Raw genomic sequence first — 72,089 nt, forward strand, 5'->3', positions numbered from 1 at the left:
TCAACCTGCACATATCCAAAGTATCTGTTATTTGGTTTGGAACAATCATCATATTTTCGAAATCAATAGACGAAAGTAAAGAAGTTGTTAATGTGCTGTTTACCAAATATAAATCTAAATTCGTCTACCTCGTACAACACCACTGAAGTAACTCCACTAAGGCTGGTATCCTGTCACCAAGTCACCCTTTATTTACATGTGCACAGTAGATGGACTCTGACCAGCTAGCTCAGAGCCAGTCCCTAGATTGATTTAGATTAGATTCTCTACAGTGTGGAAACAAGCCCTTTGGCCCAACCAATCCACACTGACCCTCTGAAGAGAAACCCACCCAGACCCATTTCCCTCTGACTAATGCACCTAACACTATGGGCAACTTAGCATGGCCAATTCACCTGGCCTGCACATCTTTGGAAGGAAACCCATACAAACACGAGGAAAACATGCAAACTCCACACAGACAGTCACCCAAGACTAGAATCGAACCTGGGACCCTGGTGTTGTGGGGCAGCAGTGCTAACCACTGAGCCACCATGCCGCCCACATTGAAGAGAGTCACTGAGCCTCCTGTTTATTCTATTTTTAGAAAGGTAACACCTGAGTGGCCAGTGACAAGCAGTGCCTTTCTCATCAGAAGACAATGCCTAAGAAATCAAAAAACTGAAGTGAGAACACTCCTGTTTATTCTATCTTTTTTATCTTCTTTCTTGCACACCACCGCTTAACAGCGGTAGTCCTTATATTTCCCCAGCACCCATGTCGTATGTGTGCAGGTGTAGGACACAGTGAAGAATAACAAGTGTGTAAATCTTTATTTAAATTCCACCACCAGGAAGAAAGGAAACACCCGAGTGGCCAGTGACAAGCAGTGCCCTTCTCAACAAACGGCTATGCCCAAATGATCAAAAAAGTGAAGGGGGAGGGGGCACTCCTGTTTTTTGTTTAGCTTTTTTTTGGCTAGTATCCAATCACCCTTTATTGACACATGGAGAGTCTATGACACTAGTCCAGCTCCCTCCCAGCCAGCTCTCAGAGTGAGCAAAACCTCTGACATTCCTGTTTTATTTTGTTTTTCCCCCACCTTACCGCCTAGCAGCAGTACTACTTATTTTCCCCAGCACCCACGTCATGTGTGTAGGACACAGTGACTCTCCCGTTTATTTTTTTTCCATAGCTCCTTCAGAACCAGCTGTCAGAGTGAACAGGATGTCCAACACTCTTGGTCTTTTTTTTTGTTTTTCTTTCCTTTTACCCCCACATTACTGCCTAATTGCGATAGTGCTTATTTTTACCCTAACACCCATGCTGTGTGTGTGCAGGTGTGAGACACAGTGAAAGATACAAGGTGTATGAATCGTTATTCAAATTTCCACCACCAGGAAGAAAGGAAACACCCGAGTGGCCAATGACAAGCAGTGCCCTTCTCAACAAACGGCAATGCCCAAATGATCAAACAGTGAAGGGGGAGGGGGCACTCCTGTTTTTTGTTTGGCTTTTTTTGGCCTGTATCTAATCACCCTTTATTGACACATGGAGAGTCTATGATACTAGTCCAGCTCCCTCCCAGCCAGCTCTCAGAGTGAGCAAAACCTCTGACATTCCTGTTTTATTTTGTTTTGCCCCCACCTTACCGCCTAGCAGCAGTACTTCGTATTTTCCCCAGCACCCATGTCATGTGTGTAGGACACAGTGACTCTCCTGCAGCAAGCCTGCGACAGAAATGTTGGCCAGGAGCATAGTGGTATGTTGAAGTGGCAGGCAACTGAAAGCTGTCTTTTTACTATGAGCCATACTGTCACAGAGAATTGTGAGCGATTCTTATGGATTAAACACTCTCGAGTTTGACAGAATCTACATTTTTTGTCATCACTAAAAATTAATAATGTATTTTGCTTTATGTGGCTTGTCTGTTTATTTTGCAAATTTTCTTGCTCTTTCCTGAAATGTCATAATTCCCTTATCACAGAACATAGAAATTCATTCCTTCGATAAAGGAGGGAATTTTATTCTCAGTCTAACAGTGCATAAGTGAACATTCAATGTCAAAAGATCAATTTCTTATTTTTGACATCAGATTTTGAGTCTGTAGCTCAAAGGTAAAGTTTCAAACATTAAAGTTTAATCCGTTTTGTACAGGGTTGGGAGTCCAATTATATTCTTTGGAGAATAAAGAGCAGTGTTTAGCTGTGCTGTGGAGCTTTGAACCATTCACTGAGGATTTGGAAAATACAGAAGTTTGGAAAGGAAACAAATAAAAATACCAAAGCAACTTAATCAAAAATGATGAACTATTATTGTAATACTTTCATCAGTTGCCCCTGGCAAAAAATAATGCAAAATTGAAAGCTTGAAAAATATATCTTTCTCAATTGAAAGAAATATTGTAACCCTCATTCAAGATAATGTCAATAAAACCCATTACTCCCTAACATAAATATCTGGGCCTCTGTGGTGACTCTCACAACTTCTCAGTATCAGACTGGGAAAACTCCTGGAGAATGAAACAAGAACAAAGACAAAGATAAATTAGTAGATGAGGATGGAGATTCTGATTCGCTTTGAAGAACAGGAAGCCACCTAGCGTTGACAAGGGTGGGGAGAACAGGAAATGGAAAAACAATAGGATGTAGATGCTGGCGTTTTGGATAATTTGGAATCTGTTGCAAAGCAATTGGGTAGATAGGCAAGGAAATATCAAAAAGCTTGAGTCTGGAATTGACAAACGTGTGAATTAAAGGTTTCTTGGCAATGGTGATCAAAGAGAAACAGAGCCAGTTAATATTATACAGGTATAAGTCGGCAGCTTTGCTGTCCAGTTGATGTAAAATGCAATGAAAAGCTTAAATGTCATTAAATTGAACTTGTTTGGGTAACCAGGAAGAGGACAGGCATATGATATATGGTATCAACAAGCCATGAACAGGATAGCTTCAGTCTTGTCACTGCTGAGTTGCAGAATGTTTTAGCTTGTCCATAACTTGAAGTAGAAGTAGTTAGACAGATGAGTTCAAGAATTAAGTTAAGACATGTAATCATTTATTATTGGTATTATTATGAAAAATATGATGCCAGCAACATTGAAGTGGATTAATATCAAAAGCATCAGAGGAGTATGATTATGATATAAACTACAGAGAGATTGCAGAGGTGAAGAACAGTAATCCAGAGCAAGCCTGGTCATACAAAATGTCATTGGGGATTTTAAACAGAGCAATTAATTTGCTATGGGTGGGTTGGATGGAGAGATTGGTGGGATATGAAGTTAGGGGTGGAGGAAGATTGTACTTGAGGGTGGAGAGCTTGAAAATATTTTTTTTAAGAAATGGGAGTTGTGTGACGATGCTGCTCTTTTAACAAGGTTATGTTGTCCTTGTTTTTTTTTAAGAGGGGTCATAAAGGCAGAGGTTCTGATATGTCTAGAAATATGTACCTGAAAAAGCTTTTAAGTGATTTTTAAAAAAACACTTCTACAATGAAAGGTGAGTGGCCAGTTCTCCCAGTTCAGGGTTTGGTTTGGTTTTAGCAAGCTATTTTGTTTGCAGCTGCTGGTCAGGTTTTAGCTAGGAACCAAGAGAGGCTGCTGGGGATCCATAGAATCAGCTCCAAGCTGATCCTCTCTCTGATACCTCTCATGTGAGAACCTGAGTTTGATTTTACCTTTCTTTGCCAAGGGGGTGTATATGGAGATGTTGCAAGTATTTGGAACAGCATCATTAAGTTACAATAGAGTCAATTGGGTTTTCAGATAGGTTACGTTATTTTATTCTATTCAATTCTCTTTTGCTCGTATTTTATTCAGTCGTCTATAAATAAATTTAGTTTAAAACTGAATGGTTGGGCCAGCTGCATCACTCCTGGGATATCCACTTAAACGACTAGAAATGTTAGGGTCTGGGATACCCTCTTAAAATGTTTTAAGGGGGTCTGGCCTAGTCCATAACAGATGGATCACGGAGATGTGAGGAAGATTGCTTCAGAAAAAGGACCTGTGAAAGGAAGGAAATAACGGTGATCTTGTTGAAGACTGTGACAGATATGAAAAAGGAAGCAGTGCTGTGTGCACAGAACCTTAAGTGAACCAATACAAAAATATTCAATTTTCAGACATTCTCCTCACAACAGCGTTTCCGAATATATTCCAACTCACTGTCAATAGATAACAGCGAGATGATCAACAGCAGTTATGGTGGCTGACAGCAATTTGCTTTGTAGGCTTTTATTCCCATTTTTCCTGGTCTGGCAGTTTAAATCTGGATATCTGTAACATAAAGCAGTTCTGATAACAGGATATATATAATATGCTTCATTAAAGCAAAGTAGATTGCAGAAATATTGCAAAACTCTTACCCATACAAAGCTGATAATCACAAGTGATTTTATATGTGGCCTTGTTCAAAGATCAGCCCACACTATCTCAACTTCTAGTCATTGATTAATTGAACTTCCTGAGGTAGCTACATTTGTGATGTGAGGTAAACTGTTTTATACTCTTTCCTTACAAAACAAGCTACGAATTTATACTCTCGACACTAACCAGTCTCCATCAAATGATCAGTTTGACTACGAGCAAACCTCACAAATGTGTCACATTTTCAAAATCAGTCTGATCAATAAACTCATTAAAGCTTGCTTGTGCCTTTTGGAAAGAGGCTTAACTCTTGCTTTCAATGAACTTAGACATAAAATTTTAGCTCGCAGTCACTGTTCACACTTTTATGTTAACCAATCAACTGTTTCATATGCTTGACAATCACAAATCAGCTGATGAATAGTTCATATTGTCACCTCTGATTCAATGTGGCTGTCTTAAATAAAACTTCACCTTTTCCAGAGTTGCTGTGAGTTGAATCCATAACTGCTGACTCACAATGTTTCAAACTTAACAAATACATACATTCCTTCAACTTAACACAAACACTTTAAAACCCAGTTGCCATTCTAATCATTAGGTCATCGCCAGTTTTCATATGTTTTCTCTTTATTTCATTCAACTTAATTTTGGCTTACCCAACAAATTCTCCATTAACATCTGCACCGCTGACAATGTAAACCAAACACAACTGGGAAACAGACTCTGGATGGAAAATTCTGAGGAGGAGGTGGGGTGAGGATTTCTTCCCACCCCCATCCCCATCTCTGCACTGGGAGGAAAGTCAACAGAGAGCAGACAGACCAGAAAGAGAACTATCCTGCAACTGTGATGTGCTAATGGACAGACTCAGGCACAGATGAGACAAACATCTTTCACTGTGGAGAAAGTCCTAACCTGTGAAGCTACCAGCCAATCAGATTGGTTGACAGTTCCAACTATCCAGTCTAGTGAACATATTGGGAGTGCAGGGTGGTCCTCAAATATAATGTGTCAATGGGCTGAAAGTACCCTCCAAAGAGAGAATCTCCATTATTCTTGTCATTTCAAAACTTAATATGTGGCTGCCTACTCCATTTTGTGTACTTTATTAAAACTAAGTCTTTGATGATGATTAAATGCAATAATATTTGAAGTATATGCCTTTCTATTTTGGCTTGACTGAGTTAATTGAACCACAGAACAAAGAAATCACCAAGGTCCTTTGTACATTATAAAAACATTCACAGAGGTATATAGAGGGACACTGAACTGGTATTTTGCTTAGCTTGGACTAGATGTGACATGCAAGGGCAATACATATTGGTCTTCTCAGCAATATCCAGACACCCTCAATAATAAATCTCATTTTAACCAACTGAATTTGGTCATGGAACAGTTTCTGTGTCTAGTGGAACATGAAGTTATTCTGAAAACTGATTTTGTTCAAGGCATTTCACTTGAATCTCAACAAGAGACAGAAAAAAAATCACTTAACCTACACTAGTCATGTTTCACCAGAAACAACCTTATTACGGAACCATGGATTTTAGTTTTGCCTTTGTACCCATGATTAAGTGAAATGATTGCGAGAACGTGGATTTATTGTAAATTGTGAAAAGAAGTAACCTTTTTAAAAGATTCATTATGGACTCTGCATGTGCGAAGTGCAAATGATGGATCAATCAAAGTAAGGAAGCAAGCAGGAATCTTGCATTTTTATTTTCCACTTAAGAACGTTGTTAGAGTGGATTCACAGATCATGGTTAACACAACCTCTCTCCTTTGTGTTGTATTACGATAGTATACTGAAACATAAAATGGATTTGATTTGAGCAGCTTTCCCACCAGGATTGGTAGTGTTGGAGATAAGGAGGGGTGGGGGTGAAGGAAGGGTGTTGAAACTGGAGATCTTGAGGTGTGTAGGTATGGGTGGCATAGTTCAGATCCCATGGACAGGGATAACAAAAGGGGAGATCAGAAGGGTGTGGGTCAAACAAGCTTCCTGGTTGTGGGGTTTTGTTCAGGTAAGCAAGCTGGATAGAAAACGTACAAAATAATACATGGCTTGGAAAAGGTGGATGCTAGGAAATTGTTTCCGTTAGACGAGGAGACTAGGACCCGTGGACACAGCCTTAGAATTAGAGGGAGTCATTTCAGAACAGAAATGCGGAGACATTTCTTCAGCCAGAGAGTGGTGGGCCTGTGGAATTCATTGCCACGGAGTGCAGTGGAAGCCGGGACGCTAAATGTCTTCAAGGCCGAGACTGATAGATTCTTGTTGTCTAGAGGAATTAAGGGCTACGGAGAGAACGCTGGTAAGTGGAGCTGAAATGCGCATCAGCCATGATTGAATGGCGGAGTGGACTCGATGGGCCGAATGGCCTTACTTCCACTCCTATGTCTTATAGTCTTATGGTCTTAAAACATTCATAGAAACCCTACAGTTGGAAACAGGCCCTTCAGCCCAACAAATCCATACCGGCCCTCCAAAGAGTAACCCACCCAGACCATTCCCCTACCCTATTACTCTACATTTATCCTTGACTAACACACCTAACCTACACATCCCTAAACACTATAGGCAATTTAGCATGGCCAATTTACCTAACCCGCACAGCTTTGAATTGTGGGAGGAAACCTACGCAGACACTAGGAGAATGTGCAAACTCTACACAGACAGTTGCCTGAGGCTGGAATCAAACCCAGGTCCCTGGCTCTGTGAGGCAGCACTGCTAACCACTGAGCCACCGTGTTGGCCTTGCAGTAGGCAATAGGATACAATGGTATGTGAAGGAAACACTCTCATCTCCCGGCTCCAGCAATTCACAATAACCCTTCTCTCACTCCCTGGATTTAGATGACATATTTTTCTCAGCTGGCTGTCAAATGAGTCACTTCCTTTAAAACCAAGAGCATGAATCTTTGAGCAGAACTTCGGGTTTTTAACACTTCAATGTCCCATGTAACCCAAGCCCATAATTAAAAAGTTAAGAATTTGGCTATGTATAGTAACCCCTACACCTGCAGAACACACCAGAACATGTGCAGTTAGTAATTTATTTTGAAATGTAATCCCTACATCTAAGCAGTGACAAACAAATTCTATGCAGCAAGATCTAATTGGTGGTGATGAAGGGTTAATCTACTTTGGCGGTGTTCTCTTTAAGATACATGTTGACCAGGACACCGAGAGATCTCACTGTTATTCGTCAAATGTGTAGGGATCGTTTGCATCTACCTAAATAGATGGACAGCTCCACAGTTAAAGGTCTCAGTTGAACTCTGACAGCTCTGACAATGCAGCATTCCCTCTGTACCATACTGATGTGTCAGCCTTAATTATGTTCAATCCTGGAGTGTAGTTCAAAGCCTTGACCTTCTGTTAAGAGGCCAGAGAATGAGCAAGTAATTTATCGGAAAAAAAGCTGCAATGTTGTAGTAGATTAAATTTGATATTCATTTACCTATTAAGTATGGTAGTGTATATGACAGTTTATTAGTAGTTGCATTGATTATTACATTTGTGCTGCTGCCAGCTCATTAGGTTGCACATTGAATATTTATGACTGTAAAATATAATTATATAGATGTGTCCTTGATTATATTTGCAAAAGCAGTCTTTTAGATGTATTTGGAAAACCACTTGTCATGTGCTTAATGTTTTCAATTATGTAGTGTAATAGTTTAAAAATTGAAAAAGGTCTCATCACTCACCCTTTAATATAGCAATTACTATGGATCATGATGAATTGATTTCTATTAAGAATTAAAGCAAATCAGGGTCTTATTTATGTTAGTCCACTGTTCCACAGTTAACTACAAACAATTGTAAACAAATGATTTATTTAAATACCTAATAAGTCAATAAGTCATTAGTCAATAATCAATCCAGAGGACGATGGGAACATACAGTGCTAATGAAACTTGATAAGTAATTGCAAGGTATTACTTAATGCCTCAAGGACATGAATTCCAATCTGGCTATGTCAACTGGGAAAATTTTAATTCAATTAATAAATCAATCTGGAACAAAAGTTAGTCTCATTACTAATAATCATGAAATCAATATATTGCCAAAAAAATAATGCATCTGGCTCATGCATGTCCTTCAGAGGAAAAACAGTTCACTGCTATTAGCCAGTTTGGCCATAGTGTCTCCAGCTAACCAGCTGATCATTGCCAAACATACTCAGTACAGGTTAGAGATGGTGATGGCAGGTAATGGTCCTGCCTGAAACTCTCACAACCCAAGAACGAATTTTAAAAAAAGCTCAAAGGGGGTAACTTTCCCAGCTCCTGGAGGACATGTGCAATGGTGAGCTGGTTGGGAACGTACGGTGAGAATAGAATCTAAATATTGAGAAAAAAAGGCAAATTTTGAACATTAGAGATCTAATAGCTTGATGAGAATCATGCTACTTGGCAGAGAATAGCTGAGATGCATGCATTAACATCTCATAATTACCCAATTTTGCTTCATTTGTATGCAAGTTAGTATTTTACAAAGGTGGTGGACAGAAACCAGATAGAGCCAAAATCCAACAAGTGTGGGTAATTGGTGGCTTCAACTCATCACCATCTTCTCCGAATAACCATCTTGGCCAGAATTCTGGCAATATCTCAAATCACACTCCATGTACAGCGACTCCATCCACACCAGGACCTGGAGTTTTGCTCCAAAACATGGAGTTAGAAAACTGCACACCTCTGCAAACCTATGGTGGGAGAAAATGCTTCAGATATTCTCATTTTAGATATTAGTGGCAGGCAGATGCTGACAGCAGTCATTGCCAATAATCTCAGTAAGAGATAACTCCAGTGGCTGCAGATAGCAGGCCTTTCTCACAGCTGACCCTTTGATGATCCCGAACTTTGCCACAACTGTTAAAGCAAAAATTACACTGCTTTCCAGCTGTCTCTCTTCACTCCTCATTCAATCACTAGGCTCCATTCAGGTCAATCCATATCATCTCATGCACCACCCAACCCCATGTCTCCCATACTCCCATATTAACACTTGTCCCTCAACTAAATCCATAACCCTTTATAGCCTCTATTCCAACCCATGCTCTCAACCCCCCCACTTGTTATCTTTGCTTGCTTTATGCCAACTTTACCAGTATCCACCACGGGCAGACATCAAGACCCATTCTGAGATGAAATATATTAAATTCAAAGTATCTACTGATGACTTTACCATGTTAAAAATAATGTAATTGACAAAAAACCTTGTTGATGACACACAAATTCCTTCAACTTAATCCTTTATAAAAATAATAATTAGCTTTCATAATGCCATATCAAAGACTGTAAAATAGAAAGACACAGTTGCCATAATCCTATTGCACCACAAGTCTGTTCTTTTGTTACAGAGAGAGAACTGGTGGTGGTTTAATCTGAAGGTCACCCACTTATTAGGCAAGAGGAGAGGTTGAGATGGAGAGTCCTTTGTGGTAATCTGAAATGGTGCAGAAAGTGAACCCACACTGTTGACATCACACTACTTTACAAACCAACCATTGAGCTAAACTGAGCTAAACTATTTTGAACCATTAATCTCAGTGTCAACTGATCAGTACTCTGATGTAATAATGATAGGTTGTAAATTCAATTGTGCGGTACAAATCCAATAATAACACTGAGACTTGTGACAAAAAAACAGTGAAGCAGTGGTTTCTTTTTAAACATCAGAATTTTTCTCCAAATAGTTAAAGGTGAGGAGATTTAAATGTGTTGAGACATTGGTAGTTCCCTGTCAGCTTAATTGTTCAAATCAACTTGACAGTTCAAAAGATTTCATCCTCTTTTTTTGCGAAACCATATCTACCGTTAACAATCCCAAAGGGTGCTTGATCTCTCTCAAAGGACAACATGTTTCTCCCAAACATGTCCATGGACATATCCAAAGGATCCCAAACATGGTACTTTCCCTCTCCAAGTAACTGTGTCTTCTTTAGATCATCTCTCGAAATCTGCAAACACTCCATAGAGTCATGCAGCACAGAAGCAAACCCTTTGGTCCAACCAATCCATTTCAGACGTACTCCCAAACTAAACCACTCCCACTTGCCTAGTCCTTGGGCATAACATTTCAAACCTTTCCTATTCATGTACTTAAGTGAGTGTCTTTTAAATGTTGTAATTGCACCACAACCACCACCAGAAAGTTCATTCCACATGTGAAACACCCTCGTGTAAAAGATTTTGCCCATCTTTTTTTTTAAGTTCATCTCCTCTCACCTTAAAAGTGTGCCCCCTAGTCTTGAAAACCCCCATCCTAGGGAAAAGACAACTACCATTAACTCTATCTATACCCCTCATTATTTTATAAACTTCTATTCAATCGCCTCTCCACCTCCTGCACTCCAGGGAAAGAAATCCCAGTTTATCTGACTTTTTATTTTACAAGGAGAAAGTGAGGTCTGCAGATGCTGGAGATCAGAGCTGGAAATGTGTTGCTGGAAAAGCGCAGCAGGTCAGGCAGCATCCAGGGAACAGGAGAATCGACGTTTCGGGCATAAGCCCTTCCTGAAGAAGGGCTTATGCCCGAAACGTCGATTCTCCTGTTCCCTGGATGCTGCCTGACCTGCTGCGCTTTTCCAGCAACACATTTCCAGCTTTTTATTTTACAACACAGTCTTGTCATACCAGGCAACATCCTGGTAAATCTCTTCTGAACCTTCTCCAGCTTTTAATAGACTTTCTATACCTGGGCAGTCAGAACTGGCCACAGTATTCCACAAGAGGCTTCACCAATGTCCTGTACAACATGATATGGTCATTGTTTGGACAGTACACTGGGGAAAATGAGGTCTATTTGAAGACAGCTCCACCATATGCAGCTGCCTCAGTGAGCCATAGATGTACAAACACAAAGGACCACAAGGAGGACCATTCAGCCCTGTGAGTCTTCTCTGCCATTTAATCAGAATGTGGCTGATTTGATTTTAACCTCAATTCTATATTCATACATTTTCCTGATTAACATTCAGCCCCTTAGCAGTCAAGAATTTATTTACCTCTGCCTTAAAAATATTTAAAGATTCTGCATCCCACATCCTTTTGTGGAAGGGAATTCCAAAATCTCACAACCATCAGAGAGAAAAAAATGTTTCTTCATCGCTGTTTTAAGTAGGCACCCCTTATTTTTAAACTATGATTCTTAGTTCTAAATTCTCCCACAGAGGAAACATCCTTTCAACATTCATGTGGTCGTGTCCTCTCAGGATCTTATATGTTTCAACTAAATCACCTCTGACTCTTCTAAACTTTAGAGGATGCCATTCCTCATAAGGCAATCTGTTCAATTCAGGTAATAGTCTAGTAAACCTTCTTTGAATTGCTTCCAATGATTTAACACGCTTCCCTAAGTATGGGGACCAGCACTGTGCACAGTATTCCAGATGCAGTCGCATTAATACCCTGGATAACTGAAGCATAGACTCCCCAATATTGCATTCAATTCCCCTCACAATAAAACATAGCATTCTATTAGCTTTCCTGGTTACTTGCTGTACCTGCACACTAATTGTCTGCTATGTATATACACTAGGATATCCAGATCTCCCTACAACTTTTCACTATTTAGATAAAATGCTTTTTTTTATGCCAAGGTGGACAACTTCACACTTTGCTACTTATGTTTGTGTCAGCAGCATATTTAGCTACCATACTAAAGATGCCGACATCCACATCATTTAAATAAATCGTAAAAAGAGCTAAGGCCCCAGCAATGACCCCTATGACACATCACTCATGACATCCTGCCAGCCTGGAAAAGATCCATTTGTTCCTATCTCTATTTCCTGTTAACCGACCAATCTTCTATACATACCAACATGTTACCAGCTATACCGTGAACTTTTATTTTCTGCAATAAACTTCGCTGTGGGATGTTATCAAATACTTTCTGGAAATCTAAATACAATACTCCTATAGGTTCCTCTGTATCTCCAGCACAAGTTGCTTCTTCAAAGAACTACAATAAAACAGCTAAACATGATTGCTTTTGATAAAACCATGTTATCTCTGCCTGATTATCTTGAACTTATGCAAATGTTCTGTTCTAGCATCTTTAATAATAACGTCTGTCGATGTTCCTGTAACAGATGCTAGGCTAATTGGCTTGTAATTTCCCACTTTCAGCCTGCCTCATTTTTTGAATAAAGGAGCTACATTAGCTATTTTCCCATCTAAAAGAACCTTCCATGAATCTAATGTGTTTTGGAAAATTAAAATCAATGCATCACCTATTTCATTATTAACACCAGTTTTGACAGCCTTCTTTATAAACTCTTAGGAAACAAAGACAGGCCAAGTCTGTCTTGCCAAGAAACGATTACCATAGCCTAATAATTTGAAACCCGAGGAACAGATGAATGCTGACTAAACCCTTTTACAGCATTTGGTGTGGCCTGCAGAATTCATTATTTATTGGAATAATCCAATGTTGTAGAAGAGAGTGAGGACTGCAATGTTGTGCATGTTTGGCCTAATTTCATGTTCAAATTCTTTTTGAACAGTTGAGTACAGAGGCTTTAGTTGTGTCAAAATAATCAGATCTTTGATAACCTCAGGTCACAAAATCTGATGAGAGTTTTCAGATATGTCACACTATGATACACAAGCAAGTCTTTTTAGAGATCATCATTCACTGTTAAAACTGAGCTGCATCACATTCTGAAATCCAATACAACTACAACATACAATGATTCACTCACAATTCTTTTTACCTATTCTACCTTTGGTCTCTTCAATTCTAAATCACAATTACAACAAAAGACATAAGAAAGTGGTATCTGCATTGAAGCCAGGAGCAGGAAGATACAATTAGTTCATCTCAATCTCTGCCAATTATTCTGTTGCTATAGATATTATGTTATGTGTTTTGAAGTGCCCTACAATCACATCCTTTATAATTTTTATTAGATTACCTACAGCGTGGAAACAGGCCCTTCGGCCCAACCAGTCCACACTGACCCTCCAAAGAGTAACCCACCCAGACCCACTTTCCCTCTGACTAATGCACCTAACACTACGGGCAATTTAGCATGGCCAATTCACCTGACCTACACATCTTTGGATTGTGGGAGGAAACCGGAGCACACCCACGCAGACAATGTGCAAACTTCACACAGATAGTTGCCCAAGGCTGGAATTGAACCTGGTGCTGTGATGCAGCAGTGCTAACTACTGTGCCACTGTGCTGCCATTGTCCTCTTCATCTTTTCCAATCACTTTATTACTACGAACACACTGACAATCGAATGTATGATCAAGGAACTGGAATAGGCCATTCAGCCACTTGAGTCTCCTTCATCATTCAATAAGGTCCTGGTTGATCTGATTGTAACCTCAAATCCATAATCCAACTACTAGTCGCCTTTCACCCTCTTGCTTAACAAGAATCTATCTCTTTCTGCTTTAAAAATGTTCAAGAACTCAGCTTCCCTATCTTTTCAGGAAGAGAACTCCAAAGGTGCACAAATCTCAGAGAAAACAAATTCCCTCAGCTGTATTTTAAATGGTAGACCTCTACGTTTTAAACAGTGATCCCTAGTTCTAGATTCTCTCACAAAATGAAATTCCTCTCCACATCAACACTGTCAAGACCCCTCAGGATCTTGTAAAGTTCAATCACCTCTTACTCTTCTAAGCTTCAGTAGGTGTACTTCAAGTCTATTTAACCTTCCCTCATTATAAAATTCACTCATTCCAGGTAATTAATTTAGTATACCTCCTCCTTTAAACTTTTAATATGGCTTAACCCTCTTGTAGCGGGAGCATTATCTCCCTCAACTCCCCTCATGAAAAATAATAGTGTTCTATTAGCTTTCTCAATTACATGCTCTACCTGGATATGAAACTATTGTCATTCATGTAGTAGGACACCCAGATCTTGCTGCATCACAGAGTTCTGCAATTGCTCACCATTGAGATAATATGCTTCTTTTTTAATCTTACTGTCAAAGTGGAAAATTTCTCCACTTGCCAGACCTTTGCCCACTCACATAACATATTTCACTTTGTGGGCTCTTATGTACTCTTCACAATTTAGTCTCCTACCTATCCTTTTGCCAGTGATAAAGTTGGTACCATCTCTTTAGTCCCCTCCATCCAGGTGTTTTATATAAATTGTAAAGTTGAAGTCTCAGCACTGATTCTGTGTTATGTCTTGTCAATCTGAAAAAGATCCATTTATATCCATTCCCTGTTTCCTGTTGGGCAACCTATTTCTATTCATCCTGATATACTAACTCTTACATCATGGGCTTTGATTTTCCACAATAATCTTTGCTGTGACGTTTTCTCAAATGCCTTCTGGGAAATCCACTGGGTTCCCTTTTATACAAAACACGTGTTACTTCTTCAAAAAGCTCCAAAGGTTGATCAAAGGATCAAAAAACCATTGTGAGCCTGTTTGATTACCTTGGAATTATGTTAAGTCCCCTGCTATAATTTCTTTAATAATACTCTTCTACTATTTTCCCCAAGACAAGTGTTAAGCCAACTGGCTTGTAGTTTGCTGCTTTACATCTCCCTCTCTTTAAGGAGTTACATTCACTACCTTCCAACTCAATAGGATCGTCCCCAAATCATAGAAGTTTTGGAAAATGAAAATCAAAGCACCCACTGTCTGACTAGCTGCTAGCCCATTATTTTGAGGTCATGATCTCCCAGACAATCAAGACATGAATGAATGACTTTTAAGTATTATTTCTGCTCCTCATTATTGCCATGGACTTGCTTCACAATACATCCCCATTCGTCAGAAGGCATTTTAACTCATCTTATGTCGATCCCACAAACAGTCCAAGAGATGGATGGTGGTATGCATGCCTTGTGAATATGGAATCCCATCGTGGTCAACTTGAAAATAATGTATTTTCTCCTTGTTTAGATTGCTGGTTGTGCAGTTTCAGCATCAGACAATAATAGAGCAGCAAGTTACTGTTTTAAGATAGAATAATGGAGCAGCATGGTGGCTCAATGGTTAGCACTGCTGCCTCACAGTGCCATGGTCCGGGTCTGATTCCAACCGGTGGTGACTATTTGCGGAGTTTGCATGTTGTCTGCATAGGTTTCAGCCAGGTGCTCTAGTTTCTTCCCACAGTCTAAAGATGTGCAGGTTAGGTGGACTGACCAAGCTAAATTGCCCCATACTGGTCCAAGGATGTGTACGCTATATGGGTTAGCTGTGGAAAATGCAGTGTTATAGAGATTAAGTGTGTGTAGGATAATCTTCAGAAGCTTGGGGAAGACTCAATGGGCTGAATGGCCTCTTTCCACACTGTAGTGATTCACTGTACAAAATTGCAACTCCACAGCAACAGAAACAAATCCCACAAGTAAAACGCATGTAATTGGCAACGTTTTCCAAAAATCTCAACAAAATTCAAATTGTTTTTTTCCAAAAGCACTCTAGTTTCAGTGATTTAACTTGTTCTTGGACTTGAACCACTGACAATGCAATATCTATTGGCTGTGAACTGGTAGTCTCCATGAGCTGTGGTAAAGCGTGAAGGAAGTTATGTCTATCCTTCTCAAACAAAATAAATGACTACTTAATGAAGTAATCAAATTGCAAGTTTGTCTTACAAAATAATGTTTGTGACAGAAAATATAATTCAATGCAACAGAAACCACACATGACCATTAGAGTTAATGTACACCAGGATTTACTTGAGTGTGAATGTAAAGTGGTTTTTATCAGGCCTGAAATGCATTGCAATATTATTTATAGTGCTTTTCTGAAAGGCCTTTTTGATATTAGATACAAGAAAGAATGTTGTTATATGGAACTGCTAATGGACCCTGTTAAAAATCTTTATTTTTACCAGCAGTTATTTAGAAAGTCACTCATGAAATTTTAGAATTAAAAAAACACTTGTGATTTAGTTTAGCCTAGAAACTTGGCAAAATATAACTTATACAATTTATATAAATAAATATGTTATAGTGAATAATTTTACTAAATGCTGTAAAGAATATTTAAGTCAATGTAATCTTTTCATCTTTTGCTCAGATTATATTCTGCCGAAGGTAGAAGATGCTTTTGCTTGTCGAGACCTTGCCACTAATGGTTTAACGAAATTCAGATAAACTACAGCAGCCAATTCCCTGTAATAGCTGTTATCAACTTGGGAGCTAAGCATAATTTAAACTATTTTCTTCTAAAACAAAGATATATTAATGTTCTCTGCACTGCTTACTTCAGCAATTAAATATTTTACATAATTATAATTATAACTGAAATAGAACATCCCATTTCAATTACATTAACAATGTGAAAGTGTTCTCTAACCCAGTCATGATAAGGATTTGCTAACAGCATGAACTATGATACATTGAATGCCATTTCGAACTTGAAGAATGCATCTTTCAGGTTGGAACATTGAGCTGTACTCTGTATTGATCTGTAAAATATATTTGGATATTTTATTTTATACTAAAAGGTAAAAGGTAAAGTCACCATAATTCTAGCAGACCATCAGCTATTCTCTCATGACAGAACTAAAAATGGTGGTGGCTTAACCAGAGGGTCTGCACACCTCAGGTGAGGGGCGAGGTTGGGAAGGAGAATTCTTTGTGGTAGCCTCAGCTGGTTTGGGAATTGAACCCATACTGTTGGCATTATTCTGCATTGCAAACCAGCTGTCCAAGCTAACCAGCCCCTAATATATTATATGACTGTCCATTGTAAAATTTATTCCTATGTCAAGAAATTAATGTAACAGCAAATGATATATAACTTGTTTTTATTTTTTCCTTTGAAAAATATTGACTGCTTATAGGGGTTTATTCATCTACAGGTGTTATTTGCTTGTCCAAATAGCCAGTCTTTCAGTGCAACCCAGCGATAGTGATAGTTGGCTGTCTTTATGAAGTTCCTGAAGAAGGGCTTATGCCCGAAACGTCGATTCTCCTGTTCCTTGGATGCTGCCTGACCTGCTGCGCTTTTCCAGCAACACATTTTCAGCTCTGTCTTTATGAAGGGCATGGCAACTGAGTTCAGTTCCTATCTTTGCCTGACATGCATTTTCTAGAGAAGCTATTGGCTATCCATCAAGATCAAAACTGTAATTTGTTTGTCCCTCCTGGCACTGTGCCACTCAAGCAAGTTCCAAAGTCTAAAGTCAGTCTACACCAGCACCACGAAATGGAATTGATTTTTAACAGTGTCTAATCTGCTTTCCACTGAAATTCCTGGAACAATGCTTCAAACTCTTTTTGGATATTCATTTTCTCGTCTCACTACCATTTTTACATGATTTGAATTGAAAAAAACGAGGACATATTTTCAGAGCTGTTGGGAAATGAGAGCTGTTGTAATGTACAATAGATTGCTATTGGCTCCAAGTTTGTTCCACATTCCTGGCACTGTCCAATTTCATTCCTGTGGAGCCTCTGCCACCATATCAACAGAGACCAATTAATCACACTGAAGTTGAATTTGGAACCTATATGTTGTGTATGATTCAGTATTGTCATCGATCCATCAGCAGAGCTCTGGAATAGTTCTTACCTGAAAACAATACCATTTCCTTGGCTGAAGAAATGAAATTCATTCATTATTAAAACAATCCCATCAAAAGTGTTCACCCACAGAGCAAATCTACTTATTGCTTTCAAACAGATTCACTTAAGTACAACCACATTAATTTTAGCATTAAGGAATCTGACCGTCTGATGTGTACTATATATTTCTCTGTCTTGGTAATAATGTTCAATGCTTGCAATTATAAATTGTCTCAAAGCACTGCACACAATTGATTATATTCTGAAGTGCAGCAACTGTTGCTTTTCAGACAAGTGTCTGAATTGTTGATGCGATTTGTACATTAATTTTGCAGCATTTCAATAACCACCACCTCAAAGGAAATGTGTAAATTCATCATCAGCCATTAATAATAAATGAAAAATCTTGAACAATGTTTGCTTTTGTTCCTGATTCATGATTCAATATGTAGAGCTCTGTGCCAAGAGCACTAAAGGTGAATGTTTTGTTGTTCATTGACAACGTGGCTTTAGGCTGTTCTTCAGAGGACCCCTCAGATAGGTCACTAGCATACCATCCTACATCAATCATAACTGTCAGATACGCATCAGATGCCCATGAATGTAAGAACTAGCTTATGTTACAGTATCATCTGTGTGGATAGCAGAAATATTGATCATGTGGTCACATCACTGAAATTGACAAGAGATAGTACATCTTATTATTTTCAAGAACTTGCCGTGGACAAGCTAATCTAGAAACCAAGAAAATACAAAAGGGACTATCTTCCAACTAGAAGACAGAATGCTACCTAACAACCAGTGGATCGAGGCAGTGAAAGAGGGCTAACTTGTTCCTACTGAAAATAGACTATCTCATTTCTATAGAAGCATAGTCACATTTAATTTGAAAATCCAGGAAGTTCAATTTACTTTCAAAGAACTACATATCAGAATGTCATATAGGTCTGCAATAATTTCATTTCCGATTCATTTAAGCACATGATTTGTTCCTTGTTACTTCATTAAATTCATGCATGTATCGTCTGTAAAACTCTTTGCATGTGTATTTAAAGGAGTGTTTTGTTACATTTACATTTTGTTTGTAGTGTGAATAAATATTCATCTTTCCTTCTGATTTTAACTTACTTGAAAGCCTATGTGTGTATCCTTGAAATTCACAGAACTGTAAGGTCTTAAAATACTCCCTCTAAAATATACACCTTATTGCCAAAGACTGAGAGGTGAAGGAAAATTTATGCCACCTCCTCTCTAGCTCTGTAGCACAATGCGTTAGCAATATTTCTAACCTGAGGCTTTTCCATATATTTGTGTGGCTTTCCTTGTATAATGATCAAATGACTGTGCATGTCATCACATTGGAGAATGTGTTCTCTGATTAATCTCTAAAGTGGCATGGAAAATGTATCTGTGGAGAACTTCTCAGTTTGACATTGTTACCAGTAACTAAATGGTATATATTAAGCCTCACTTAGATAGTGTGCTGGAAAGGAAGTTCTGCTATTCTTGGAGTCATTACAAAAGTTACAGATAAACTTTTTGACTTACAAGTCAACTATTTAACCTCAAAACCACTAATAACCCCCACCCCCCCACACACACACATACATATACACTGACAGATATAAAAAATACATCGGTTTTGTGGTGGAGGAGAGCCTAGGTTCAGTCATCCCTGTCCACAGAGTTTGCTGAGATGATCGCTTTGCTAATCAAAACATGCTTCCCAATCCTACTTCTTTAGGTTCTTTCACTGGCTTACGAGAGGCACAGAATGACTAATTACACTTATGCAAGTTTCTAACTTATTAATTAGACATCAACTGATGATGAAAAATAAGTTGGCTATTTTCAGGTTTGAGATACTTTTTACTGTGGAGTAAAAACAACTCCTTTCTTTCCAGAAATCTGACAGCATTGGACCCAAACATTTACACATCTCAGCTGTGCAGCTACCTGGGAGCCAATCACAGTGCAGTTGGCAGGCATCAAGCTGCGGCCATCATTTCGCAGACCTACCAGCTACTTACTGCTCACCAAACCTTGATTCATATACAGCCCTCAGCTCCAGCTCATCTACTTTCCCACTGCTTGAACCAAACGTTATGTAAACAGCACTAACAATCCGAGTCAGATAAATTGGTTTTAAATAGTACAGCAAACATTGGCTTTTAAACCAGTTCTTTTCTCTGTTCAGTCCACAATCAAAAATACAGGCAAATAAAAATAAATGATCTTTACATATGTTTGCAAATTCAGTAGGAACAGAAGAATCCTTTATCAAGATAAAAATGAACATGATTGCATATAATATTTTGTTTATTTTCCTTAATTGATTGGCTATAGAAATTCTGGGGTTATTTGAAGGTATCAAACACTTCTAGAAATGTCTTTCTTTTCGGGTGGCAAATGTCAGCAAGGTGGCTTAGTGGTTAGCACTGTTGCCTCACAGCACCAGGGACCCAGGTTCAATTCCAGCCTTGGGTGACTGTGTGGAGTTTGTACATTCTCCTTGTGTCTGCATGGGTTACCTCTGGTTTCCTCCCACAGTTCAAAAATGTGCAGGTTAGGTGAATTGGTTATTCTAAATTGCCCATAGTGTTAGGTGCATTAGTCAGAGGGAAATGGGTCTGGGTGGGTTACTCTTCAGAGGGTTGGTGTGAACTTGTTGGGCTGAAGGGCCTGTTTCCACACTGTAAGGAATCTAATCTAAAATGTAATGATTTGGAGCACAGTGATGTGTGTACTTTGTTCAATTTGGGGTTAGTGACATTTATTTTGGATGTTAAACAGGTATAAGTATCCTCACAGACAGGATTTGCCAGCTTTACTGAACCCGAGGAAAATATTGCAACAAACAAAAAGTTTCTGATACCGAATAGAAAATGGCCACACAAGAACATTTACTATGTTACTCCAAGTCATGGCAAGAGGAATTCCTACTGTATCATTTCAAAATGTACACAAGTTTCTTACAATTTCCACATAGTAAGGCATTACTGAGGATTTGGAAGGTAGATATTTATTTTTACTGTCAGGCAGTAATCTAGTGAAGTAGTTCACTACCCCTATATAGAAACTGTCTAGCTGTCATAAGACCCAGAAGACCAGAAGAAATAGGAACAGGAGTAGGCCATTGAACCCTGCTCCACCATTCTATAGGATCATGGTTGATCTGAAAATCCTCACATTCACTTTCTTGCTTTTTCCCATAACCCTGATTCCTCTACTCATTAACAACTTGTCCACCTAAGCCTTAAATATACCCAAGGACTCTGACCCCAAAGCTCTCTGTGACCAGGAGTTCCAAAGACTCATGACACTCAGACAAGAAATTCCTCCTCAGCTCAGTCTTAAATTGGCACTTCTTTGTTCTGAGACAATGCCTTTTGGTCCAAGACTCTCACAGCTAGGGAAATGTCCTTTCAGTATTTACCCTGTCAAGCCCCTTAAAAAGCTGATATGTTTCAATGAGATCACATCTCGTTTATCTAAACTCCAATGATAAGATCCAAACCTGTTTAGCATTAAACCATAAGCCAATCCCTCCATACCAGGGATCATCCTGGTGAACCTTCTCTGAACGGACTCCATTGGAATTAATTGATATTAATTCTTTGAATTCAATGATATTGCAGTTCTACAATGCAAATCTGCCATTGTATGTTTAAAAATAATAAACATAAATTCTTTAATAACTCCTAAAAATGTTGTTCTGGCGGAAATGAAATAATTTTTAACAACTTATTTGAACAGCACCATGTACTTCTCCTAAGTGTCTTTTTCAGGTAATTACTGTCAAGAACAAGTTCTATGTTTAATGAGAGTTCACTTCACTCCTTTCTGTTCCTTCTTTCATGAAAAAGCTAGTTACCCACACACTTTAAAAAAATATTTTTGGCTTGATTCCCAATCAGACGCTGCTGCTGAGAAGTTACTTTTGCAAGAAGGACTAATGGGAAATTATATGTCTGCAGTTATCTTTCCGAATGAAGAGATGGAGTTGGGGACTGACAAGGTTCTTGCTTCGAGTCTTTGTCTATCAGTGCTACTGCCAGAGAGGGATGAAAAGGGAATCAGTATTATCTGCCAGGGAGACCTGAGACTAATCTAGGGAACAGATGATGATTATATGTTAAATAAGGGTTAATTGGGTGAGCCTGACTGGTTCTAAGTGAACAAGCAATCATTGATGTTAGAGTTTTGTGATGTCGAAGATAAAATAAAACTCTGATTAGAAAAGTTAACCAACATGTTCTCCACGGCAACTACTGATTGGAATAAATGCTGGCTTTACCAGTGACACCCACATCCCCTGAATAAATAATAACCATTCTTCTCGGGGCCCTCTTCAGGTGGAGTGGTAGTGTCCCTACCCTGATAACAAAAGGCCCGAGTTCAAGTCTCACCTACTCCAGAGGTGAGTTATCACATCTCTGAACAGGTTGATTAGAAAAATAGGTAAAAGTTCTTCCATTTAGAAATTGCACCAATAAATTGATAATAGTGTAAACTATACAGAATATAATAACATAAAATGAATCAGAAAATACAAAGATTGCATAACAGGTTTTAACCTGCTACTTTACAAGCACTATTTACTGCTAACAGGGTGCAACTGACAAATTACAAGGCATTCTGCCGACCACACAAATGAGTAAAGTGGAATATGAACTGGTGCGATATGACATATTTCGAATGTACTTTTCAATGAATGGTGGGTCAAATTAAATAGCAGAGCCTTTTTTCTATTCACAGTAGACAGAATACTGACTGTAATTAATTAATCTGTGCTTGCAAAATGTGGGATATAATGCCTAACATTGCATGTGATTCTGCAATTGTACAGTAAGGTTGTTCTGCTATAATACATGTTTTGTTAATGCGAATTCGCTATAACATGGTTGATGAATTGGATTCACTGTTTGTGTCGTGCCAACTTTTAAAGTCTGCATTGGCTATAATGTGATTCTGGTCCCATCAGTTTTAATGGTGCTGCTATTACACAATTTTCTTATAACATGTGATTGCACAAGAACAGAACTACTCCGTTATCGCAGAATTGACTGTACTTATTGAATAATCCAGATTGCATTAAGAATCACACTAATTTATTTAAGATGATTGAAAGTTCTTGCAATGTAGCTAAATGTATCCTTGCAAGATACTACACATATTCATAGGTGTGTTTTTTTTGCGGGAAGGAAGGAATATGTCAGTCTTTGTACATCTGTAATATTAGATTGATGTGTGAGGGCTAGTTGTTTCTTGATATACTCTCCATGAAAACATCTTGTCTAATTTAAGGAAGCCTGCCAACTAATCAGTACCCTTTTCTCATATTTTGGTACTCCCTTTGAAATTTGTCATTCTTGGCCTGATGTGTGTAAGACAAAAAGATTTGAAGGTGTGTCTCTTTCGTCAAAAACCATCAAGAAGCAAATAATAATGATGTTAACACAATGGCAATGCATTCTGAGCAAGGACATTATTTCTCAAAACTCCTTTTGAATTATGACGTGAAGACTTTGTTAGGCAGGAAATAAATGATCCAGTTTACCATTTTTATTTGGTTCAGGCTTGGTTTTATACAATCCTTTCTCTTTAGCCTCAGAATGATGTGGTATTTAGCAGATTCAAATAAATTGCATCAAAGCTTGAATGTAGACAGCTTTGAGGTTTTAAGGTATCTTGTATTGGGCTATTAAATTGCTGGAACAATCCAGCATATTGAAACGTTAACTCTGACTGACAATAAATCTGCTTTGTCCTTAGGCAGGGTGACATTGTTATAACAGTCACTGAGAAGGTAATTCTTCCAGGCAGCAAGTTATTCCGGTTGTAAAAATGCTAATGACATGGTCAGGCCACTTAATGGCTTTTGCAATTCAGTCACAAAACTCAGATGGCAGGAAAATAAAGGATGGGGCAATTGGAAAAGAGTCACTTAATGAAGTCTGTGTTCAATGTCTTCTTTTTCTTAGTTGATCCCTCAGGATTGAGGATAACTTGCTTCCAGTCTGTTTCAGTTTGTTCTGAGAGGGCTGGTAAATCCAACCTGTGATAAACAGAGTTGCCCCATGTGGGGCAAATGGTGTTTCAAGTGTTGGACAAATCAACTATCTAGTAGTCATGACTTAGAGATGCCAGTGTTGGACTGGGGTGTACAAAGTGAAAAATCACACAACACCAGGTTATAGGGCTTATGCCCGAAACGTCGATTCTCCTGTTCCCTGGATGCTGCCTGACCTGCTGCGCTGTTCCAGCAACACACTTTCAACCAGGTTATAATCCAGCAGGTTTATTTGGAAGCACTAGCTTTCGGAGCACCGCTCCTTCATCACCCGAAAGCTATGCTTCCAAATAAACCTGTTGTTGTGTGATTTTTAACAACATTTAGTAGTTTGTGTTTGAAGGTGTAACTTCATCTCTCTGTGGTCTGATTAAAAACCTCAATGTGTTCATTGCCTTACTGAATACATATTCTTCATTTTGGTCAATTACAAACCAGAGACCTCCTTAAGTTGCTAGGAAAAGTTGGTCTTTTGAGGTATGCTTTGTGTACACCCCAAAAGCATTTCTGCTGCCTTCTTGGAAGCTTCTTACCAATCTGAATTTCAAGTAGTGCAGCTGCTTTGGGATTGAGTCTGATGCCAGCCCTGCAGACAATATTTGCCTACCCAGTAATACTGGTTTTGAGTCGATAGTGCTTTATTGTTGACTATGTTAGTTAGGAGTGGATGCTGCTGTTGAAGTGCCTTTCTTGCTATTGGATTTGGAAGATTTGGTGAATGCACCATTGGTGTGTGTCTTCAGTGCTTTCAGGTGCCTGCTTAATGTTGTCTAGGTCCCTGAAACACAGGGATCGCTGCTAACCACTAATCCATGTCTACAGTCTTGCGTTTGAAATCCTGGTGCCTAAATATTCTTTTTCTTGTCTTCTATATCTGCCTCTGTTAAGAATAGGCTCTCAAGGTATGTGAACCTTCCAACTACTTCCAGGATCTGTCACTGATCTTCAACAATCAGGGCATTTGTCATGCCATGGGAGCTGGTTAGATAAGGACTTCACATTTCCAGTGTTTGAGGAAAGGTCTATTTTCTCACATATTCAGAGAAAGAGTCAGTAATGGCCAGGAGCTCAGTCTCTGAGTGAGCTCCTACACAAGCATCATCTACATACCTGAGGTTCAATGCCTGAGGTTGGGGTGGTTTTGGGGTATAACTTAATCTGTAGATTATCTCTATGTCTAACTAGTTTGCTGTACGTGAGGTGAACTCCTAACACAAGGGAAATGGAGAAAAGAGTTGGTGAAATGATATAACTTTATTTCACTCAGTTTTCTTTGACAAAGAGGGATTGTGGTGGTTCAGTTGGTGAGAATCATATCTTGCTTGTCACCTAAAATAGCCGATGGATGGTGACAATTTTCGAAAGGAACTGAACTGAGGAAGGACGCTCTATATGTCTTGTAGGTTGCCAGAGTCAAAGACTTCTGTGAATAAGCCAGGGACAAATATTGGTGATGTCCCTTGCAGTTGTCCTGATATTTATCATGCAGTGAAGATTATCTCAGCATTGCTACTTTCAGGCTGAAAACTGCATTGCAACTCTGGGAAGAATTCCTCAAACTGGGAGGAGAGGGTTGAGAAGGATTCATGCAATGATTTCCCTGTGACAGACAGCAAGAAAACTAATCTGCAGCTATTGTATTTGAATCTGATTCCCTTCTTGAATAAAATCATGGTAATGCAATCACTGAGATGCCCTGCAATCTGACCTCCACCCAGAAGGGGAATGCCATGTTATGTAACTGTACCAGCAGTGTATCTCCACTGTGTTTTAGAAGTTCAGCTGGAATTTCCTCTGCTGTAGAGGCCTTGCTATATTTCAACTCTTGAATGAGCTACTTAATGGCTCTGTTCAGTCTACTGCAGACAAGAGAACCATGTGGGAAAGTAAAAGAATTTGAATTACTTTCCAGAAAATTTGTTTCCAACAAAGAGACACTATGAGGATATGATGCAAGGAGATTATAAACTCAGACTGATGATGTCCTAAATTGAAATGACTCATCATGTAGTCAGATTAAATACTTCGCATAATATACATTATGTACTATTTAGCTCTCCGTTCTCTCTGACTCAGATTTGCCTTTTTGTTATGAATATGGAACTTTACAGGATTATGTTTTAATATATCGCTTTTAACATAGGTAGAAAACAGAATTGGCTGAATATTTTACTCTCTGCCATAGTCTGCTGAAGGGAGCTGTTTAATGAGGCGAGCCCATGATTAAGCCCATGGTCATGGGGATTGAGACCTGGCAAGGAGAAATATCTGATTCTCAGCCTTAAGGGTCAGTTCCAGATTGGGTCCCAATCCTGATCCTTATCACTGATGAGGGGAGGGGAAATGTCCACTGTCAGGGGTTTCAATCCCAATGGTTCTGATCCACAACTCCTCAGTGGTGTTATTGAGGTCCGACCAGGGTTGGGGATGTTGGAAGTCTGAACCCAGAAGGTTATGGTCCTCTCCATGGACAAGAGGAAGGGGATGGGATTCTAATTCTCTTAATCGACAATGGGTTGCAACCTTCTCTCTAAAGCTGTGCTTCTCCCTTCAGACACTGGGTATATTGCAAGTCTTGCAAAACCCAACCAGCATGAGTTAAACTTTAATAGCAAGTTACATCTGATGCAAACCAAATCAGCTTCATTAAACAATTTAAATTAACAACTTACAATAAACTTCCTTCCTTAGCCACCACCCCATCCCCTTCTTTAGCCATTTTCAGAGTGTAAACCAGACTGTTCATCAACCCTAGCATCCTATTGGACCCTGACATGAGATTTCAGCAATGTATACCCAATATTCCTTAGACTCCTATTTCTGCTTCTGTAATATCCTGTTTCTTAATGCTTGGTTGACTTATTTGCTTCTGAAATCTCTGCTCTTGCCTATGTAACCTCCAGGCTTGGTTATTTTAATGTCCCAAGCTACTCTCCTAACTTCCAGCCTCAACAAAATTAAACCCATCTGAAACCTCTGCTGGCTATTTCCTAATCCACCCCAAGCCCTCATCAGTGATTCATTCATTCACTCATCAGTGTTGTTATATATGACCTACAGTGGCCCCATGTTACAGAGATCTCTCCTTGTTCTTTTAAGAGCTTCTTTAAAACCGACTTCCTTTGTTCACCTTCCTTGTAATATCTTCTTTTATGTCAGTGTGCTGAACTTTGTCATTGATATTCCCATGAAAGGATTTGCAACGGTCTAATATGCTGAAGGAAACATAAAACTGCAGGTTATCACTATTGTAGATGCAGTAATGGTCTGTCTTTGTTGTCTTAAGCATCTGGTTGCCCTTCATGGATACTTCAGGTAGTATTCCCTTGTGTGTTCCTGACATCCAGTTATTCAACGTCCTCTCAAATTCTGTGGACAGAAAACAAAATTTTTAACACCAACGTTTAACCAATTGCTGAGGAAATCTTACTTTCGTGTTTGCATTGTAATGCTTGAGACCATATTTATAATGTAAAGAGGAAAAACAATGTAGCAAAGACATGAGTGTTGGTAATGTGTTCAACTGTAATACGCATTAAAATCACCCAAGGTTCTTTGTGAGGAATTAATTAATATTAACTATGACTCCAAATTTTTCATTTTCTAAAACAAAAGCATAACATGTGATGATTTCACTGGACTGGTAAGCCAGAGGCCCAGGTTTATGGTCTGGGGATGTTGATTCAAAGCCACCTACTGTGAAGGTCATAACATTTTATATTTTCCAGTTTTGATTATGGAGTAAAATGGAAAGAGGATTATTTCAAAAGGTGGGAATAATTGCTGCACTTTAGAAAACCAGACTGAAACTCATTGTTTGGGAAAAAGTGAGGACTGCAGATGCTGGAGATCAGAGTCGAGAGTGTGGTGCTGGAAAATCACAGCAGGTCAGGCAGCATCTGAGGAGCAGGAGAACTGATGTTTCGGCATAAGCCCTTCATCAGGGCAATTCTCCTGCTCCTCAGATGCTGCCTGACCTGCTGTGCTTTTCCAGCGCCACACTCTCAAATCTGACACTCATTGTTTGTGGTGTTTGCACTGCTGCTTTGTTCAAGCAGTGAGGAAAGATGGCTTGGCAACATGGTGTGTGTACAGACTGTGAGTTAGGGCACTATCCTGGGGAAACTCCTGCAGTGAGGTCCTGGACCTGAAATGATTTACCTCCAACAACCACAACCAACATCTTTTGTGTTAAGCATGACTCCAACTAATGGAGAGTTTCCGCACTGATTCTAGTTTTACCAGGACTTCTTGATGTCACATTTGGTCAAGAGTGGTCTTGATGTCGAGGGCCAATGCTCTCACTTTATTTTTGGAATTCAGTTCTGTTGACCATATTTAACCAAGGCTGCAATGAGGTTGGGAGCTGAGCGGTCTGCCTGAAATTAATCTGAGTGTCTGTGAGCAGGATATTGGTAAGCATATGGTTCTTGATAGCACCATCATTGATATTTTCTGTCAATAAAAAACTGATGAGGCTGTAATCGGCCAGGTTGGATTCACCTTATTTCATGTGTACAGACATTCCTGGGCAATTTTCCACATTGTCAGGTAGATGCCTGTGCAGCAGTTGTAATGGAATTTCTTGGCTAGGGTCACCACAAGTTCTGGAGCATAGCTCTTCAGTACTATTGTCAGAATGCTGTCAGAGGGCCCATAACCTTTTCAATATCCAGTAACTTCAGCCGTTCCTTGATACCACATGGAGTGAACTGAATTAGCTGAAGACTGGCATATATGATGAAGAAGGGTCACTGGGTTCAAACCATTAAGCCTGCTTTCTCTCCACAGATGCTGCCAGACCTGCTGAGCTTTTCCAGCAATGTGTGTTTTTGTTTCTGGCATCTGTAATGTTGGAGACTTCTGGGGGAGGCCCAGATGTATCATCTACTCAGCATTTCTGACTGAAGATTTTGGCAAATGCTTCAGTCGGATCTTTTGTGCTGGGCTTCTCCAACATTTAGGAGAGGGACAACTGTTACTGGGGGGTGAGTTATTGAATTATCCACCGTCATTCACGACTGGATGCGACAGGACTGTATCAGCTGGATGTGATCCAGTTATTGAGGAATCACTTAGCTATGTCTGTTACATGCAGCTTACACTATTTGGCACACAAGGATGGAAAGGGTTTGCTTTCCAGGTTTTGTGCTCCAGGGGAGTGAAAGCAAGGGAAGGTGAGAGACTCTTAGCAGTCACCTGATACCCACCTTCATAAACAGCTTCCATTAGGGACTGAGTGCCTTTAATCCAGTCTCCCCTAGCCACCACCCTTAACCACTTGTTGCCAAGCAGTCTGCACTTGATTCCTCTCTTGAAACACCACTTTTTCACAGAACCATTGTTTGTGTACCCACTTGTATTAGGGTTAATCCCAGCAATGGCGAATGGAGACACTTAAAGTACAATTAATTAATTTCTTAAAGGTCTCAATTAGTGGGAGGTTGACCCTTGATGATTTCACCATGAATTTAATAAGGTGATGGGGAGGGGGAGTGGGGGAGGGTTTGCTCTGCATTGGCCTTGTCTAATTGAATCTCCTTCCTGTCTGTTACTTACTTTCCATACTTAAAAATAGCTTAATGGGGTTTTGATAATGTAGTCCTTTGTGAAGTGTAATTTATGAGAATAGTTTTGTTTGTGAGCTATTAATTATTGAAAAAGCATTGTTAACTTCCCATTGAATGTTTTCATATTTATAAGAGAAAGTCCAATCTTTGTGAGGTGGAGTATTAATCATGTAATTTGTTTAAGTGTTGGCTTGGAAGACAAACTCTTACTTTTATTGAAGAAGTTCTCTTATTTACAATTCATTATCCTGTCACAGAGTTTCTGTTTGGAGCCTGGTAATTCATGAAATATAAAACGCTTTCACTCTGGTGCAGTGATTTAGTTTGCTAATGGACTACAGGCAGCATTCCATCGCACTAATTTTGTTTTCAGAAAATAATTGGCTTTATTAATATTGTGGTTTTTGATTAAATGCTGGGACATGGCTCATTCTTCAAATATACGTAGGGGTTTATGCAATTCAATTGCCACTGAAAATTATTCTCTCTTATTCATATATGTGCTCTATTTTTGAGAGCGGCCACAAATATGGTCTCATATGTTGGTTGATGAGGAGATGAGAGTTAATTGAGAAAGTGGAGATAACCACGGGGTGAGATTCATCAGATTTGAGATCTGACTCGCTTGACTAAGGACAACTTACTAGGTGCTGAACCAGCTTTAATGGCAGTAAGTCAAGGACAAAGGTAAAGACAAGTTATATTAGTCTCAAGAACAGCCAAGGTTAATGACATCCCTGAAGATGATAGTACTTTTGGGGTGGCACAGTGGTTAGCATTGTTGCCTCACAGCACTAGGGACCCGGGTTCAATTTCTGTCTCGGGCAACTGTCTGTGTGAAGTTTGCACATTCTCCATGTGTCTGTGGGGTTTCCTCCAGGTGCTCCAGTTTCCTCCCACAGTCCAAAGATGTGCAGGTTATGTGAATTGGCCATGCTAAGTTGCCCATAGTGTTATGTGCATTAGTCAGGGGTAAATGTAGGGGAATGGGTCTCGGTGGGTTGTTCTTCAGAGGGTCGGTGTAGACATGTTGGGCTGAAGGGCCTGTTTCCACACTGTAGGGAATCTAATCTATTTTAATCTTTGTTCAATACCCAAATGGAAAATAAACAGTAAAATTACAATCAAAGTTAGAGATATTCATACTGGTGGTGCTCTATTTTGATGTATGCAAAATGTGTTGGACCTGTATGCTGCACTTGCAAGTTTTACTGATCTGGGTCATGAACCAGAAAGCAAACTTGCCCACATGACTGATCAGAATGACTGTTGAGAAGTTGGAGCAGGATCAGAAATTGATTACTGTTTGTTTTTTGTAGAAATCAAATAGAAGAAGCATATTCCAAATTCAGCTTAGAGTGGTGCTGGAAAAGCTCAGCAGGTCAGACAACATCTGAGAAGCAGGAAAATCGACATTTTAGCAAAAGCCCTTCATCAGGAATTAGCTTTTCCAACATCACTCTAATCTCCAGTATCTGCAGTGCCCACTTCCAGTTATATGTTCCAAGTGGCAGGGATTCAGCATGAAAGCAGCAAAATGCAAGAAGAGCACATAGATAACATGAAGGGGATCACTTAGCAGCTCAATGCTGTCAGATAAGGTAGGATGTAACTTACTTTAAGAGTGAAGGTTCTTCCAGAACGTGCATGTATCTCAAAGGATTCAAAAGCACAAAATCCAAATCCCAGCTGACTTATAGAGTCATAGAGTCATACAGTGTGGAAACAGATCCTTTGCTCCAACCAGTCCATGCTGACCATTACTAAACCATTCCCACCTGCCTGCGCTTGGCTCATAACACTAGAAATATTTCTTATTCATATACTTATCCACATGTCTTTTAAACACAGTAATTGTGTCTGCATCCAGCATTCCTCTGAAAGTTCATTGCATATACAAACCACTCTGTGTAAAAACAATTGCCCCTCATTTATTTTTTAAATCTCTGTCCTCTTACCTTAAAAATATGTCCACTCGTCTTGAAATCCCTACCCTAGGGAAAATACACCTTATCTATATCCCTCGTGATTTTATAAACCTTTGTAAGGTCACTCCTCAAACTCTTATGCTCCAGAGAAAAAAGTCCAGCCTATTCAACCTCAAACCTTCCACTTAATAGAAGTGGCTGAATTAAAGAAGTATATTTCCATGCTTTGTCAGAACATAAAGGAAAACCAACTGAGTTTTTCAATTCTGGTTTCTGCCAATCAGATTTGGTGTTGCCTTCTTTCCTTGAGATATTTTCAAGTAATGTGGTGACATTAGTAAGCATTTGCTAGGAGCCATCAAACAATGTCAGAAGTTGCCATGAACACTGCTGGAGATGGTTTTTGTTGCAATGAACCAACTACTTATACAAAGTCCATCCAATGTTGTGTGAGAAGCAAATATGCTTGTTAGCATTGGAGTATTAGAAGTATCTGAAATAACAAATCAGCTGTTAAGGATGCAGCAGAAAAGTAAGGGAGTAGTAATTGGACAATATTTCACAGGACAATGAGGGACATTTTCTGGGAGGTGATACTTTGGGTTAGTTTCTGGGAAATGATATTCGACATCCAGTCAGCAGGCAAAACAAATTTTTTTGCATTGATCCAGATGTCCTTGTCTCCTGCTGGAACAGGCAATAAACATTTAATGTCAACAAGGATTCTGACAGCGGTTTGACGCTAGGAACAGATGTTCAGCAATGGTTAGAACATGTCCCAGGGCAGCTTGGTACTTTAGCATTTCCTGAGGCCTAAGGAAGGTCTGTCATCAAACATGTATAGTTTCAAAAAGGTGTTCCTGTGGAGGCAAGAACAGCAGAAGTTCTTCTCCTGACCCTGCAGTACTCTTGAAGGCCAGCCCTAACAGGACAAACCAGTAAAACCTGTGAATGGCATATACTGGTTTTGGAAATATCAGAATGGAACTCCACTCTATTCATTCCCATGTATTACTGGCTTCCTAATGGTTTTTGTCCCTCTGGGATTGTTGTTTTGTCAGCTTCCTTGCTCCCATAATAATTTTCCAACCCAAACCAAAATAGTCTCCCAAAATGTACCTTCAGGCCATTGTCAATGAGGCAGGCAGCTTGTCTATGAAGCACTTACAATAAGCAATGTGATGGACTTGTGGTGAATGCTGACAGCTGTTCCCAAATGGTTATAACTAGTCAAGTTTCCGACCTTCCAGATACCTGTGGGCTATTGGTTCTCTACAAGAAAATAAGCCAGATTAATCTTTTATTCAATATCTTCATGTTCTCCACTATGAACTGATTAAGGTGATTAACTGCAGCATCACTAGATTGTTGGATTTGTTTGATCGAATTTAGAAAGACAGGCAGGAAAATAGGTATGGCGGTACTTTCACCTGGTATACCACAAAATCAAGATCTCGTGTTTTACCTGTGGACTGGAATAGCAGGGAAGCTAACCAGAAAGGATAACCAGAAACAATATATGAGGTCCTTGAGGATATCAGTGCAAAATGTGCCACATGAAAAAATTGCTTATTGCTTCATTTGAAGAGTTACTGGGTGTAACTAATGAACTAGATTACAGCAACTAGAAACCCGATGAGTCTGCACATTGGCTTCAACTGCTGACAAACATGGAAATCTTCCTTTCTTTGCATCTGCGCTAAACGGCTAAAGTGTGAACAGGCAAGGCATGGCAAGGATATTGTAAGTATCCAGGTATGCTCAGAGTAAGTATGTGTTAAGTGAGAGTGAACCACTGAGAGATGCAGCCTGGACCAGATTGTCCATTTGACTCTGATCATCCAGAAAACTAACTACGATGGATATGACTTTCTTGGCCATAGGCTGGATCTAACAAAAGATGTCTGTTGCTCAATTCTCATGAGTCTCTGGGCAAACAAATGCTAGTCAGCAGACTGCTGAGTAAATGACAAACATAAAAGTATTGTTGAAGAAGGATTCTGTAGTTAGGACTACAATGGTATCACAACCTGTTATGCAGTTGATGCTTTTGAAGACTAAAGTAAACTGTGCTAGGACATCATTAAAACACTGCTCATAGAAGCATCAAACAAGTTAAGATCTTTTCAAACCATCTCTTCCGAACCAGCATACAATCTGTTATATATTATTGTATCTATTTTAGATATTAGAACATGAAGTAAAGTATTATGTTTAAGTATTTCAGTAGGGAACATTTCACACCTACACCTGACAAATATATAATTTGTAATGGAAGCAGTGTGTGGTTTTCTGAGCTATGTTCTGTTCAGTATACAAAGCCTACAAGACTAAACAGGCAGAGATCTCTTTCTTTCGCCTTGAAGTATGATTTTCAGACATTATAGAGCATATACCATTAAATCTCAATGGGATCTTTTCTGCAAACAGACTAAACTAAAGCAGAATCCCAGCTGAACTTGATATTTCATCTACTGGGCTTCAGGGCAGATTCTTGGAAAAAGAACATATATCTCCACTGTCTCTTGGATTAAGGTGCAGTGAAGGACTTATGAAAACAGGGTTCTCTGAAAAATAAATACTTCTACACAGTCTATATCAAAGTCACAGAGTACAACAATCATGGGTAAAACATTTTCCTTTGCTTTGGGCACAACCAGAACTGGTACAATTTCCTAAGCACAGGCCCTGTCAGTTTTCGTATGTGTTCATGGGATGTGGGCATCAATACCTGGATGAGTATTTATTGCCCGTGAGAAGATAGTGATGAACTGCCTTCTTCAGTTGCTGTGGTTCATGTGGTGTAGATGCACCCACAGTGCTGATAGGCAGGGGATTCCAGGATTTTGACCTAGCATCTGTGAAAGAGCAGCACTATTGTTGTGTTTTCCTGTGATGAGAGGATGAATAAATTTGAGTCTCTATTTGACGGTAAGTGGAAGAACGAGAAGTGACCTTATTCAAACGTACAGCATTCTGGAGGGGCTTGACAGGATGGACGCTACGAGGTCACATCCCCTGACTTGGGAATCAAGGACATGGTGACACAGTCTCAGGATAAGGGCTCATTATGAGATTCTCTACCCCAAAGACGTTGCACCATCATTATGACTGAGGTAGACAGCTTTCTTGTTTCTCGGAATCAAGGGTAATGTGGAGTAGGCAGGAAAGTGGAGCTGAGGTATCAGACCAACCACACTCATATTGGATGGTGTAGTACGCTCAAAGGGAGCGTATGATCTAACCATTTCTTATGTCCTTCAAAGGGCTTATAACTTTGAGTAACTGGGGCTTCCCTATCTCTAGGCCTGGGCAGTATGACCCTAAAGTAATTGGTATTTATCAGATGTGTGGAGGGAGCACTCACACTGCAAACCAACCAGTCAGGCAAATATAATGCTTGCTTCCATAAAGAAACTGAACAAAGCCGCTGGCTTACCCAGAAGCTCACAGTTCAATATTAATTAATGTAATAATACAGTATTATGACCGTGAACATCTATATCATGGTTTCTGCAATCATTCATTTTGTACAAGTCATTCTTTTCATTTCATAAGGATTGAAAATAAATTGCATGCTGTGCAAAATACATCAGAGCAGTTAAAAATAAAAGGCTGATAAATTGATATCAATTACTCTCTCATTCACGATTCATTCATTTGGAGTGAGTGTTTCATCAATAGCAATAACAAAGTTAGTTATTAGATTAGATTCCCTACAGTAGGGAAACAGGCCCTTCGGTCCAACAAGTCCACACAGACCCTCCAAAGAGTAACCCACCCAGACCCATTTCCCTTTGTCTAATGCACCGAACACTATAGTTCTATTTAGCATGGCCGATTCACCTGACCTGCACATCTTTGAAATGTGGGAGGAAACTGGATTACCCAGAGGAAACCCATGCAGACACGAGGAGAATGTGCAATCTCCACACAGACAGTTGCCTGAGGCTAGAATCAAAACCAGGTCCCTGGTTATTTAACTTTCCACAGAATCTGACATGTACCTTTTAGGGAATGTAGATCAGCAAGGACAGGTATAATTGGTGAATGATGTTTGTTGTGGGTTAGGAAATTGGCAGCAGTGTTCTGTATAGGCAAACATTTATTGTGGGCAGGAAGCTTGCAAGGAGACCAATGTAAAGCTGAGTCTGGCCATGACAAAGGGTGATGTTGAACATTTTAGATGCAGATGGGCTAAGGCAAGCATTGGATTTTACAAACGTGAGATGTACCTTATGATGGACAGTCTCTGGAATTATGAAATTTCCGCACACCAATCAGAAATCCAAGGAAAAAAAAGACTATTAGATTGAGCCTTGGATCATGGTCAGGGAATGGAATTGTACTTTTGTCTTTCCAAAATCTACCTACAGAGTTTGCAGCTCAACTCAGACTGATTGTCAAAAGGACAGCACTCAAGCAATGGAGGGCTGGTGAGGTCAAAACGTTGCATTTGTTTTGATGATCCAACATCAGAACTTCTGTAAGGTCCACCATACATTTTCAGGAAACCTTTGCAATCTAAAGTAGGCCCTTGTTTGTACCCACCTGCCATCTCCTGTGGGATTGCCAGTCATCTCTGCCATGGTCCTGCTCATGTTAGCCATTGCAGCGTGCTCTAATGGGAAAAGAAAGAACATGAAAATGGGTTTCACTTCTTTGACTTAGTCAGTTCCTGCCTGGTGATTCTGGCAATCTCCTAAATGGAAAGAATAATATATTTGTCTTTCTTTAGAGAATGTGCCTACTGTGGTTGACTAGCTGTTATGCAGTTTATCAGATGTAAGTTGATGTAAAGTGAAGAAATAGAGATTTAGTGTAGCCTGGTGTAATTATTGTAAAACAATGAAGGTTGAGAGGGATAATTATGAGCAGTGAGGATTTGAAGTGGTGATGGTGACAGCAGAGTACAAGAAATTAGTATTCTTACCATGATAACTTGTTGAAGTAATTAATGTTTTTTCTGCATTGCAGCCATGTCCAGGTATTCCCTTGTTCTGTAACCTTTTGCGCCATGGAGTTGATAACCAGCAGGACTTTCTACCTCTGAAAGAAATGTCCCTTGTCTTTTTTGCTACCTGGATCCCAGTCTCTAACACAGCAGGTACAATCTCCAGACTGACACAGCCATGTCTTTCCTTTCAGGTACTGCTTCCTTCTGCAGTCAGAATGTACTTCTCCTTTAAGAAATAGTCATGGCCTTTAAATGATAACAGAGACACCAAATGTACACCCCCCCTACAAGGCATTCAAGCCTGTGACTGATATTTATCAACAGTCGGAATACGTTTTAGTTCAAAGATATGCAAACCAGGCATTACTTTTGCAATTATGTTATATGGAATAATAAAATAGATATACAAGTGGAATAATTAAAATTGTACAAGAACTCAATTAATTTGATTGATTCTGTAGAACATGAGACAATTATTAATAAATCAAAATCAAGCAATCTACAATGAATGCAATAGCTGCAAATTGTGATGGAAACTGAAAGATTTCAAATGCCAAATGACTCATGTGAACTCACATTATAGAAAATACTCATCATTTTGTTTTGTATTATTTTACCCATTGGCCTAATGGAACCTTTCTAATCCCAATGTTGGTTTTAGATAACTGAAGTGCATCGTTGAAGAAGTTTTAATTTGGCAAATGGCATTGCTGAAAATGTTGTGCTGAGCTTTGTTAAAATGGTTCACTTTTTTTTATGTTATTGGTGCGTAAGTGCAATTTAATAATACTATGGACAACAGCTTCACTCAATTTGTTGATAATTGAGAGAAGACTGAAGGGAGAGTAATTTGATTGTCTTGCTTCTGGTGGGCAGGACATATATGAACAATTTTCCCCTTTGACAGGCAGATGGTAGATGTTTAGAGTCATAGAGTCATAGAGATGTACAGCACGGAAACAGACCCTTCTGTCCAACCCGTCCATGCTGACCAGATATCCCAACCCAATCTAGTCCCACCTGCCAGCACCCGGCCCATATCCCTTCAAACCCTTCCTATTCATATACCCATCCAAATGCCTCTTAAATGTTGCAATTGTACCAGCCTCCACCACATCCTCTGGCAGCTCATCTTGCAGTTGTTCTGGAATAGCTTGTCTAGAGGTATGGTTAGCTCTGCAGCACAAGTCCTTAGCAGTACAGCTGGGATGTTGTTGGAACCCTTGCTTTTCTCTTTGCACACAGGATGCTGCTTCTACTATTGGGCATGGCATATAATCCTATGTTGTGGTTTTAGGTTTTAGGTTGGCATCTAATTTTTGGGGATGTTTGATGCTCTGTTATGTTCTTAATTGAGACAGGGTTGAATACCTGGCTTGATTTTGGTGGCAGAGTAAGTGATATACCATGCTATGAACTTACAGATTTTGATTGTATACAATTCTGCTGCCGTTCATAACCTACAGCGCCTCATGAAGGCTTATTTTTGAGCTGCTAGATTAGGTCTATATGTATCCCATTGAGCACATTGGTATTGCTGCCAAACATGAGTGACCTCAGTTTGACGATGGGACTTTATCCCCACAAGGACTGTACTGAGAAATACTGTGGGTAGCGAGGATGAGGGCAAGTAGGTGTCTCCATTTCCCAATTTTGATACTGATCCCTAGGAATTTGTAGCCTTGAGTGAGCTAGGTGTAACTTTGTTATGTACAGTATCAGCTGATGGCCTGTTTTGGTTTACAGAGGAACCTCAGTTATCCGAATGAGCTGGGCAGGCACTATTTCGTTCGGATAATTGATTATTCAGTTAATCGATTCAATGCCTCTCCTCTGGGGCTTGGAGTTTTCTGAAGTTCCCTTTTCCCTCCCTCTGCCTGCCTTGCTCCCTCTCTCTGTCTCAGGGTTTGTTTCTGAGCAGACACACGCTTGTGTGTAAGGGACCGGCAGCATTGCTGAAGGTCTCTCCGCCGATTGACACAGTGAGCACTTGTTATGTCCGCTCCCCGTTCAGGAGACTAGGCAGCAGCACGGCCGCCTCAACCCTGTGTAACCCCGCCACCTGTCTGCCCCCATCCTGAGCCCCTCGCACCCACTGTCCCATCCTCTCCCTGGGCAGCCAGACTGCACACCAACAACAAGACTGCTGCTGCCTTTGTGGGGTGAGTCTCCAAATAGCACACACATGCACACACACACGCAGCCACACACACAACTTTTTACTCCAACATTTTGACAAGTTCTACCTCTGCCCTGTAGAGGACAATGTAGGAGAGATTATCTGGGGAAGGGGGGGGTTTAGGGTAACCCCTGTGTAGAACTCCAGGGAAAGTGGAGAGAGAGAGAGGATGAGAGGTCAGTCATTTAGAGACGGTGCCTGGGCTCCCATCGATGTCCAGGACTGTTCTCGGCAGCATTTCAGTGAGCTGAGTTCATTTTTAATCATTGTAAACAAAAGACATGATGAGTGTTGGAAACATGTCTTTGATGTAATGTTTCTATCAGGGCCTCGAGATGTCCTTCCGATAATCTGATAATCGGATAACTGGTATTCGGATTATCGAGGTTCCTCTGTATTCTGATTAAATGTTGGCCCAAATCTTCCATTATTGAGTGCAGTGAAATTTAGCTGTAAATCTGTGCTGTGCTTCAGAATCCTGGGGAGGTCCTGACAACTGTACACTTGCTGAAATTGCTTGAAGACTTTTCAACTCCTGAAGTGCTGATTTCCACTGCTTAGGACTCTCTGGGGATATCTTCGATCCTGAGCTCTGGATGAAATACCTAGTGACTAGCTGGATACCTACTCAGGAAATGTTGTGCTGGTTAACAGTTGATCTAACCCAGTAATTAGTCGGTTCTAAGCACCACAACCAATAAATCAGCATCTAACCTACATCCCTTCTCTATGACTTGACTACCCAATCTCTGATCTGACTATCCTGGAAGCAATGCACACCCAGTCTGACCAACTGCCCATTCAAACTGACCACATTACACATCCCCTGCCCCAGGATTCACCTGACCATCCAAACTGGCTAGTGACCTGACCTAACTATCCACCCAACCAATCCGGATTGCACAACAACCCAGCTTCAGAGATATTGCTTCCAAAGTTTGATTGCTCACACCAGGTCAGGATTATTAAACAAAATTTTCCTTTATTGTTCAGCACTCTTCGATGATTTGTGTGAAATAGAATGAGTGGGGCAAAGGTAGTCCCTTCTTTGGTGGCATAGCTTCTGTTCAGTGGCTTTAGTGAGCTTTAAGGTGAGTGACATTGAAGCTAGTGGTCAGATTCAGAACCTTCTGTAGTTGGTCTAATCTACAGCTGAAAGTTTGGATAACCCCCTTGGCATCTTGTCATGATTATACTCAGCCACACATTGGCTCACTCTTCCATTCACTAGTCTGCACCTCATTCATTAAAATAAAACTTGAGAGCTCTAAAGCTTCCCAGAATACAGCAGCAAGTGCTGAAAAATGGGGATTAGATTAGATTAGATACAGTGTGGCCCTTCAGCCCAACAAGTCCACACCGACCCGCTGAAGTGCAACCCACCCAGACCCAATCCCCTACATTTACCTTTCACCTAACACTATGGGCAATTTAGCATGGCCAATTCACCTAACCTGCACATTTTTGGACTGTGGGAGGAAACCGGGGCACCCGGAGGAAACCCACGCAGACACGGGGAGAATGTGCAAACTCCACACAGTCAGTCGCCTGAGGTGGGAATTGAACCCGCTGGGGCTGTGAGGCAGCAGGGCTAACCACTGTGCCACTGTGCCGCCCACAAATGAGTTCTCTGTCACTTTGTTTATATTTTGCTTGTCAGACTTAACTCTGGACAGATTGCACTGCCCAGGATCAGAAGTCTTGATTGAAAATGGACAATATTGTCTGACTGCAGTAAGCTACATGGACAGGGACAGCACATCCATTACTACCACTGACCAGAAGATCTGGGTCAGCTTCACAATAGTCTAGTACAACTGAATGATTTGCTAAGACACTTCAGATGACAGGTACGATTCATTCACTTAACAATGGCCCTGCAGTCAGCTGTAGACCAGACCAGGTAAAGATGGCAGACTTCATTCCGTTAAAGGAATTAGCAAACCAGCTGGGTATTTACAACAATCCTGCAGTTTCATGTTCACCATCACTGGCACCAACTTTTAAATTCAAATGTTACATTAACTGAATTTAACTTCCCCAGCTTCAGTGGGCAGAATTGAACTCGTGTATATAGATCATTATAGTAGGTCTAAAGAGTACTCACCCAATACATAAGCACCATGTTATCTTACCCCAATGGGTTGATGATTATTTGCACAATGGATGCACATGGACAAGAAAGTTGATATCCCAAAGAAGCAGAAAATAGGCAACAGAAACTCATTGAGTTTTATTGGACATCTTCAGAACTAACTTTTTAATGTTTTAATTATAAAGGACAGACAAGGTCACAGACACTCTGATTTCTGGTTGCAATGGAATAAATTGCTAACGAGGGCACTTTCAGAATTATTTTTAAACCCCATCTGAGGTGACAGATGTCTATTCATTGATTGAAAAATGGTTGCAATTTTCATTCATTAAGTTGTTAGAATTCATCGAAAATCGAGTCCTGCTTGGGATTCCTCGCAAATTGATGTCAAAACATGTCACTGGGGCCGAAATAACTGTGGCATCTCTGACATGGTTACACATAATGTTGTCTGAAATTGGAAAGTATTTCATTTTATTGATCTACCAGAATATAGTGAAACAAAATGGGAAATGAACAAAGCGGGTCATGTCATGCTTTTATTGTATGAGAGAATGTTATGGAATTCCCCAGGACCTTGGGCTAAATCTTCATTTTTTTCAATTACATTCTGTAAAAATGTATTTTTTTAAAACTATGATGCAAGTGGATTATTAAACACCAGGATGATCCTGTAACTGACATATTTGGTCATATCTTCAAGGAAATTGGAAAATAACAATCATGTTAAGTTATTTTGACATTTCCATTTTCATTGCTCGAGATCCCCATTATTGTTGAGGATAACATTGCAAGAATATGAAGCCCATTTTGACAGAGGAAGATCTCGGCTAATGCAACAAACACATTTCCAGGCCAAAATTTGATCTTAAAGTCTTTTCTCCTTGATATCTCTTGTCAATTTCAGCTGTCAAGCAATCAGTCAGCTAAAAATACACAGTTCCACCTCTGAGTTGTATTTTAGAGAATTATGGAGAATTGGGAGCAAATGAACTCCAGGAGGTGAAATTCCTGCACTCTGGCAAAGTCAGCAGCAGCAGCTTGGCACCACCCTACATTTGTCCCCCTCTTGAGCTAGTAAGCCAGTAAATTCAATATGTGTGATAGGACTGAATAATTAATCATATAAGTATCATATTTGTCCGAGTTCCTTTTAAGAGTGTTAATTGATGTATGGCAACAGTTTCGAAACTGGCCTGCACAGTACTGGTTAGTGCTTTTATCTTGTTCCAGCTTTATCAGAACTAATTATTATGGATGATGACCTAAATTGACTGTGTACCATTCTCCAGTGAGCTCACATTAACATCAAAGGTCACCCACTCTGTTAATATATTTACTAATGACAGGAAAAAAGAGCATCACGTACAGGTGACTAATTAATACTTACCAAGATGCAAATATGGGACTTTGAGGCAGCAAATTAATTGATGAATTGAGGTTGTGTCACCCCGGTGGGTTAATCTGCAATCATGTTGCTGCGAGAGTTGCTGCTAATTCCAAAAAAAATCTATCAAATCTGACAGCTGGAAGTAGTTCAAACTGCCATTGCTGGTGTCTGTAGTAATAACAGAAAATGTCACAAAGGACTGGAAGACAAAGCCAATTTGGAATGATAAGCAACTGGGAGATGTTGGAGTCATTGAAATCTCTAAAGCATGGTGAACGTCAGCAGAAATCTATTTTGCTTGAAGGCCAAGAATAAGTAAGACCAGTTAAACAAGACCAATCAGATCCAGAAAACATCATATTCTTCAATAGTACGTAGGTTCATAAGGTCAATCAGATAATTGCAGGATAAATTTGTGCACATTACATTGTGCAGTGAAACCAAAAGACTTCCTTTGTTCTCCTCTGCATTAATCTGCTGAGTCTCGTGAAGCCTGGGGAGCTTTTCTATTTGAAGAACTCAAATTTGAACCAGCTGCCTGACAAGCCTGGTTTTTCAAGGGAAATCATGTGAGAGGCTTCTAGAACAGCAACAAGAGGGAATGGGATTGATCTGCTCAGGAGTACTGGGAAGCATTCCTGCTTTGGTTCCACAGCAATATGCTTGTCGCACTTTTAAAAAATGAATTGACCTTTGTTCCTCAGCGACCGCTTTCAGTCCACCTGAGTCCATATCCACTTTGTGACAACATATATCAACATGAAGACATTTGACTTTTTGTTGACTTTGGTGAGGAACTGTTGGGTGGGTGTCCAGTTTGGATGCCTGAAAAGTAGCCCCCTGTTTTTCAAGCATCATTTGTAGTTCATCTTTAAAATTAGTCCTCATTGCATCCATTCTGCACCTCTAAATTCGAAACAATATGGTCCAATTTCCACCTCCCTGTCGTACGTTTTTCTGAGGAAATGTGCACTCAGCGATAACAATCAAATGGTTGACATAAATCTATAAACAGGGTGATAAATGGGAGGCTGATCTCTTGCTATCACTTTCCTGTACCATCTAAAAAAGACAATCTCCCCAAATATATTTGGAATGTGTCCTGGCAGTGAACTGAGTGCATGTACATTGCAAAATGAGGTGAGAAGAGAGTGCAGAACGTAACTAGATATTTTGGGGATCAAATTGACCAAATCGATATGAACTCTGTTACAAATTTTACATTTAGCTGTTGTGATGGGGGTAAGGGGCGGGGTGAGGGCATTTATTGGAGTGTTGATCGCTGTCTTGAAATCATTCGCTAAAAGTAAGCCTGTTTATCTTCAACTCAGAATTATTTGTTGTCACATGGATGTCTTCTATTAGAACAATAACTGCTGTCAAATTATGTAGTTCACTAGATTACTATTGCTTATTGAACGTACAACTCATTTTAAAGGAATCAGAGCATTAAACAGTGTGAAAAATGAGGCTGGTGTTATTGTGTATGTTTTGTAACAGCCCGCTAGTAACATGACATGTGTTTCCCTACATGCCAGACAAGTCTGTAACAGTTAATTACAGTACTGACAGTTTTCTTAACTTCAAAAATAATGCCACTGTGATAAATCAATTTAAAATTAATTGCTGTAATTCAGAAAACAATAAATCCCTATTATGAAAATTAATGTGAAGTATTTTGCAGAGGTTTTCTTATTTATTCATGAGTTACTATATATATATATATTTAAAGAATTATTTATTTATTGACAATATTCACACTAGAGAATGGGATCAGCTTTATTTCATGACGACAGCTGTTTAGTTTACTTTTGCACTCTTTGCTTTAATGTGATGCACTGCACAGTATGATATCAGCAAGTTATAATTGATTCTTTACTGCAGGGGATAAAGACTTCAGCAAATTTAATTTATTATGGTGTCAGCTGAAATGGGAGGGAAAGCTGAGAGTGAAAAACACTCAGCAGTTTATTTTAGCTCAGCTCAACTCTCAGAATTCAGATGATCATCACGGTTTGGCAGTTCCAGAGCTTCCCGTCTACAGGTGAAAGGGCAGTCATAGAGCCATAGGTTCTTTGTGGCAGAAAAGGAGGCAATTTGGCCCATCGAGCTGCTGCTGGTTCTCTGTAGATTAATCCAAGTAATTCTCACATCTGCGCTCCACTGCACTAGACCATCTGAATGCATAGCCTTCAGGAATGTTGATTAGGTTAGAGATGGGAGTGGGGGAGGTGCGAATGATGCTAATTACCAGGACCCATGCTCTTTGGGATCCCGGGCTCATTGTTTATATGAATGATGGTTTAGTGTCACTTGTGCTCTACAATGAACAACACGGTAAGAAAAAGCTTCAACTGTTGTCCCAATCCCTTAGAATATTTCAAGAATAAAAAGATGAAGCTGGAAGAAAGTCCATCTTCGCTCCACCATTTCCACCATCAGTCCCGAGCCCTGATTCAGCCAACCATATAAACCTGTGCCATCACCTGCGCTGGATCCACCAATGTCGGAGTTGCCATGCTTCAGGTGCCATCTCTTCATCACTAGGCCCAACCGACGGGTCACAGAGGCTGAGTCCCATGCTGGACTCATACTTGACTTGCAACCAAGAGCTCTTGGCTCCCCTGCTGCCTCGCCAACCACCAGGAGACCCCAACTCCAGGCCCACTACCGGGAGATGTTATAGCGAATTTGCATTAACGAAACACACATTATAGCAGAGCGACCTGTAATTTATCTTTATCTACCCGGTCTTTTCCTGTGACTTCACTGGCTGTGGAGCACTTTAGGATATTCTGAGGTTGTGACAGGTACATCATATTTATGAATTGTTTCTTACTCCTTTGTACCTGGTCAAGAAAGATTATATTTAGCTCATTAAACTACTTTTACTTGTACTGCAGGAGATATTTTTTATTTTGCAGAAATTATTATTGTGTAAACTTATTTGTGACAAAAGAAGATCACGATATCAGGAAAAAGTTGATTGAAAGCTTCTGACCGGTAAGCTAGTAAAATGAAACTTTGAGTTTGTGTTCTGTAAACAATCAATCTCCATTCTAAAATCCATATCCCTGTGAAATATGGTTTACAGTAACTGAATGGAAGTATCTGAAGTAACTGTCTGTCAAATTAATCATACTCTCTTTCACAAATATCAATATAAATATAAATATTTATATCAATTACAAAGTAATAGTCGGTAAAACAAGTCATACTTAGAAACCATCAATCCACATAAAGTCTACCAACTGGATCCTTGAACCGTTTTTGAAAGGTACCAACCAGAAAACTATAAGTACAGCTATCAACAACAGTTTCATTAGGGACCTTGATGGATGATATTGAGGTCCATGTCTTTGTTGATCTCTCTCCCATCTCTTCATCCTTTACCTCAACGCTGCCACTTTACTGTTACTAGATGGTTTGTGATGAGCCCATTTGGGTGAGCCCACAACCCTGCTACATCCTTGGTACTCTCCACCACATCAATTGTAGTACTCTCATTGACTCACTGGAGAAACAGCTTCAATTGTCAATTCTTCCATTCCAAATGACTTGTTCCTATTATGTTTTTGACAGTGGTTGGTGGTGAGGTGCTGGTACCTTTTTTAGCCCCTTATGAAAATAACTAAAATATTCTTTGAGATTGGCATATGTACAACAGGTTAATGAGTTCATTTAGGTAAAAACAATGGCTGCAGATGCTGGAAAGCAGATTCTGGATTAGTAGTGCTGGAAGAGCACAGCAGTTCAGGCAGCATCCGAGGAGTAGCGAAATTCGCTGCTCCTCGGATGCTGCCTGAACTGCTGTGCTCTTCCAGCACTACTAATCCAGATAATGAGTGCATTTACTTCAACATAGCTGAACCACATGAGCTGGTATTATGGCAGATGGGTTAAGGTCTGGTCAAGGTCCAAGGTTTAAAGTGTGTCTTAAGGAGGAAAGCGAAGTAGTGATGTGGAAAGGTCGAGGGAGGCAAATCCAGAACTTGGGAGCTGAAGGCACTGCCACCCATGGGAGAGACATTAAAACTGGGAATGCTCTAATTTCCAGAGCTAGATGAATGACAATGTCTTGGAGTGGTACGGAGTGATATGGACCAAGTGCAGGCAGTAGTCTACTTGTGAAAATTGGATGGTATGGAAAAGTTGTGTCGAAGGGTCTGTTTACACATTGTATGCCTCGCGGATTTTATAGCAATGCTAGAGGATATTACAGAAATAGAGACATTGGAGCAGAGAAGGAGAAAATGGTGAAAAATTGTCTCAAGTTCACTGTTATTCATGAGGAAGGTTAATAATGTGGCAGCGTTTTGAAGCTATGACCTTATCTGAAAAGTGAATATTGAATAATGAATAGATTTTTCCCCCTGTATCAGAGGGGTATGCTCAACCCAAACAGTTCTCCTTTTTTCCGATTTTTATTGCAGGACCGCTTTTGAAACCAAGCCAGAAAATGGTAATAAATAGCACATTTTAATTAACAGAGAATGAAGGATTCACCATAGCTGGACATTTCAGAGCCAACTTAACACCCTGACAGCTATTTCACTGCTGTTAAAGCATAAATCAGCATTTCCAATGCATACTTGAACTACTTAATGATGTCCTTCAAAAGGGATTGCTTTCACATCAGTGGGACACATTCCACTGTGCACATTATGTAAAAAAATCTGAAACTATTTTTTATAAAGGATGTAATTATGATTTTATTGCATATAGAAAATTAATGAATGGAAAATTGTCTGAAGTGTCTCTGTGATTTCTGTTTGTGCATTCCTGGATGTTCATGCTTCCTTTCCAATGTGCATTAGTAAAATGAGTCCCATGGGATCCAATTGTACCCCTACTGAGGCAGTTCATGTGTATAACCTCAATGTTCATTTTAACAATATCGAGAAGAACTTAAAACAGCGAGAAAATGTATGTGTTTTCTGTAGCGAGACTGTACAAGCATTTATAAAAATATGTTATTACAGTTTTAGAAAAAATATCAAATACTTGTGCTGATGATATGTGTGTATAATGCTGTTTCCCAATGCCCCCAACCTTCACCATCTTCCAATTCTGAGAAGTGAAAAGCTAAACATTATGAGCAATCATTTATCACAAGATGTCAATAGACACACACAGTGCAGGATTGTGTTCTTGATGCTCATTGTAACTGTACTTGGAGGCCTTGTGTCACTTTAACTAACTGGCCCACACCCTTACACACTTCTAGTTTGGCTACTCATCATTGTTGTAAGGGTACAAATGTATTACCCTCTGTGTTTGTACGAAGGTCATGATTGACAGTGTCCTGATGTCACCTAGTTGAGCTGATACATCAATACACAATTGCCTGACAAATGGAGTGGATGCAATGGCCTAGTGTTGGATTTTTAATCTAGAGACCCAAGTAATGTTGTGGGGACTCAGGATTGAATCGCACCAAGGCGATTGGAATTTGAGTTCAATAAAACCTGGAATTAAGAGTCCAATGATGACCATTGTCAGGAAAAACCCATCTGGTGCACTAAAGTCCTTTTATGGAAAGAAACTGCAGTCCTTACCTGATTTGGCCTACACGTGACTCCAGACCCACAGCAATGTGGTTGACTCTTGATTGCCCTCTTAGCAATTAGGAATGGGCAATAAATACTGCCTAGACATGATGCCCACATCCAATGAATAAGAAAAAAACTGTGAAGACAAGACTGGTACAGACACAATGGGCCAAATGTCCTAATTTTATGCTATAATGCTTCTGTGATTCTGTGACTGTTTGTTGTTCACTCTGTAAAGACCAAGTGTGAAACTCCAAGATAGGCCCTAATATATTCAAGCCAGCACCCAACTTGCAGATCAGGTCTGGGTCTGCAGGATGTCAGAGAGATGGACCAGTCGTGTGCCACCCTCTTGGCTAATTTGGAGCTAAACTCATCTGTGCCCCTTGACAGGGGCATGGACATTAATGAAAAGTCCATCAATATACCAGCATCTTAATGTTCATGTACATCAGAGAAATCTTGTCTTCCTTCTCATCTTCTGGCAAATGATCCCCTGAACTGTCTGCAGGCCGCTCATGCTTAAGTAAACGATCATTGACCAAACTCAGCTCAGTGCTAGTTCCAAGCTGCATGCATGGCAGTGCCTGACCTAATGGTAGCTGTATCACATCAAATGTTAGGGCCCTTCATCAGTGTCATGCTATTGCTCTCTCTCGTCTTCCTGTTGCTGCTTTGACCAGGTAGTCAACAGTTCCTAAGGGTCTGGAAACAACAACTCAAAAACTGAAGTGAGATGGAAATTTGGGAGCATAAAGTGGGGATAAGGGATCCAGAGCCATGTACTTAGTAGCGTGGCCAATGGTGGTGACAGGCCGGAGCCTGGACTCCTGCTGGCAACAGGCCCGGAGCCTGGATTCTCAGTGGCAATAGGCCCGGCGACTGGACTTTGCTGGCAACAGGCCCAGAGCCTGGACTCCCACCAGTGACAGGCTTGGAGCCTGGACTCCCGCCAGCAACAGGCCCGGAGCCCGGACTCCCGCCAGCAAAAAGCCCGGAGCCTGGACTCCCGCCGACAACATGGCCTGGAGCCTGGAATCCCACCGGAGACAGGCCCAGAGCCTGGACACCCAGCGGCGACACGGCCCGGAGCCTGGTCTCCCGCCAGCAACACGGCCCAGAGCCTGGTCTCCCGCCAGCGACAGGCCCGGAGCATGGATTCCTACCAGCGAGAGGCCCAGAGCCTAGGGTCCTGCCGGGTACAGGCCTGGAGTCTGGATTCTCACTGGCAATAGGCTCAGAGCCTGGAGTCCCACTGGCGACATGCCTTGAGCCTGGACTCCTGCCAATGACAGGCCTGGAGCCTGGACTCCCGCCGGTGACAGGCCCGGAGCCTGTGCTCCCGCCGGTGACAGGCCTGGAGCCTGGACTCCCGCCGGTGACAGGCCCGGAGCCTGGGCTCCCGCCGGTGACAGGCGCGGAGCCTGGGCTCCCGCCGGTGACAGGCCCGGAGCCTGGACTCCCGCCAATGACAGGCCCGGAGCCTGGACACCCACCGATGACAGGCCTGGAGCCTTGACTCCCACCGGCAATGCCCGGCACCTGGACGTTTGCCAGCAGCAGACCCGGAGCCTGGATTCTCAGTGGCAATAGGTCCGGAGCCTGGACACCTGGCTATGGTAGTTTTGGAGCCTAGACCCACAGAGGTGGTAGGCCTGAAGCCTGGACACCTTGTGGTGATAGGCCTGGAGCCTGGGCCCTTGGTGTTGGCAGTGCCTGGAATGGGGACTCTTGGTGTTGGTGAGATGGTGGTGGCAGCAGAGCTGGGGTCTGCTGGGGCATTGGTGTCGTCATTGCTGTTTCTGGAGCAGGACTCTTAGAGGACAGGAACACCTTGCAGAGGCATTGCAGAATCCAATTTGATGCCAATTTGAACTCTTATTTAAGTAATTTATTTTTATCCTTATTGTAACTTAAAGTGGTGCTGGATTGTGGTAACAAAACACTTTTCACTGTATCTTCAAGATATATGTGACAATAAATCATTCATTCGGTTGGAAAAAAAACACACCACCATCTTCAATTTCTCAGAAAAATTGGATGCTGTGAGCCAGACAGTTACACGAAGCAGACAGTTATCTCCTTTGCAGGATATGGAAAATGTGACATAAGTTTGGGATGAGCTAGTTCTGCTCTGTCTCTTCTATGCTGTGATACCTTGTCCTGCAAGAGAGATCTGAGAATGCAGTCATTGTATAATGTTGTGCTCTGGTAGGTGACGTGACTATCACAGCAGAGTAGCTGGAGTTATTTTAAGGCATTGCCAAGTATCTGAGGATGAGGTGGGTGACCTTGATGTTAGTCAATGAAATGAAAATGAAAGTGCACGTTTCTTTATTCTATGCATTTAAATCCATAGTTATTACCTCAGCGAAACCTATTGCTAAGGGAAAACGGCTATTGGCCATGATGATGTACTTCTATAATTCTTACATCCCTAACACCTATCACATCACATCCATGGACTTATCATATTCTCCAGCCTTTATTAATGCATGCTTACCAAGATTTTTAACTTTTTAATGGGTGGATGGGCAAATTGCCCATGTCATTTTAACACAATTTCGAAAATGGTCAGAATCTGACCATGCCTCATAAGCAGTCATGCTGTCAAAGTGCCAGTGTTGCATTAGAGTGGACAAAATCAGAAGGCACGCTACACCAGGTTAAATTTCAACAGCTTTATTTGAAATCAGATACTTTTGAGGGATAGCTCCTTCGTCAATTCTCCTTCGTTCACCTGATGAAGGGACAATGCTCTGAATGAAAGTTAACAATCCATCCAAGTTTCACCCATGTTCAAATCATCAGGATCCAACTCTGAAAGCTTGTGGTTTCAAATAAACCTGTTGGACTATAACCTGGTGTCAAGTGCCTTCTGCTTTCAGAACATAGTGAGAGTGCCATACGTATGAAATTACTTTATGCTATATTCAGTGAAGTGGAATGATGTACTTTGACCTCATCGGATGTCTATCAAAAATGTAACCTGATTTGAATCCTGCAGGTAGGATCATAAATTCTAGTAAATTCAATGGGGCATTAAATCTTATTTTAAATTATTAACTATTTGTCTACTATGTAATTATACGCAGACTTTATAATTCACAATTTTCTCCTGAAATTGGCAAAGACCAGTCATTAGTTCCCCTTCATTTATTCTACATGGTATTTCATTACAGAATGAAAGCAGCCAAAATGGAATTCAGGACTGAAACTTATACTTTTTTAATTAGAGCATTTTGTTCGGTCTGAAAATGTCAAATTGGTCTTTCAGCTTTTACTTGGATGACTTATGAATTGATTTTGTTCTAAGTTAAAATCTTTTCACTGACTTTCGGTAAACATTTGTGATTGAGTTTATAATACCCTTAAATGATGTTAAGCAAAGAGCTGTTATAGATTTTCTAAGAGTCGGTGAGATATCATTGCAATATTTAATCAATTTCAATTTTGACAATGTGTGAAAATATATAAATCTGTATGATACTACAAGCTTGGGCATGTTTATATATTTACTCTTAACTGATGATGATGATATGACTCAACTACAATAAGTGGGAGATCTAAAACAGATAACTTCAAAAGTCACACTGAGGACCTAACAAAGCTCTGTGATTCTAACCTCAGGTGACAGTGTGGTGTTTCCACATGCTCCCTGTGTCTACGTGGATTTCTGCTGGGTGGTCTGATTTCTTCCCACAGTCCAAAGATATGCAGGTTAGGTGGATTGGCCATGCTAAATTACTCAGTGTCCAGAGATGTGCAGTTTAGGTGGGTTAGCCATGAGGGGTTATGAGGCTAGGAAAGGAGGCTGGGTGGGATATACTCTGGAGGGTCAGTGGAGACTTGATGGGCCAAATGGCCTCTATCTGCACTGTAGAGACTCTATGATTCTATATATTAAAGGGAGACTTTGGAATGTTTGAACATTTCCTTGCATTGGCAACCACCGCTCTCAAAAGATGCAGGATAGATAGGGAATCAGACTGTGCAATCTGGGAAGACCCGAAGTGGCTCCTATTTCCTGAATTGTGCCAAGCAGATAAGTTGCCTCAGGGCTCCAGCACTGAGGTCAATGTTGAAAAATAAAGAATGTATCATAAGACATCCATCCTGTTCTCACCTCTCTCTCTCCCTCTCCATGCCCCATCCATGTCATCACATGTCAATCTATGCCAGTCTACTCCCCCATATGCCCCGTGTGCCAACCTATACCTGCATTCCGATCCCCATGGAAATTCATTCTCAATGTTTGTCTATCCATTTCTCATGGATCCTCATATCCAATATGCTCCCAACCTTCTCCTTGGCTCTTCTTAGCCCCCATGTGAGCTCAATCCTCCAGCTACCATCCTTTATCCTTTGCGCTCCATGCAAACATACCCATTATTGAACACAGGCATATCGCAAGGGGAAGTCTGATACAAAGTAGTTTTCAGCCTATTGATGTTTCTAATGCAGAATAGCTGCCCTCAATAACACATAAAATTACTTCAACTAATACCTTACAAAATCAAATAATTCAGGTAAATGCTTAACTCTTAATTCCTTGAACACTTATCTCAAAAACATTTCCATTCAGTTAGGAGTCGGAGTTACCCATCATTTGACATTCCATTGTGGAAATGATTGATTTTCCAAAGCCACATGCAGCACAAACCCAATAATGTTTCATGTCATCAGGTAGTTTGAATTTTCTAGAACTTTCTTTTTAAAAGAAGCCTGCATTGATTGAGGCAAGTTCCTTGATGTATGTCTTTGCCAGCTCCAATGAGATTATGCTCTTTTGTTCGCAAGCATGCCTTTACACATCTGCAAATGCTGCCTTACCTCCACCAAATGATCCAATACCTCTCTCAAATGGTACCTTACTTCCACCAAGGTACAAGAGGCCCAGAGCCAAGTGGACCTGTAGAAATATCGAATGTTCCTTCAGCTCTCATGAGCTCCTAATTCCCCAACATGTCCTACGCTTCCCATGTCTCACCCATGCCAACCTATGCAAACTCACCTCTACTCACCCCCAGAACTGCTCATACCCCCTATGCCAACTTTGGACCTACTGCCATCCTTTACCCTTTTCTCCTTTCACCTACCAAGCCAACGCAAATTGTATTTCCATTGCTCAACAACTCGATGGCTTTAACAGTGAACATGGTAAAACCAGCAGTAGCCATTGGGTTTGAGGGGAATATATTCTTTGATCTTCAGAATACAGATTTGTATTGCAATGATGGAATTGAAAATTCTTTACTATCTGTACAGCTGTTAAACAGTCCCGAGTGAAATGACTTTATGTAGCCTTAATCTGATTCCCACAGGGTACTAGTTTATTGTTGGAAACTGTCTATAATTCAGCAGTAATTGGTGCTGACTTAGCAGTCTCCCTCCAGGAAACCATAAAGAATAAATGGAGTGGGCGAATAAATTGGTGCACTGGTATGATAAAGTATCTCTCTGATGCAGAAATCAAAATCATGTCCTACATTGTATTTTACCTACTGTATGCAATGAAAATAGTTACATTATGGATGGCATGGTTGCTCAGTGGTTAGCACTGCTGCCTCACAGCGCCAGGGATTCAGGTTCGATTCCCGCCTCGAGCAACTGTCTGTGTGGAGTTTGCAAATTCACTCCGTGTCTGCGTGGGTTTCCTCCGGGTGCTCTGGTTTCCTCCCACAATCCAAAGATGTGCAGGTCAGGTGAATTGGCCATGCTAAATTGCCCGTAGTGTTAGGTGCATTAGTCAGGGGTAAATATAGGGTAGGGGAATGGGTCTGGATTGGTTACTCTTCGGAGGGTCAGTGTGGACTTGTTGGGCTGAAGGGCCTGTTTCCATTCTGTAAAGAATGTAATCAAATTTCACTGAATCCAAACAGAAAAAAAAATCACTATTCACCAGAGAGCAAATGAATAAACGACGAGAGTATTAATAATAATTTTGAAAAGCTGTGGGATTATAAGCAAAAGCTGTAATTGTCTTTCCTTTTACTTTCATCTCACCTTTACTCTCAATCTAAATGGGCAAGGGGATTATAAAGAAATTATAGAATTATAAAGGGAGAATTATAGGGCTTGTAATTCTTTTTTTTTACAGTGTTTGCATGTCATTTTTAGAAAAGTGCTCAGTTCAGTTCATACATGAAATTAAAAGGAAACATTTATGACTTAAACTCGCTTTTTGAATGTGAATTATTTATATGAGACATGGGGCAATAGGGTTATTCCTCCTTAGTCATGTCATTTAGATTACTGAGTGCAGATTCAGAGTTACGACAGAGACTTTGGAACTTTTATCTGTGCTTTCCAAGATATGGCTCCTTGCTGAGATCACAGACACACTCTTAAGATTGACTGCACATGAATAAGTACGTTAAAAGTAATTGTACAGGGAATGTTTTACTCTCATAGAATGGCTGCAGTGGTCATAATCACCTCCATCAACAAGAACACTGACTTTCACCTCTACAACATTACCTCACCCTAACCCTACTTCAGCTCAGCAGCTGCTGAAATCTTCATCCACTCAATGTTCTCCTGGCAGGCCTCCCATCCTCCCCTCGTCATAAACTTGTCTTCATTTTACACCCTGCTGCTTGGATTTTAATTCACACAATACCCACTTCATCTATCACTGTTACTATTGCCGTTGAAAATACAACAGGGCAATTCTGGTCTCCTTCCTATCGGAAAGATGTTGTGAAACTTGAACGGGTTTAGAAAAGATTTACAAGGATGTTGCCAGGGTTGGAGGATTTAAGCTACGGGGAGAGGCTGGACAGGCTGGGGCTGTTTTCCCTGGAGCGTCGGAGGCTGGGGGGTGACCTTATAAAGGTTTTACAAAATTTTGAGGGGCATGGATAGGATAAATACCCTGGGGTGGGGGAGTCCAGAACTAGAGGGCATAGGTTTAGGGTGAGAGAGGAAAGATATAAAAGGGACCTAAGGGGCAACTTTTTCACACAGAGCGTGATATGTGTATGGAATGAGCTGCCAGAGGAAGTGCTGGAGTCTGGTACAATTGCAACATTTAAGAGGCATTTGGATGGGTATATGAATAGGAGGGGTTTGGAGGGATATGGGCTGTGTGCTGGCAGGTGGGACTAGATTGGGTTGAGATATCTGATCGGCATGGACAGGTTGGACCGAAGGGTTTATTTCCATGCTGTACATCTCTATGGCGTCTAAATCCTGCTTTTAACTCAGGTGGACAACCACCTGGTGAAGGAGCGGCGCTCCGAAAGCTAGTGCTTTCAAATAAACCTGTTGGACTATAACCTTGTGTTGTGTGATTTTTCACTTTAAAACTCTCATTCTTGTCTTCAAATCTCTCCATGCAATGACCTCCCTATTGTGTAATCTTCTCTCATACTTTAACCATCTGGGTGCTCTGTGTCTCCAGTTTTACCCTTTTGTGCATCTCCAATTTTAATTGTTCCACAATTGTTAGCCATGCCTTCAGCTCTCCAGATCTCAGCTTTGAAATTTCTTCCCTAACTATCTTTGTCTACCTTTTGTCCTTTAGGATGGTGTTTAAAACCCACCTGCTTCATCAAACTTTGATCATCTCTCCTTCAATCTTCTTATGTGATTTGGTATCAATATTTTGTTTGCTAAGGCTCCTGTTAAGCAAGTTGGAATACTTTATTATGTTGAAGGCAGTACATAAATGCATCTTGTGTGTCATACTTTGCAGTGGCCTAAAAGACCTCAGATATTGGAGCTGTTTCGGGGGTGGGGGGGGGGGGGGGCATACCTTGTACCATTTACTAGGAGTGAGGTAAGATCCACACATAATGAGGTTTAGCTTCAGTAAGGAGACTGTGATTGAAGTGTTGGTGTCTGCATACAAAACATTGCAATTAAACATCAGCACTGTCCTTAGGTTTTATGCCACAGCATAAGGCCGGGCAACCACAAGTGACATTGCAAGAGTCAATTGTTGTGCTGTCAACTGCTACATTAAGCATGGTAGCAGCATTAAAGCTTGTTTTGAACATATCATCATGCACTTCAGGAGAAATCAGCAGGGCAGCTACAGAGGCAATAAGAGATTTAAACATTCCCGAGGTATGTGACTGTGTGCAAGTCATTCATGTGCCTAGCAACAATTAGTATGCTGTTTTTATAGGAAGGGTTAATTATTCTCTCAATGTGCAACCTTATGCAAGTCGTAAAGGGGATAACATGCTAAAGGACTAATAACTATGATTTCCCAACAGTGATGTAATGCACGTCGCATGCCTGTCCACCAAATTTTCATGTTCTTCTTAAAACCCCTTTACTCTGGAACATAAGATTAAAATTAATGCTCAGATTTATTTTCCAACTACAGGATCCCCTGTGGTTTCACAACTAATGCAAAAATGGGAGTGGAGTACTGAAACTGGAGTACAATAAAATAATTGCTACCTATTCACAGGGAGCTAAATGTTTAGAGGTTGGCAACATTTGGAAATGTGGCATTCAGGCCAGTGATGCTGTTAACAGATGGAGGAAGACCTAATCCTTATGATGCTCTATCTTAGTTGAAATGTGCAAACTGATGTTATGGGGCAATAATAAATCAAAATGGCACTTTGCCCTTCCAATGTTACTCTCTCCTTTTCTTCTTACACAATCCCTCAGCATGACTTGCCTCCACTGCAGTTTTTTTGCGTTCTGAGATTGTTGATAAATCCAATGTGTAATCAACAGACTCTGCAACATTTAGGGAATATGGTACTAGAAGTGTTGAGCAGGCTTATGGCGTTATTTCAGGCACCTCATCTTCATTTCTGTGTGCTTGATGTAGCCATTGCCATCTTGAATAAACCTTCTCCAATTTGATCAGTCACAAACCAGGATCAGCATAGCTGTTGGACATCGTCATGAATGCTTTAAGGACAACTTCCAAGGAATCTCCCGTCATGAACAAGTTCTGAAAACAGTAGCTTTGGAAATGAGGGTCGGGAAATAATAACGGGGAAGGAAGAAATGGCAGTGGAGTTAAAGAAATATTTTGCATCAGCCTTCATGGTAGAAGACACTCCCAGCATTCCAAAAATATTAAACAAAGAATGGATGAAAGGAGGAGAGGAAATAAATAGACTAACTATCATTAGAGACATGCTAAGGAAACTAATAGGGATATAGACCAATAAGTCCCCTGGATCTGATGGGTTGCAACTTAGTATATTAAAGGAAGTGTCTACAGAGATAACGGATACATTGGTAGTAATCCTCCAAGAATCCTAAGACCTTGGAAAAGTCCCAGAGGATTGGAAATGTAACATCCCTATTTCAAAAGAGACAGAGGTTAAACAAAACAGATAGCGAAAGGCTTAACATCGATCAATGTTGAAAATGTTAGCATCTATTATAAAGAATATAATAACAGAATCAAGCTTAGTCCATGTTGCTTAATGAAGGAAAAATCACGTTTGACAAATTTATTAGAATTTTTTGAGGAGGTGATGACTATAATGGGTAAAGGTCTCCATCACCCTCCACTAGCTCAGGTATTGATTCCTCTGGGTATTTTAGCCAGAGTGGAGTTGAGACCATATGCTGGTGAGCATATCACTGCCATATCTCTGTAGCTGACCGATGAAGAAATGTCTGAGGTGGAAGGCTGGAGTCCAGATTCCTGCTTAGCCCAAGTTGGAGATGAACCCAAGGTGTCAGTAGTTCAGATGATCATTGAAATACATGAGCAGACATGGGAGCAGAAAGCAGGTTTGTCAGGAGCATTGAATGAGTCGAAGGCTGGAGGACTCCACCAAACTTACTTTTACCATGCTGCCTCTGACATGTCAGGCTGCCATGTAGAATGTCTACTGGATGTACAAATGACCTACACCCCATTACTACAGCCTCTGGCACTAATGGTGATGTAGCAGGGAGCCATGGCACCCTTGACCTCACTGTTGGTGCCCCTTCCTCACAATAACACAGGGCGGTGTCATTAGGCAGTTAGCTAGAAGAGGAACCACACACAAAACTTGTAGGCTTTCATGTTGGGAACTGTTGCTGTTTTGTTTCAATCCGGAGTGTGGAAGATTGGGAAACTGCATTTATATGAGGTGAGATTAACTAATAATACACAATAAAATGCATCCAAGTAAGCCTCTAGCCACATGCTGAAATGATCCCCATCTCACCATTCACCACTTGGTTGGAAGATTGGGTATTTTGCTCTTGTCATCAATAACCTCCTTACTGTCCAGTACACTAAATTCTCCTAATTGTTTTCACAGCCTATGTCGTTCAGTGACTGGGAAGTTACTGGCCAATATTACTTTCCTGTTTCGATAATTGTTAGGGTTGGGAAGTCATTGAAAAGTCAAGACTGCCTAATTCTACCTGCAAAGCATTGGCTCTTTTTAGCATCTGCCTCAGCTTATCTATGGTTGAATCCCTCATCCATACCTTTTGTTTTACCTAGAGTCTTGGCTATTACAATGCTCCCATAGCTGAACTGCCACTATGCATTCTCCATAAACTTGAGGCCATTTAAAAATTCTGCATTCATTATTACCCAGACCAAATTCTATTCACCGCTGGATACTTGCTTCCAATTACACACACACCCTTTGGCCATCACCCTCTACTACTGCCATTAAGCCAATTTTGGATCCAATTTTCCAAATTGCCTTGGATCTCATGGGCTTAGTTTCTTAACCAGTCAGTCATACTAGACCTTCATCAACAGAAATTCAAAAGAATTGTGAGGAGTCAACTCATTTTTGTCATCTGGATTGGTCCTTGACTGAAGAGGAATTTTTCTCCCCTTTTTGTCAAACGTTTCCCCACCCACATTAGTGTTGTGGAGTCATGTATGGCTTTTCTTGTCTGCATATGAATTTCTGTGTGTTTGGGATGAAGAGGGGTGCAGTTTAATTCATAGTAGCCTAGTTGATAACCAGTTTGCAATTTGTTTGGAGAGTATGTTTGCCTGGAATAAATGTGTTGTTTTTGAATTTATTGAAAAGACTGGTTAAGGTCTCTTGTCCGAGTTAACACTAATACAAAGAAATGAATTGGCATTAAATAAAAACCGAAAGAACTGCAGGTGCTGTAAATCAGAAACACAAACGGAAATTGCAGGAAAAGCTCAGCAGGTCTGGAGGCATCTGTGGAGAGAAATCAAAGTTAATATTTCAGGTTGAGTGACCTGAAACAACAAGGAAACATCTTTCTGAAACAAAACTCTGAGGGAAGGTCACTCGACCTGAAAGATTAACATTGATTTCTCTTCACAGATGCTGCCAGACCTGCTGAGCTTTTCCTGCAATCTCTGTTTTTGTTTTTGTTAAGGAATTGACATTGTTTGTGATGGAATAGGCATTTAAACATTTGGTATGGCTTGTGGAGTACTGGTTTGCTTTCCAGAACACTCCTCCCACCAAAGTCATAACAATAGTTTGTTCTTGGTATCTCTGCTACAGATGTTACATGGCCCTGACTGAAATAGAGGACCCTCCAGTGTGCTGTACATGCTGTTGAATTTCTCAACCAAAACATCCATCTGTAATATTCTGACTGTTGATCTATTTGCATTGTTATTTTAGATGTGGATGCATAACATTGGCACTTCAAACAATGGAAATTAGCAACAAGAGTCATCTATGCTGCCAGCATCAGCTCCTTGCAACTGTAATTCAAAACTACTCCCACTTCTTTGCTTTCTCTCCACTGCTTTGCATTTTCATCTGCTTCAAATTTTCATGCAATCTTTCGCTTAAAAAAATCAATGATCCGTGTCCCAGCTATGCCTTTAAACCCCGAAGCCAATACATTTTTCTAGACCTCAATAGGCAGACTCCCAAAGGAGGTTAACCACACTATTGAAGTGGCACTGACTCCAGATGAGTCCTTAGCCTCTCCAGATTATGAAAATTAAAGCTCATATGTTTTATAATCTTGATAAGTTGCATACACGTGAAGAAGGTCTCTGACTTGAGGCTGAGCAAAGCTGTCTTGCGACCTCAGTGTGTGTTTTAATTTACTTTTACTTTTGGCATTGTTTATCAAGCAGTACCATTGAAAGTCTGACTTCCATTTACCTTGGCCAGTTTTGATCTCAATCAACCAAAGCGAAGGGAAGATTTCTAACATCAGACTATGAGGGGAGCATGCCCCTTACCTTCCCAAAATAATGACTCAGCCATGTGTAGTTGAAGGTGTCCCATAGCAGAAAAGTCCCGTTTAGATGAAGACAAAGCTCATTCTCAGAATGTTCATTCTGCTAAAATATTTTCTGAAACCTAAATATTAATATCCAAGCAGTTGGTAAACAAAACCTTTTTTTTTAGTTTATTTTATGGTTGAAGTTTGTATTTCACAGATGTGATACCTTAGTTACCGAGGTACAGGAACACACACATTCTTGTGTAAAGACGCATTAGCTAGTTAGTAGGAATTTTAATGTGTTGAGGGAACATTCTATCATTGAATTTCATTTGTATAAAATGTAAAAGCCATCTGTGTTAAATACAGGCTATCAATTGTTTAAATCCCAAATGGAAACAATGTGGATCTGTTGCACTTTTATTTGATATGGCTACTAGGAGGACATTCTATTGCAGATCCAACTGCCTGTAGTTATTGCCAATCATGGAATCCCACATTGTGGAAACCGGCCCTTCAGCCCAACAAGCCCACACCAACCCTCCAAACAGTAACCCACCTCCCCTACCTACCCTATAATTACCCCTGACTAATGCACCTAACCGACACATTGGCAATTTAACATGGCCAATTCACCAAACCTGATCGTGGAAGGAAACCAGAGTACCTGAGTGAAACCTATGCAGACAGAGGGAGAATGTGCAAACTCCGTACAGACAGTCACCCAAGGCTGGAATCAAACCCGGGACCCTGACGTTGTGAGGCAGCAGTGCTAACCATTGAGCCACTGTGCCACGCCAAGAACTTGGATTCACACAGGACAACTAACCAAAACTTCCAGTGCTCTTGTCAATTTAATGGTAAGTGCATACACTGTCTTAGGTCACAAATCTGGTTCAATAGCCTGTAGACATTTGCTATCCAGTCTTACACATCAAAATTGGATAAATCACCAGAGGATTGTTAGTGTTGATAAGTCTGAGTCAGTGCCTTCAGGAAAGGCGAGAAAAATGAAAAGCAACAATTCAAACTTGATCATGAAAACAGCTGAGGGATGTTGTATTTAAATCAAGTCTTTTTGTTACTGGGATTTGTAGTACTGTTTTCATTATTTACTTGATGAGCAGGGGTTATATTGGAAATTTATCCTGTTGTTCAGATGGGTAGCAACAGATCCATACTTACAAATTAATGATGAGTTTTAAACATAATATTAAAAATGAATTAGAAACACCGTGATAATTTAAAGGCAAGGAATAGGTCATTCAACTTGGATCTGGACCATTTTTAAGTAAAATTGCAATATGCATGATGAGTATTAAATGTTTGTTGGTAAAATTAATATAACTGTGAATATATAATTATGATTACCTCATAATGAAATGAAAGAAATCCCAATGGATGTTGTTGTATTGCTGAGGCAGGCAGTAGAAGACAGCTCGATTTGAAAACAATTCTTTTGAAAAATTGGAATTTGCAGAAATATGAATGATCTGTGGTTTAGTTCCATTGAGTTTAGGGTATCATTTTCTCTGCATTGATAAATATTAGATGAACTTATGCACTGATTCTCATTTACACCATACCAAAAACCACATAAATTTCAGTAACAATGGAATCCAAACTGGATAGCTTTTGCTATTCATCCCTGAAGTAATTTCAAATTATCCAGAAAATTAGTTCATAGGTTTTTTGGCATGAACAATGCAATTGCTAATAGATAAGGCATATATTGACTTATGACAAAAGGACACACCAGTGAAGTTTGGCCATTTTAATTAAACTACATTTTGGTGAATTTTCTGACTATGTTTTCATGATGAGAGTATTTGGGGTTTATGTGGAAGCCTATAGAAAACCAATTTGAATCAACAATTTGTTATACAATGATAGTACAATTAAATAGGCCAGGATGTGAAGCATGTGCTGTACCATAGAAGGTTTGCAGACTAAAAATGTTCTGGTGCCATGTTCTATATTCAGGTCTAAGTTCTTAATTGGTAGATAGGAAGTGCCTGTCTATTAAGATTCAGAGTTCTGACTGCATTGATGAAAACTAGGATCATCGGGGAGATTCACAGTGATGCTCATCAATCCCAGTGATGTCACATGTAACAATTTCAGTCACAGTCCCTCCAGATCACTCAACTTCCAATTACTGCCAGTCACTTCCCTCTTGGATGTATCCCTTTATATTATCCTTTTAATCATTTCCCTGAGGCCCATCACTGATGATATAATGACCCAGTCTTCCAATGAGTTGCCTTGCGAATGTATATTCAATGGTTCCAGCTCACAGTTTTCATGGATAATGAGGTTCAAACCTCAATGTTGTATTTACCGCAGATTTATCTATCAGGCTGGGGGATTGTGCCCTGTACTCTCTCCAAGCACATTTGCCCTCTCAGGTGGACATAAAAATTCCATGGAACTGTTCAGGTTAGCAGAGAAGTCCTCCTCAGTATCCTGACAAACTTTTTTCCAGCAAATAATAAATAATCAGCAAAATAGATTACCAAGACACCATCGTATTTCTCTTCATGAGACACTTCAGAAAATGCTGTAGCTTTAAAATGCTGAAGAAATGCCCTGAGATTGGAAGAAGAGTCACCTACTTACAGGTTTTCTCCTTGCATTTGCATACAAAAGTCTAAGAGATAATTCATTAGCTATGAATTACTATGGAACTTATATTAGTTGTGTAAGGAATATTTTGTAATTTTATATCAGTACAAGTTCTTTATTTGTCTTTTTCTTGTACTTTATATTTCTTTTTGTTGATATGCACTCATATGCTACCTTACTCTTTATAATTTTCCTTTCTGTTTATTTTTCATATTTTACATATTGATCATGGTATCATTTTTCAAGGTATTTATTGTGTCTGTAAGTGCTGTCTTAATTTCAAATTTGATCTAATCTTGTACTCATGCATGAAACCCTGCCTTTTGATACTTTTCTCCTGCGAAGTGTACTTTTTTTTTCCTTTCTATTTCTTGTGTAAATATTGCCATTGCTGATTTCATGGTTTGCTGATACTTCCTTCCATTTAATCTGGGTAATGTCTCTTTCTTATCTTGCTGTAATTTGCTTTGTTTTTTCCAGCCAAGTACCCTTATTCTTGATGCTTTATTATTCTTTTCTATCATTACATTGAACCTAATTTTACTGTGGTCAATGTTCTCTTACTTGTAGGTTGCTACTTGTTCTGCTTCATTATCCAGAATCAGATCAAGTACTTCTTCCTTATGTGTTGGAACAGAAAGAACCTTCAGGCTATATAACTTTCACCGCAAGCAAATTTCCGGTTCCAGTTTATTTTTGATAACTAAAATTATAGTTCTTTAATTAACATGTCTTTTTATTTCTGTACAAATTTCTCTCTACTGCACTTCCAGCTCTGTGACCTCTTGTCACTCTAGTCACTTTGAAATCATTGTTTGTTTCGTTTACCTGTTTAAGTCCTTATACTCCAGTAAAATTATATTTTGAATCAACATTAATCCTTCCTTTCTGTCTTCTGTAAGTTCCGTATCCAGGAATCTTTAATTGCCAAATAAGACATTGAATCTACTCGATAAGCAGCACGTAGAAGTGTTGCAATAAAGAACGATAAGTTTATTTAGTTAATTACATGCTCTGCTGGTGAAATGTGTCCTGGTTAGACAGCAATGTGAGAGAGGCATGATAGAACAGCTGAAAAAACATGGTCAGCCCAGTACTTAAATGATGGCAGATTTTCACAATGTGTTTATTTTTAAAGTCTTGCTGAATGATAAGATCGTGTATAGAGGGGGGAGAATGCAGCTGTACTGTTTAAAGAATGGAAATGGGATGCTGTGCTAGGAAATTATTTTCCAAAACAAAAGAGCAGAATTTAATGTTGGCAGTGGAGCATATGCCCATCAACTAGATAGCCAATGGGAACTCATTGTCATTGTTCTCTGGGAGGGCTAATACTATGTTGGAACAATCAGATACGTCTCTGGACAGCCTCAGGCCTGTTGTTGGACTAAGCTGCATGCAAAGCAGAAAAGCTGCTGGTCATTCCAAGGCCAGTGACTCTCAATACCCAGATTGGAATCCTATATTGGCAGATGGTGGAATTTGAATTGAACAGAATCTGGAATTAAAAGTCTAAAAGAAATATGGAGTCATGCAGCATGGAAACAGACCCTTCGATTCAACCAGTCCACACTGACCATGTTCCCAACCTAAACTAGTCCCACCTTCCTGCATTTGGTTCACATCCCTCCAAACCTTTCCTATTCATGTACTTACCCAAATATCTTTTAAATGTTGTAAGTGTACCTGCATTTACTACTTTCTCTGGCAGTTTATTCCACTCTGTGTAAAAAATGTTGCTCCTCAGGTCCTTTATAAATCTTTCTCCTCTCACCTTTAAAATATGTGCCCCCATTTAGAACTCTCCCACCTGAGGGGAAAATCCTTTGCTATTCACCTAATCTATGCCTTTCATGATTTTATAAACTTCTATAAGGCTCACCCCTCAAACTTCTATGCTCCAGTGAAAGAAGTCCCAGCCTTGCCAGACTATTTTTATATCTCCAGCCCTCCATTCCGGGCATCATTGTTTTCTGAACCTTCTCCAGTTTTAATAATGTTAATAGCGGAGCGACCACAATGCACACAGTGCTCCAGAAGAGGACTCACCAACATCCTGCACAACCTCAACATCATGCCCCAACTTATCTACTTAATGCTCTGAGCAATGAAGGCAAGTGTGCTAAATGCTTTCTTAATCACCCTGTCTACATGCAACTTGCTTGCGAATGCTATTCTTCTCCGTTTTTGAGCTGGGGTCATTCATGGAACCTTCTTCTTCCATTTTTTGGTTAATTGTCCTCCATTATTCAGAATTAATGGAATAGGACTGGAAGGGTTTAATCTAGGTTATGGGAATTGGGCCCATCTGAGTTTGGGACAAAGCTTTAGAATGACCGATGCAACTGAAACTAAACTGCTTTTCAGTGTATGTGAGGTTAAATCTTTCTCTTTCAGAATAATAGCCTGTTATTACGTATCACACATAGGGGGCAGCAATACACTTCACTGACACCCACAGCAGCTGACTGATGAAAACTCCCCTACGTGAGACAGCTGCTAAAGTATTACTGCCGCAGCTATTGTGAAGGAATTATGCAATGACGTGACCACATTACTACACTGCATATTATGATCTGAGACACAAGCATTAGGCTTTGTTCAAATTATTGATATCAATGAGGTCTCATTCCTTATTTTAAAATAGGTTTCTGAGATGAACACAAAATGCTTTGCATTAAAAATCAATTTGTTTTTTAAATTGTATCTCCTCATTGTTCCAGCAGGTAAATCGTTCTGACATACCTTCCTTTCACGAGAATGCTAAATTCAACCTTCTTTATTCACGTCAAGAGTGTGGTGCTGGAAAAGCCCTTCATCCTGATTTAGGGCTTTTGTCCAAAACATCGAGTCCCCTGCTGTGCCTTTCCAGCACCACACTCTTGACTCTGATCTCCAGCATCTGCAGTCCTCACTTTCTCCTTCTCTATTAATGTGTTGAGGTTACCACAGTTACAGTAGATATTTTGGTTGGTTCGACAATGCCTACCATGCTGATTTCAATACAAGATAAAAACTGATGTCATTAATGAGATAGTTAACATTTAGTTCTTAGGCCACAGTATGACAGTAAACTAAGCCACATCACCAACTAACTAACCAATAACCCACTGGAAGAAATAACAACCAATATATGCATCCTCTCATGATTAATATAAAATATGGACCAGTCAATTTTAAGTAACGTTGTCTGCTTTAATATGTGTGAATTTTGTGGACTAAAGTAGTTTTAAAAATAAACCAAAAATGCTGACTTGAAATGGTCATAGGCATCACCTGATCGCACAAGTGGCCAGTTTTCAACATGAGTTTTTAAAAATTCATTCAAGGGTTGAGGGCGTCGTTAACAAAGCAACATTTATTGCCCAACCCTAATTGCCCAGAGGGCAGTTCAGAGTTAACCACATTGCTGTGTGTCTGGAGTCACATGGAGGCTAGACTAGGTAAGGATGGCAGTTTCCTTCCCTAAAGGACATTTGAAAACCAGATGGGTTTTATGACAAATTGACAGTGGGTTCATGGTCGATCATTGTACAGGATGTAGATTCAGCCACTTTTGGAACATTGTGTGCAATTCTGGTCTCCCTCCTATCAGAAGGATTTTGTGAAACTTGAAAGGGTTCAGAAAAGATTTACAAGGATGTTGCCAGGATTGGAGGGTTTGAGCTATGGGAGAGGCTTAATAGGCTGGGGTTGTTTTCCCTGGAGCATCAGAGGATGAGAGGTGACCTTATAGAAGTTTATAAAATCATGATGGGCATGGATAAGGTAAATAGACAATGTCTTTTCTCTGGGGTGGGAGAGTCCAGAACTAGAGAGCATAGGTTTCGGGTCAGAGAGGAAAAATTTAAAAGAAACATAAGGGACAACCTTTTCAAGCAGAGGGTGGTGTGTGTATGGAATGAACTGCCAGAGGAAGTGGTGGAGGCTGGTACAATTATAGCATTTAAAAGGCATATAAATAGAAAGAGTTTAGAGGGGTATGGGCCAAGGGCTGGCAGATGGGCCTAGATTATCCTAGATTATTTTAGGATATCAAGTCGGCATGGACGAGTTGCATTGAAGGATCTGTTTCCATGCTGTATGTTTCTATGTTCTAAGATTGTGTTAGATTCTTAATTGCAGGTATTTTATTTAATTCAAATTCCACCATCTTCCTTAGTGAACAGACATTAGTGAACCAGGTGAGTTATTCCGAGAATCAACAATGGATTTGTCATTACTGGACTCTTAATTCCAGATTTCTATTGAATTCAAATTCCACTACCTGCCGTAGCGGGAATCGAACCCAGGTTCCCTTGGTCTCTGGATTAGCAGTCCAGCAATAGTATGATTAGACCATTGCCTCCCATATTACAAAGGATACTTGCTTGATGAAGCATGGATTAACAAAGAATAGTCGGCATGGATTAGTCAAAGGGACGTCATGTCTGAGTAAACTAGTTGAATTTTATGACAAAATTCTCATTTTGAAGATGAAACTTTACCTAAAATTAACAAGCCTGTAAGCTTAACTTTTACACATAGAATGCACAAACATGTTTTCAGCAGAAAGCAGAAAGATGATACTAAGGACACAGCATTGAGCACAAGTTGAGAATGCTCTCTCTGTTTCTCAAGACTCCCAGTGACAATAAAGAAACACCAGGACATAGAGAACTTGAGGAATAACTGAAATATTTACAGCTGCTGATTGTCTAAGACACCGACTGAACAATTGTGGCTCCAGCTTATCTTATACCTCAGGAACACTCTAATGACTTGAAGCTGTATATTTCTTTGTTTCCTTTATACTAGTCACTATCGCCTTTGCTTTGGGTGTGTGAGGGTCCAAATAATTGTAAGAAGGACGTATGCTTGATGTTGCCTCTTTATTATTTTTCTCTGGGTTAGCATAATAAACTTGCTCTTTATTTCATTCAAGGAGATCTTGTGATTGACTCCTTACTGTTTCTGGTGAAATCAGTTAATTACATTTTAACTGGGGCAAAGTGTATCTGTGCACTAAAATGAATATGAAGCTTTGTTACAACAGAGGAGAAATGAATGGAAACCAATTCACACCTTCTCACCTGGTCAAAAAATTATAAGGACTTTGTCAGAAATTGACCATAGTTTTTCAGCCCCTCTTAGTCTTGGCTGTGCTGCTCGAGGACCGGAGAATACTTGCTTGGAGAAGCTTGGATTAATGAGGAATAGTCAGCATGGATTTGTTGAACGAACATCATGTCTGATTAAACTAGTTGAATTCTTTAAACAACAGAGAGAAGTGATGAAGATAGTATAGTAGAGTTTGTATATTTGCACTTTCTAAAAACATTTGATAAAGATCAAACAATGGACTAATGCACAGAAACAAATGATATTGAAAGGATAATGGTAACTTGAGTATGAAGTTAGATAAGGGACAGGATTAAGAAAGTACGAGTGAATGGATACCTGGAGAGAAGTAAACAGTGGGGTCCATAAGGCTCAGTGTTGCTTTTCTTGTTATATATAAACTGCCAGGAGCAAGATCAAGGGAGTACATTTTTGAAGTTGATGAATGATTAAAGCAAAACTTAACAATGGAGTAAATAGCAAATGGAAGGGATAGGCTGGTGAAATGGACAGAAACATGACAGATGCTATTAAATGTGGTTAAGTGTGGATGGTGCCCTTCAACAGAAACAACATGACATGCAGTATAATGCCTTTGGGTGAGCTGCAAGAGCAGAGAGACCTGAGGATGCATTTTCACAAACCTTTGAAGATGGTGGTGAAGTTGGTAGGACAGTTTAAAACACATGCAAAAACTGGGATAACATCCAAAATCACTAGTTATAGGATTCATAACAAGTGGAGTATTGTGTTGTGATTCTAGGCACTGAACTTTAGGACAGGTGTTTATGACATTTGGATGACCTTAAGGATGAGGGGATCTTTAGATCTATGGGAAGATAGGAAGTGCAGAACAGAGAGCAAGATCTAATGTTGATGTTCAAAATTATGGGGGTGTTTGATTGGGTAGGCAACAGTCTCTTATGGCAAACCGATGAATTATGAGAGGTCAATAATTTAGAATAATTGGCAAAAAGAAGTAGACAGAAAATGAATAGAAATTATTTCATAAACAGCATTGTTATTCTTTGGAATGCATTAACTGAAAGGATTATAAAATCAGATTTTATAGGAACTTCCAGAAGCCAAATGAACATGTATTTAATGAAAATTATATTGCAGACCTATGGGAGAAAGCTGGATCATAGAAAGATATTAAACAGCTCTTTCAAAGATGGCCAAATGGTCTCCTTCTGTGCTGTGAGATTCTATGATTGTAAACAACTTTAATAATGTCTTCATCATAATTTTATGGTTCCCATGAGGATTCACAAATCAATATAATCAAATTTAACAAATCATTGCCAAATGATGAAATAACTAGAACAATATCAATTTTTCTATTTTTTTAATTTGAATATGAAGCAGAATCAACATAAATTACAAAGAAAGTAACAAGCAATTTACAGTTGGTACAAACTATAAACGACATGTACAAATACTGAAACAGCAGAGACTCCCTGATTACTAGGCAGTGTCCAATTGGCCTGTATGAGAGCTGCTGGACTGAATGCTTGGCATGGCCTCATTGCACAACAGTCACACTGTTCTTCCAAATGGAATTTCAGTCCTGTTCCTTTTGCCAATTCTCTGCAGGCAACATTTCTGTATAACAGGAATCTGCCAATGTATCTTCTTTGTATGTATTTCTTTTCAAAGGCTTCTCAACTCTCCTCTCCAGCTCTTCTGTTTCTGCTACTGTCTCTGTGAGCCACATGATATTTGTACTTCAAATATGTTTCTATTGGTACTGCTTCCAGGATAAGAATCACCAGGTCACATGAATTATATGTGTACCTTTCCTTTTAGAGAGTTCATCTTTAAAGATTTCCTGTACTGTGTTTACACAATGTTGTGACTTTGCCTTCCAATTAGTCTATTGTGGCTTTGCAAACTGCACATACAGAAATCTGTCGACTGCAGTAATGTCTACTTGATAATTTATAAAGTGATTTATTGTTTAAATAAACAGAGTTAATCCCTGACAAGCTTATGGATTGTTAAATCCAATCGTTAACATGACAACATGGGCCAATGTTATTTATTATCCAAAAAAAATTACAACTGATGCACTTACAAATGATGCAACCCTGTTGAAAGCCTTTTTGAAACAATTTTTTAAAATTACAGATTACCCAAAAGGTTTAAAATGTTTACAGATTTTTCTTCCTGTTTCTGCTGAGTCACCACATTAAACATTTTTGTACGAGTTGGGATTTAGCATACTTTAGTATTCCTTATGTTTAGGTCACCTTAATTGATGAATGCGACATAATGTGTAATATGAACGAATGACTCATGTCTCTCAGTGTTTTCTCCCATCTGTGAGAAGTGCAAGCATATTGGATTTTTTTTGTAAATGTGTCTTTAGAGTCTGTGTTTTATCATTTATTCGCTAATATTCTGATTATGCTGCAATGATGGTACTAACATGAAAGCGGTATCATATGTGCTCTGCATGTAATCGTCATCCTGGAATTACTGTGGAGTTGGATTAGACAGTTCATAAACTGATAACTGGATTGCTTTCCTCATATGGCCATGTCTTCAGTGTCCTGATGATTTGCTATTTAAATGTTTCAGGCTTCGAGTCTGCTGAGATTGGACATTTATAAATAATGCAATAGCTTTTTAAAATGTGAACATAAATAAAAAATTGATTTTGTGTTCTGCAGAAGCAAATGAGAATAACCCACAGTGGACAACATCTGATTCAGGCACTGTTAAAAGGCTTCCCCTGAACTTAGATCTTGTTCCTAAAGCTGTTCCTAAAGTTCCAGAGCTGCTCGCCTGGTGAGTAGAGTAGTGAATGAACATCTCTGTCAAATTGCTCTGACGGTAGGCAGACCAGCTAAGGCAAACATAGCAGTCAGTCAGTCAGTAAATATTGCCACAAGAGTGGTTAATGACACTGAAGAAAAGAAAATGTTAATTACAAAATATCAGTAACAATTATTTGCTAATGCAGGACTTGAATAATGCTGGGAGGAGCGACATGCTTTCAAAGCTTTTCAGCCTGCACTGACCAGGACGAACACAGGAAGGCCAAATTTCAAATTCTCACAATAAAGTACTACCAGGGAAAAGGTTGCCAATTGGTTATCTAGTTGAAACTTTATTGCTGGAACAGCACAGCAGGTCAGGCAGCATCCAGGGAACAGGAGATTCGACGTTTCGGGCACAGGCCCTTCTTCAGGAATGAGCAGAGAGTGTTCAGCAGGAGAAGATAAAAGGTAGGGAGGAGGGACTTGGAGGAGGGGCGTTGGAAATGTGATAGGTGTTAAATAGTTCCCATTTCTGTCTTTGTTCACTCCTTTCCTCAGCAATATTTTGTGTTTGATTTTGTCTACTTTCTGTGGTTTTATTTACCCTAATGAAGAAGAGCATATCTTCTCAACATCACAACTATTGATCTCACCCTGCTTGGCTGTTGTATGGAACCCCCTACGTGTTAACCCCTTAAAGCCAAATACATAACAATATTGTCAAATTTGATGGAATTTTAATGCATTTACTTTAGGGGAAATTTGGCATGTTAATATGCTGCAGTTTTTCTTATCTGCGATGTTTTGTGTTATGTTGCTGAAAATATTACTGATGAAATACTTAGCAGTTGTAGTAAAATCATGCGTATACTTAGGATGAAGAAGATTATGAGTACCACATATGCTTGGTCCAGTTCTTGTTGGATTCATTTGGATATCAAAGTTGAAACTTTATTGCTGGAACAGCACAGCAGGTCAGGCAGCATCCAGGGAACAGGAGATTCGACGTTTCGGGCACAGGCCCTTCTTCAGGAATGAGCAGAGAGTGTTCAGCAGGAGAAGATAAAAGGTAGGGAGGAGGGACTTGGAGGAGGGGAGTTGGAAGTGGAGGAGATGCGGTGGAGGGCACCGTCGACCACGTCGCCTTCCTGACCTGCAGTCTTCTTGTTGACCTCTCCGCCTCCATCCTACTCCGACCTATCACCCTCACCTTGACCTCTTTCCACCTATCACATTTCCAACGCCCCTCCTCCAAGTCCCTCCTCCCTACCTTTTATCTTCTCCTGCTGAACACTCTCTGCTCATTCCTGAAGAAGGGCCTGTGCCCGAAACGTCGAATCTCCTGTTCCCTGGATGCTGCCTGACCTGCTGTGCTGTTCCAGCAATAAAGTTTCAACTTTGATCTCCAGCATCTGCAGACCTCACTTTCTCCTCGAAGTTATCTAGTTGACACTGATAGGCCAAAATGTTAACATAGAGAAAAGATTGGGAAATTCTAAGCTTCAGAAGCTCCAAGATAATTCAAAAATGGAAGTTTAGAACTCTTGGATAAATTAGCTTCATTTGTTGAGAATGGGTTCCAGCATAGTGTACAAAAAGCTCATTTATGCTTGCCAGAAGCAACACACATCAACATGTGGTGACCTTTCCGTTGTAAACTCAGTTTTATGATTGCACAAAGGAATGACTGGAAAATTAGTTGGGTTATTTTACGAGTGTGTGATCCTTTGCAATAATAGAGGGCCATACACATAATGGAAAAGACATTGAAGGATAGGAATAAAAGGGCAGACCTCAGAATCCAAATATGTAGACAATTTCTTTGGAGAGAATGCACAGTTCACATTTTGGAATCAGTGACCCTTCTTCAGG

General features: G+C 40.0%; 1 long non-coding RNA gene across 1 annotated transcript; it reads left to right on the plus strand.

The window, feature by feature from the left end:
* The first annotated feature begins 22,132 nt into the window (after positions 1 to 22,132).
* Positions 22,133 to 46,591, plus strand: LOC122563828. Its single transcript, XR_006315749.1, has 3 exons — positions 22,133 to 22,289; positions 44,986 to 45,064; positions 46,495 to 46,591. It is a non-coding gene; the product is annotated as an uncharacterized LOC122563828 (long non-coding RNA).
* Positions 46,592 to 72,089: the final 25,498 nt, after the last annotated feature.

The sequence above is a fragment of the Chiloscyllium plagiosum genome, chromosome 28 (genome assembly GCF_004010195.1).
Source record: "Chiloscyllium plagiosum isolate BGI_BamShark_2017 chromosome 28, ASM401019v2, whole genome shotgun sequence".
Lineage (NCBI taxonomy): Eukaryota > Metazoa > Chordata > Chondrichthyes > Orectolobiformes > Hemiscylliidae > Chiloscyllium > Chiloscyllium plagiosum.